Source organism: Lactuca sativa, chromosome 9 (genome assembly GCF_002870075.4).
Source record: "Lactuca sativa cultivar Salinas chromosome 9, Lsat_Salinas_v11, whole genome shotgun sequence".
Classification (NCBI taxonomy): domain Eukaryota; kingdom Viridiplantae; phylum Streptophyta; class Magnoliopsida; order Asterales; family Asteraceae; genus Lactuca; species Lactuca sativa.
Genome location: NC_056631.2, coordinates 193,895,052 through 193,967,140, shown reverse-complemented (window position 1 = coordinate 193,967,140; position 72,089 = coordinate 193,895,052). Strand labels below are relative to the sequence as shown.

Genomic DNA, 72,089 nt, shown 5'->3' with positions numbered 1-72,089 from the left:
GTTCATTCGCTTCTGACCCTCGCTTCGGACCTTCGGACCGAGCCCATCGCCCTCGTTCCTTCTTCTGGCTCAGCCTCTCGCTTCCGAATCAGCACCATCCTGACCGAACCTCGGCCTAGGGACCGAACCTCGGCCTAGGACCGAGAGGTCTCGCTGGGAACTCATTTTCTCCCGGTTTTCGCGTAGTTTTGCGTTTAAGGTCCGTTTTTAATTATTTTAACGCGGGGTTTTCACCCAAAATCATATTTTAACATAATAAACCCTAAATATTCACAATTTAATCATATTTTCATAAAAATCTTTATTTAAATAATAAAAACAAGTGGGTAAAGTACAAAGAGGTGGAGTGTTGACTTTGCTTTACTTTATGACACAAGCAACCACTCCCACACCCACTCTATGACCAGCCACACCTCCCTACCTTACCTAGGTCACATCAATGTCCTTTCCACTCAATCATCACTCTTTCCCACGTTTTTGAGAGCTGAATACTCAACCTCTCTCCTCATTTTCTTTCAATCACTCTCATTCCACCAAAGATCCAACTCCAACTTTCCTCTCCAACTTTTCTCTCTAATTCAAGATCCCAAGGCTGATCATCAAGTGTTCTTCCACTCTTGGTAAGTGTAATTCATCCTCCTTGTGATTTTTACACTTCATTCTACTCAAATCATTGATAGCTTATACAAACTCCATGACTATGATGCTAGATTCTCAAAAATCTTCAAGGCATCTCCAAGTGTTCTTGAGTTAAATATCTCCATTCCTCAACAATCATCTACTGAAAACACTTAAGGTGAGTTCATACCCCCATGTTTTCATGTTTTCTCAAGTTTTTAGGGGGGGGGGGGGGAATACAAGTTAAAACACCAAGAACATAACTACACTTTTCTAACAGCCTTCATCAGAAAAGTTCAACTCCATTCACGGACTGTTTTGGACATCTTAAACATTTTTTTTTCAAAACTGTTTTCGGTGCATGTAGTTCCACTTCTTAGCTTTAAAATGACTACTTGCACATCTCCATACGATTTTTCTACAATTTATGGTGATTTTTACAAAACTGCCTATCATTTCAAACATCAATCCGGACCAGTCTGTGATGATGGACTTTTTCACACAAGTAAGAGGTCATTAAAAATTATAATAAAAATTATGAACAAACTAGACTCATTTTCCAAACTCTCAGAAGTTGCAGAACTTGATTTGGACATTTTATGATTTTTCTACAAATTTACCAATAACAGTTACAGAAAATGTTATTAACAGAAAAACACTATAAATTTCATTTCACCTTGTAACATGTTGAGCAAGGTATACATCATTATGTGATTATGTGTTGTTGCAATATATGACAATTTTGTATTCTTATATAGACATACGTCAGAAAACAAATGGATTTATATCTCCACAAGTATGGTAAATATATAAATGATATTACAAGGCTATATCCATTAAAATAATAAACATTGGTAAATTATGACAAGTAAGGCTTATGCTCACTACCCACACAAATAATTGATAAACTATAATAGGTATAGTTTAGGGTTATTCACATAACAAACACATTATTAAAGGTTTTACACATACAAGAGAGTTATTACCACTATGGATAATTACGATAAACTATAATAAGTATAGATAAGCCATTATACCCCCACAAACGAACACGCTAGTTATAATCGGTATAGTTATGGTATATATATATTACAAACAAAGTGATAAACTATAATAGGTATAGTTTATGTTTCATCTACCCTATGAACTTAATTACAAGAAAGAAATTCACCATCACCACCACTTTTGATAAGCTATAATATGCATAGTTCATGTTCACTAATCACTATTACTATCCGATGAACTATGATATATATAGGTTATATTCACCATCACCACCACTTTTGGTAAACTATAATATGCATAGTTCATGTTCACTAATCACTATTACTATCCGATGAACTATGATATATATAGGTTATATTCACCATCACCACCACTTTTGGTAAACTATAATATGCATAGTTCATGTTCACTAATCACTATTACTATCCGATGAACTATGATATATATAGGTTATATTCACCATCACCACCACTTTTGGTAAACTATAGTATGCATAGTTTATGTTCACAGTCACTATTACTATTCCGTGCACTACACCAGGTTTGGTTCCGGTTATTGGGTTTAAGTCCACATTCACTTTCGCATTGTTAGTTTTCAGCTATAATTTCTAAGTGTATATGATAGAGTTATATAGAATCTAGTCGTGATTGGCTTAGAATTGGTGGGCCCGCCTCATCTCATGTTCCTTGTTTGGTTGTGGACCTAGGACGGACCCATTATATTTAACGTTTTATCTAACCTAAATCTTATATAACTTATATACGCTGGACGATTATAGGGGAAATCTACGGGTCAATCTAGGGTTCATTAATACATCATATAGGAATATTCTGTTTACACTTAGCTAAGAAAATATTGGATTTTCTGGAAATCAACTCTATCGATTTTATAAGGAAAACGATTTCTACTCCAAACAAAACTCTTATGAACTCACCAACTTAATTGTTGACACTCTTTCAAAACTACTTGTATTCTCAGGAAATCAGTGAAACAGGAAAACTTCAGCACTTTGAGGATGGGACGTTAAACCGTCAGCAATTTATTTTTGTCATCATAATGTAATTGATTTTGAAACATGTAAACATATACTTGGTGTAACTTTTTCAATTATATTTATGATGGTTGTATTTACTTTGAGCATTATTATACACGTTGTTGTGATACTGTACATGAAGTCCTCCACCCCTGGACGTTTCCGCCATCCTTGGTTTGGGGGTGTGACACACCTATTTGCTTGTATTGTTACATTTTATCTCTTTTTTTATTATTATCTATGAAATTCTCATCGTGACACACCTTGGTTTGGGGGTGTGACATATATGATGAGAATTTCATAGATAATAATAAAAAAAGAGATAAAATGTAACAATACAAGCAAATAGGTGTGTCACGATGAGAATTTCATAGATAATAATAAAAAAAGAGATAAAATGTAACAATACAAGCAAATAGGTGTGTCACACCCCCAAACCAAGGATGGCGGAAACGTCCAGGGGTGGAGGACTTCATGTACAGTATCACAACAACGTGTATAATAATGCTCAAAGTAAATACAACCATCATAAATATAATTGAAAAAGTTACATCAAAGTATATGTTTACATGTTTCAAAATCAATTACAATATGATGACAAAAATAAATTGTTGACGGTTTAACGTCCCATCCTCAAAGCGCTGAAGTTTTCCTGTTTCACTGATTTCCTGAGAATACAAGTAGTTTTGAAAAAAGAGTGTCAACAATTAAGTTGGTGAGTTCATAAGAGTTTTGTTTGGAGTAAAAACCGTTTTCCTTCTTAAAATCGATGAAGTTTGATTTCCAGAAAATCCAATATTTTCTTAGTTAAGTGTAAACAGAATAATCCTAAATGATACGTTGATGTATTCTAGATTTACCCGTAGATTTCCCCTATAATTGTCCAGCCTATATAAGTTATATAAGATTTAGGTTAGATAAAACGTCGAATGTAATGGGTCCGCCCTAGGTCCACAACCAAACAAGGAACAGGAGATAAGGCGGGCACCACCAATTCCAAGCCAATCCAGACTAAATTCTTGTATGACTCAAGCATATACGCTCAACGATTATAGTTGAAGTCTAACCATATGAAAATCTATTGTGATTATAACCTATACATATCATAGTTCACCGGGGAGTAATAGGGATTAGGGAACCTGAACTATGCATATGAATAGCTTATCAAAAGTGATGGTGATGGTGAGTGTAACCCATACAATGTGTTAATGTGAATATAACCTATACATATCATAGTTCACCGGGGAATAATAGAGATTAGTGAACCTGAACTATGCATATGAATAGCTTATCGAAAGTGATGTGAATATAACCTATATGATGTGTTAATGTGAATATAACCTATACATATCATAGTTCACCGGGGAATAATAGAGATTAGTGAACCTGAACTATGCATATGAATAGCTTATCGAAAGTGATGGTGATGGTGAGTGTAACCTATACAATGTGTTAATGTGAATATAACCTATACATATCATAGTTCACCGGGGAATAATAGAGATTAGTGAACCTGAACTATGCATATGAATAGCTTATCGAAAGTGATGTGAATATAACCTATATGATGTGTTAATGTGAATATAACCTATACATATCATAGTTCACCGGGGAATAATAGAGATTAGTGAACCTGAACTATGCATATGAATAGCTTATCGAAAGTGATGGTGAATTCCTTTCTTGTAATTAAGTTCCTAGAGTAGATGAAACATAAACTATACCTATTATAGTTTATTACATTGTTTGTAATATGTATTTACCATAACTATACCAATTATAACTAACGAGTTCGTTTGTGGGGGTATAATGGCTTAACTATACTTATTATAGATTATCTTAATCGTCCATAGCGGCAATAACTCTTATGTAAGTGTAAGACCTTTAATATTGTGTTTGTTATATGAATGACCCTAAACTATACCTATTATAGTTTATCGATTGATTTCGTGGGAAATGAGCATAGGCCTTACTTGTCATAATTTATCAATATTTATATTTTAATGGATATAGCCTCGTAGTATCGTATATATATATATATATATATATATATATATATATATATATATATATATATATATATTTGTCATACTTGTGAAGATGTAAATCCATGTGTTTTCTGATGTATGTCTATGTAGGAATACAAAATTTGTCATATATTGCAACTACACATAATCAACTAACGATGTATACCTTGCTCGACATGTTACAAGGTGAAATGAAATTTATTGTGTTTTTCTGTTAATAACCTTTTCTGTAACTGATATTGGAAAAATTGTAGAAAAATCATAAAATGTCCAAATCAGGTTCTGTAACTTCTGGGAGTTTGGAAAATGAGTCTAGTTTGTTCATAATTTTTATTATAATTTTTAATGATCTCTAACTTGGGTGAAAAAGTCCATAATCACAGACTGGTCCGGATTGATGTTTGAAATGATAGGCGGTTTTGTAAAAATCACCATAAATTGTAGAAAAATCGTATGGAGATGTGCAAGTAGTCATTTTAAAGCTAAGAAGTGGAACTACATGCACCTAAAACAGTTTTGAAAACAAAAATATTTAAGATGTCCAAAACAGTCCGTGAATGGAGTGAAACTTTTCTGATGAAAGCTGTTAGAAGAATGTAGTTATGTTCTAAGCATTTTAACTTGTATTCCCCCCCCTAAAAACTTGAGAAAACGTGAAAATGTAGGGGTATGAACTCACTTTGTGTGTTTTCAGTAGATAAGAGTTGAAGAAGAGAAGTGTTCAACCCAAGAACACTTGGAGAATCCCTTGAAGATTCGAAGCTCTAACACAAATATAATGGAGTTTGTGTAAGATATCCATGATTTGAGTGGAAATAATTGAGATAAACATAAAGGAAATGGATTATGCTTACCAAATGTGGAGGAAAAACTCAAGATCAGCCCTTGAATCTCGAATTTCTAGAGAGAGAAAGTGAGAGAGAAAAGAGTTTGATCTTCTTGTGAAATGAGAGTAAATGAGAGAAAATGAGGAGAGAGGATGAATATCCAGCTCTCAAAAACGTGGGGATGGCTTGCAAAAAGGGGTAAAAGGTACAAGGTATGGTGGGGAGGAGTATGGGTTGTCATGGAGTGGGTATGGGGGTTGCTTGCGTCATAAAGTAAAGCAAAGTCAACACTCCATCTCTTTGTACTTTACCCACTTGCTTTTAATATTTAAATAAAGATTTTTATGAAAATATGATTAAATTGTGAATATTTAGGGTTTATTATGTTAAAATATAATTTTGGGTGAAAACCCCGCGTTAAAATAATTAAAAACGGGCCTTAAACGTAAAACTATGCGAAAACCGGGAGAAATTGAGCTTCCAGCGAGACCTCTCGGTCCTAGGCCGAGGTTCGGTCCCTAGGCCGAGGTTCGGTCCATGCTGATGCTGAGTCGGAAACGAAGGCGCGAGCCAGAAGAAGAAGCGAAGGCGAGGGGCGAGGGTCTGGTCCGAAGGCTCGGTCCGAAGGCTCGGTCCGAAGGGTCAGCAAGGAAGCTTCGGTTCGGAGCTTAGGAGGCAAGAATGGCAGAACCGAACGGACTGTAGTGAACAGTAATGAACAGTACCTTCGGTTCGGTTAGTGAACAGTACCTTCGGTTCGGATCAGCAGCCTTCTTCATCAGGAGGGTTCGGTTCCTAAGAGGGGTTTCGGTTCCTTAGAGGGGTTTCGGTTCCTAAGAGGGGTTTCGGTTCCTAAGGTCCGTTTTTCGCGTAGACTTCCGTTTTTGGGCTGTTTTCGCCAAATTCGAGGGTCGGGATGCCCCGAGTGATTATAGAAAGTTGGGAGAGATTTCGAGGGAGATTTGGGAGAGATTCCTCGTTCTCAAAGAGATTTGGGAGAGATTTGACGTACTTGGAGAGATTTCGCATACGAAGAGATACGTGAGAGAGATTTCACATACTTAGAGAGATTTGGGAGAGATTTGACATTCTTGGAGAGATTTGGGAGAGATTTGACATACTTGGAGAGATTTGGGAGAGATTTGACATACTTGGAGAGATTTGGGAGAGATTTGACATACTTGGAGAGATTTCGCATACAAAGAGATATGTGAGAGAGATTTCACATACTTAGAGAGATTTGGGAGAGATTTGACATACTTGGAGAGATTTGGGAGAGATTTGACATACTTGGAGAGATTTCGCATACAAAGAGATATGTGAGAGAGATTTGGGAGAGATTTGACATACTTGGAGAGATTTGGGAGAGATTTGACATACTTGGAGAGATTTCACATACAAAGAGATATGTGGGAGAGATTTCACCTACAAAGAGATATGTGAGAGAGATTTCACATACTTAGAGATATGTGGGAGAGGTTTCACATACTTAGAGATATATGGGAGAGGTTTCACATACTTAGAGATATGTGGGAGAGGTTTCACTGGTGACCTTTTTGAGTGTCCGGCCACGCACTGCAAGGTCCTTAAACCCAGCTAAGCCTTGATTAGGGATCTTGCATACTCCCGATGAGTATGTAACATTGTTTTATCGGTTTGGCTTTCTACGTACCACCGTTTCAGGTTAAGGAGATTTAGGTGAACGCACTTTTCAATTTATGATCTCTCATTAGAATAGAGAGTTGTTTAGAAGTTACTTAACGTAAACTCTAGTACTCACGGCAAATTGGGTTGACCGGTTTGACTTGTTGACTTTTGTTGACTTTGACTTGACCGAAAATTGACGGTTGTCACATCATCCCCCCGTTAGAGGGAATTTCGTCCCGAAATTTGAATTTAGGCAAGGAGTTTGAAAATGACTAAGGTCGGCTCTACATTATTTTGATTCTGACTAAGAGACGAGTTATCATACATGAAACTTAGCTTATACACATTATGATATAACCAATACTGGGTGGATAGTAAAATGTGTGATTCTATTTCAGTTTCACATCCCAACGAGGAAAAGAAACTAAGTCAGAGTTCTCACATTTTATTATCTACCAGGTATTTGTTATATATAACTGGGGAATGTATAAGCGAGGAAATCATAACAAATAACTTAGTAATTCTTCTTAATGAATTTGAGTTCCTAGTCAGGGCTAACATTGAACTAGATGTATTTTAACCGCTCACCTATAAAGTAGAAGTATGTTCTCGAAAGTTCGACCTACATCCCTATGATGCAGTCCCATTGCGGAGTCGAAGCAATTCCTAGAATGGTCTTATGACGGCCTTGGAATTTCCTATTGTTTATGCTCCCAGTTTAATCTTTGGCATTACAACTATGCATGCTTAAATCAATGTTAGACTTAATTAAATAAAGAAATTTGGAATTTAAACGTCGGTGTTAGAAACACGTACTAATATTTGCAGGCAGTTCCGGGGTGGTCTCTCCTTCGGTGATCGCAAGTACCCTTCCACCACCACTGGCATCCCTTGCTCTTGGGCAGTTCCTTTTAAGGTGGCCTGTTTCTCCACATTTGTAACAGGATGGGCTTACTCCAGAGCCGGGGAACTGGTTGATGGGTCGTACCGGTGCCTTACAGAAACGGGTAGTGTGCCCTTTTCTATTGCAGTTCTTGCAATGCAATTCTCTACAAGTCCCAGTGTGATGGAAGCTACACTTGTTACATTTCGGGAGGGTTCCAGCATATTGCTTTATGGGAGTGGGTGTGGTGAGGGTTGTGGCAGCATGAATCGCGACAATTGGCATGGTTGTCGAAGTGTCACGGCTGGCTCGATGGTCGATGAGTTGTTGTGCCAACTCCTTGGCGCTGTCGAAGGTAGTTGGTCTTGAGGCCAATACACTATCATGAATCTGGGATGATAGCCCCCAAAGGTATCGTTCTATCTTCTTCTCCTCTGGGGTGACCATTGCAGGACAGAGGAGTGCTAGGTCATTGAATCGGGCAGTATAAGCTTCGAGATCCATTCCCGACATTTTGAGGTTCCAGAGTTCCTCTTCTAGTTTTTGCACTTCGCCTCTTGGGCAATACTCCTTTAGCATTAAAGCTTTTAGATCCTCCCAGCTTATAGAGTTAGCCACGGCAGGAGTAAGTGACTTAACTCGGCTATTCCACCAAGTGAGAGCTTTTCTTGAAAAAGTGAATGCCGCATACTTGACTTTGCTCGCTTCGGGACAAGTGCAGATTTCAAAGACTGCTTCGGTCCTTTCAAACCATTGCATCAGCGTGATGACGCCCCCGCTTCCGTCGAAAGAATCAGGTTTGCCATTTGTGAAGTCTTTGTAAGAACACTCCTTAGTGCGTCCTGTGCTGTCCCCCTGATTCGAGTTAGTATTCCCGGATCCGAAGCCGCCGGATCCATTTGTACCCATTTGCGACATTGCTGCCGCCACTGCTGCTGTTACGGCAGCTTGAAACATTATGGGATCAAACTGCGGAGGGGGCGGTGCTGTGCTCCCGGAGGGTCTGGACTTTTTCTTTGGCGGCATAGTCCTGTCATAAGTTGGTAGAGACGTACAAACGATAAGTTTTTAATAGTAGAGACAAGTCAGAAGTTATCAAGCCAGACTTGTCTGTATCATGTTCTGTTTTTAAAAGTATTTTGTATGTATTTCGCAACAAAGTCCTCGTGAATGAATTTTAGTGGTGGTCACTCAAATGCAACTAGTGATTTGTTTCGCCTGGTCCCTTTCTAAATTTACTTGATATATATTAAGAATTTCTTAGAGTTACCATATGTATATTGTTTGTAGTATAGGGTTCGAGGATAGTAGGTTTACATCTCATTAACGTAAGGAAGATTTTGGGCAAAGCTACGGTTCCCTTGAATAGTGTAGTCTCCGGATTCTGAAGGAGTCGAATGTCTCCACTTAACAACCTAGGTTGGTCGTGTTCTTCTTTCCAGGTTTCCAAGCACTCTACCTAAGGAGGCGTTGGGCCTTGAATAACCGGACGAGGGTTAGGATTTGGAACAAGGGCTATCAGGGTAGGTTCTCCACCTCAGGGTTGGGGTCAGGGCCATCAGCAAAGCCTTCAGCTTGGTGATCATCCAAAGGGATTTGGTACTCACTCTATGGCTCCTCTCCGAGCCATTCAGTATTGCCGTGGTTAGGGTAGTACGGGTCGTCGTGGAGAAGGAATTCAGCCATAATATCTTTGCGAGAAATGGGGATATAAGAAATAACTAAGTAGACATACTAATTAGATAATTATAAGATGATCTTTATCAGGTACTTCAATATATTATTTAGGGTATACTAGTCACATGTATTTGGGACAGGATAGACCTTCGAATAAGCGATCCTAACTCTAAATCCCCAATCCAACGAGAACAGGAAGTAAAGCAAAGATTCACAGATTCTAAGCCTATGACGTCCTGGATACATATAGTTTTATTGTATCCTCTAGGCAGTTATTGACCTATTGATAAAATCTATTTAGTTCTCAAATAAGTAATTATAATAATTCCAAATACCCCTATGGTATTTCATTGTGGTAGTGTTGGTAAGTTTTTAGACTTGTTGCAACTCCGACGACCATTCCTGGGCATATGGTAATCATTTCTGGGTGAGACATAGTTGATCAGGCTATGTCATTCCCAGTCCTGACTATACATCCCCAAGCCTACTCGTATTGTTCAACAATTACTACTTTTGTCCCATCCCATCGTGATACTGACCCTAGTGTGTGTGTGCACATGCTCTTACTTTTACCGAAGAATTATTTGTTTCTAAAAGTATAGTTGTTTTGAAAACTTTTAAATCAGAGACTTTCGGTCCCAATGTATTTATAGTTTGTATATCTTATGTGGTTCGATATACTGAGTTCACTATAAACAATGCTCTGATACCAATCTGTCACACCCCCAAACCAAGGATGGCGGAAACGTCCAGGGGTGGAGGACTTCATGTACAGTATCACAACAACGTGTATAATAATGCTCAAAGTAAATACAACCATCATAAATATAATTGAAAAAGTTACATCAAAGTATATGTTTACATGTTTCAAAATCAATTACAATATGATGACAAAAATAAATTGTTGACGGTTTAACGTCCCATCCTCAAAGCGCTGAAGTTTTCCTGTTTCACTGATTTCCTGAGAATACAAGTAGTTTTGAAAAAAGAGTGTCAACAATTAAGTTGGTGAGTTCATAAGAGTTTTGTTTGGAGTAAAAACCGTTTTCCTTCTTAAAATCGATGAAGTTTGATTTCCAGAAAATCCAATATTTTCTTAGTTAAGTGTAAACAGAATAATCCTAAATGATACGTTGATGTATTCTAGATTTACCCGTAGATTTCCCCTATAATTGTCCAGCCTATATAAGTTATATAAGATTTAGGTTAGATAAAACGTCGAATGTAATGGGTCCGCCCTAGGTCCACAACCAAACAAGGAACAGGAGATAAGGCGGGCACCACCAATTCCAAGCCAATCCAGACTAAATTCTTGTATGACTCAAGCATATACGCTCAACGATTATAGTTGAAGTCTAACCATATGAAAATCTATTGTGATTATAACCTATACATATCATAGTTCACCGGGGAGTAATAGGGATTAGGGAACCTGAACTATGCATATGAATAGCTTATCAAAAGTGATGGTGATGGTGAGTGTAACCCATACAATGTGTTAATGTGAATATAACCTATACATATCATAGTTCACCGGGGAATAATAGAGATTAGTGAACCTGAACTATGCATATGAATAGCTTATCGAAAGTGATGTGAATATAACCTATATGATGTGTTAATGTGAATATAACCTATACATATCATAGTTCACCGGGGAATAATAGAGATTAGTGAACCTGAACTATGCATATGAATAGCTTATCGAAAGTGATGGTGATGGTGAGTGTAACCTATACAATGTGTTAATGTGAATATAACCTATACATATCATAGTTCACCGGGGAATAATAGAGATTAGTGAACCTGAACTATGCATATGAATAGCTTATCGAAAGTGATGTGAATATAACCTATATGATGTGTTAATGTGAATATAACCTATACATATCATAGTTCACCGGGGAATAATAGAGATTAGTGAACCTGAACTATGCATATGAATAGCTTATCGAAAGTGATGGTGAATTCCTTTCTTGTAATTAAGTTCCTAGAGTAGATGAAACATAAACTATACCTATTATAGTTTATTACATTGTTTGTAATATGTATTTACCATAACTATACCAATTATAACTAACGAGTTCGTTTGTGGGGGTATAATGGCTTAACTATACTTATTATAGATTATCTTAATCGTCCATAGCGGCAATAACTCTTATGTAAGTGTAAGACCTTTAATATTGTGTTTGTTATATGAATGACCCTAAACTATACCTATTATAGTTTATCGATTGATTTCGTGGGAAATGAGCATAGGCCTTACTTGTCATAATTTATCAATATTTATATTTTAATGGATATAGCCTCGTAGTATCGTATATATATATATATATATATATATATATATATATATATATATATATATATATATATATATATTTGTCATACTTGTGAAGATGTAAATCCATGTGTTTTCTGATGTATGTCTATGTAGGAATACAAAATTTGTCATATATTGCAACTACACATAATCAACTAACGATGTATACCTTGCTCGACATGTTACAAGGTGAAATGAAATTTATTGTGTTTTTCTGTTAATAACCTTTTCTGTAACTGATATTGGAAAAATTGTAGAAAAATCATAAAATGTCCAAATCAGGTTCTGTAACTTCTGGGAGTTTGGAAAATGAGTCTAGTTTGTTCATAATTTTTATTATAATTTTTAATGATCTCTAACTTGGGTGAAAAAGTCCATAATCACAGACTGGTCCGGATTGATGTTTGAAATGATAGGCGGTTTTGTAAAAATCACCATAAATTGTAGAAAAATCGTATGGAGATGTGCAAGTAGTCATTTTAAAGCTAAGAAGTGGAACTACATGCACCTAAAACAGTTTTGAAAACAAAAATATTTAAGATGTCCAAAACAGTCCGTGAATGGAGTGAAACTTTTCTGATGAAAGCTGTTAGAAGAATGTAGTTATGTTCTAAGCATTTTAACTTGTATTCCCCCCCCTAAAAACTTGAGAAAACGTGAAAATGTAGGGGTATGAACTCACTTTGTGTGTTTTCAGTAGATAAGAGTTGAAGAAGAGAAGTGTTCAACCCAAGAACACTTGGAGAATCCCTTGAAGATTCGAAGCTCTAACACAAATATAATGGAGTTTGTGTAAGATATCCATGATTTGAGTGGAAATAATTGAGATAAACATAAAGGAAATGGATTATGCTTACCAAATGTGGAGGAAAAACTCAAGATCAGCCCTTGAATCTCGAATTTCTAGAGAGAGAAAGTGAGAGAGAAAAGAGTTTGATCTTCTTGTGAAATGAGAGTAAATGAGAGAAAATGAGGAGAGAGGATGAATATCCAGCTCTCAAAAACGTGGGGATGGCTTGCAAAAAGGGGTAAAAGGTACAAGGTATGGTGGGGAGGAGTATGGGTTGTCATGGAGTGGGTATGGGGGTTGCTTGCGTCATAAAGTAAAGCAAAGTCAACACTCCATCTCTTTGTACTTTACCCACTTGCTTTTAATATTTAAATAAAGATTTTTATGAAAATATGATTAAATTGTGAATATTTAGGGTTTATTATGTTAAAATATAATTTTGGGTGAAAACCCCGCGTTAAAATAATTAAAAACGGGCCTTAAACGTAAAACTATGCGAAAACCGGGAGAAATTGAGCTTCCAGCGAGACCTCTCGGTCCTAGGCCGAGGTTCGGTCCCTAGGCCGAGGTTCGGTCCATGCTGATGCTGAGTCGGAAACGAAGGCGCGAGCCAGAAGAAGAAGCGAAGGCGAGGGGCGAGGGTCTGGTCCGAAGGCTCGGTCCGAAGGCTCGGTCCGAAGGGTCAGCAAGGAAGCTTCGGTTCGGAGCTTAGGAGGCAAGAATGGCAGAACCGAACGGACTGTAGTGAACAGTAATGAACAGTACCTTCGGTTCGGTTAGTGAACAGTACCTTCGGTTCGGATCAGCAGCCTTCTTCATCAGGAGGGTTCGGTTCCTAAGAGGGGTTTCGGTTCCTAAGAGGGGTTTCGGTTCCTAAGAGGGGTTTCGGTTCCTAAGGTCCGTTTTTCGCGTAGACTTTCGTTTTTGGGCTGTTTTCGCCAAATTCGAGGGTCGGGATGCCCCGAGTGATTATAGAAAGTTGGGAGAGATTTCGAGGGAGATTTGGGAGAGATTCCTCGTTCTCAAAGAGATTTGGGAGAGATTTGACGTACTTGGAGAGATTTCGCATACGAAGAGATACGTGAGAGAGATTTCACATACTTAGAGAGATTTGGGAGAGATTTGACATTCTTGGAGAGATTTGGGAGAGATTTGACATACTTGGAGAGATTTGGGAGAGATTTGACATACTTGGAGAGATTTGGGAGAGATTTGACATACTTGGAGAGATTTCGCATACAAAGAGATATGTGAGAGAGATTTCACATACTTAGAGAGATTTGGGAGAGATTTGACATACTTGGAGAGATTTGGGAGAGATTTGACATACTTGGAGAGATTTCGCATACAAAGAGATATGTGAGAGAGATTTGGGAGAGATTTGACATACTTGGAGAGATTTGGGAGAGATTTGACATACTTGGAGAGATTTCACATACAAAGAGATATGTGGGAGAGATTTCACCTACAAAGAGATATGTGAGAGAGATTTCACATACTTAGAGATATGTGGGAGAGGTTTCACATACTTAGAGATATATGGGAGAGGTTTCACATACTTAGAGATATGTGGGAGAGGTTTCACTGGTGACCTTTTTGAGTGTCCGGCCACGCACTGCAAGGTCCTTAAACCCAGCTAAGCCTTGATTAGGGATCTTGCATACTCCCGATGAGTATGTAACATTGTTTTATCGGTTTGGCTTTCTACGTACCACCGTTTCAGGTTAAGGAGATTTAGGTGAACGCACTTTTCAATTTATGATCTCTCATTAGAATAGAGAGTTGTTTAGAAGTTACTTAACGTAAACTCTAGTACTCACGGCAAATTGGGTTGACCGGTTTGACTTGTTGACTTTTGTTGACTTTGACTTGACCGAAAATTGACGGTTGTCACAATATATTCTTGATGTTATATATTTTTATACCCGTTAAATCTCGAGATATTTTTCTTCCGCATCTACTGTTCATTCAAAATGGGTTCTATCAATTAGTATCAGAGCGCACCTTGAAGGTTCAAGTGACTAGTTCAAGGGAACGACTCCCGTTCGGTGATTATCTTGAAGATTTTTTGGTGTTTTTGCAAGAATTTTCGGGTCCAAACCGGAAATTTTTGATGAGTTTTCTATTTTCTGATGCTGATTCTTGCTTAGAAGAATAAATTTGTTGTTGATGCTCATTTAAATTTTCTGCTAGAAATCATTTTCTTAATGTTCTTATTATTTTGATGTTGAAGAAATGGAGAAAAATGGGAGAAGAAATTAATTTTGTGATCTTAAAAAAATGTTGAAGAATGTGCTTCAGAAGGTTCTTATTTTTGGAAGAAAAGACACAAATTATGGACTTATTATTCAAGAAAGTGGAGAATTTTTTTACCCAACAGCTCTTAAATATTCATGAGGTATGAAACTTTTATTCCTCAAATTTTCTTGCTGTGAATCTTAAAATTGAAATGTTTGGGCGTGCTTGGTGTTTGCAAAAATCACAATGTCCTTATTGCTCTTTTGGGTAAAGTGTATTCCACTTATATTTGCCTTCCAAAGTAAACCATGTGACTTTGACCCTTCCAATCAACTTTTGTCCCCTTAAAACCCCATGCACACTCCTCTTTTTGCCTTCCCAAGACCTCTTTTTGACCCAAAATGCTTTAAAACGATTCCCTATATTAAAATATGAATAAATGGCCTTTTGACATCATTTTTCATGAAAAATAACATTTTTCGTCATCTGTTCAGCCCTTCTCGGACCCTCGACCTGCAGCCAAAAACTGCCTACCGGAGTCTCCTAAGAAGCCTCCCTGGTACCCCTCTCAGCCTTGATCCCCAGCCCTTCTTAGCCTAGGTACTGCAACCCTTTTCAGGCCTAAGTACGGCAACCTCTTAGCCAAACTGAGAAGCCCGCAGCCTCATTCTCCCTTCTGACCGATGTCCCTTTTTCCTGCTAATCGAAGCCTCTCTTTCTTGCCTTCTTGGACCACAGCCTCGATCTGCAATCCTTCCTCATGCATCGCAGCTCGAACTGTAGTTCTTCCCACTACAGTTTCGCATCGTAGCTCAACTTCGCCTACCGCAGTCTTCCCTCTTCCCTCGTTACCGCAGTCACTACTTGACTCTACCACCGTAACCCACTCACTTCGGTACCCACTGCAGTCCTCTTATCCCGCAGTTCTCTTATCCGCAATCAGCCCCCTGACCCGCAACACTTTCTTCCTATCCGCTACTAACTTTTTCTCTATCTGCACCTCCTTCCATCAGCAACCACTTCTTCTAAACTTCAGCCCTTCTCAGCTCCTCTTCCCTCTTCCTCTTCGGCCTTCTTCTAGCCTCCTTCCTCCCTCCCCTTTCCTCCTTCCTTCTTTCCTTCCCTCCTCCCCTCTCATCAGCCCTCCTTTTTTTTTTTTTTTTTTTTTTAAACAATTCTTCTTATTTTTTTTAACTCCATTTTTTACACCAATTTTATTTTATTTTATTTTTTCCAGCCATTTTTTTATTTAATTTTTTAATTAATTAACTTTTTAACACCAATTTTTTTATTTAGTCATTTTTTTAACACCAATTTTTATTTAGCCAATTTTTTTATTAAAACCAATTATATATTTTTTTAAACCAATTATTTTTTTAACACCAATTTTTGCCACAACCCAACCTTGGAAGACTTATGTTCTTTCCAAAAAGATTACTTCATACTGCAGTCGGACTTCATATTATTCTTTGTGCCGTTTGCACCGCAACGGTGATGGATCAAAAAAGTTGTTTTGCATTCTTCACTTTATGGGATTATTATGACTTGTCGCTCTTAATCTACGGTTGACGAATCATGTACCTTGAGCATGTGGACTTTATTTTCGATTGAATACCACTTCGATAGTTCCGGCACCGCAGTTTGGGTATTTTGATATCTTTTCGGCACACCAGAGATTATTTTTTCATGCAAAGTTATTCTCTTTTCTATGGTATTTGTTCGAGCAGCCTCCAGCAAGCTTCAATTTTGAACATAGAACATCAAGTTAGTCAAATTTCCAAAGTTCTACAAGACAGATTTCCTGGGACACTACCAAATTACACAGAGACCAATCCAAAGAAAATGTAGACATAAGGAGTCTAGCTAAAGACTCCATAAAGAAGCGCTTGTGGGAAGCAACCCAACGAGTTTGAACATTTTTCTTTCATTTTCTTGTCTTTTTTTGCATTACTTTTATAACTAAATCTAAGTACTTTTATCCTTTGAAAGTGAATGAACTATTAAAATGGAAAGTTGAGTTTAAAAATTAAATAAAGAAAAAATCATAAAAACACCAGGTTTAGAACTTTTCATAAGCAATTCGTGACGAGACAGTATAAATGCAATGCAATTTTGATAACCGACTTTAAACCGTAAAGTGTCTTCTATCGTGACGTGAATATATTATCACATCGAGATTTAAGCCGCAAAACAAATTTGTAAACACTGAGTATCTTATTCTTAGAGAATTCATCTCAAATCTTTTGCTCTCTTTCTCTCCCTCTCTCTCTCTAAAATAATTCAAAAACCCTAATTTCTTTTCTTCCTCTAAAAGACAAAAATGTATGAAAACTTCTTATTTTGATTCTTCAATTTGATTGCTTATTTTTCAATTATGTTTTTGATTTTGATTGATCCATATTGAAATGATCACTATTTTTCCTTGAGATGATATTTTGTTTAGAAACTTTTCTTTAACTAAGAACAACAACAAATTTCTTTGAATACCAAGCTTTGATTTTTCGGTTAATTTGATTTGTTGGAATGTTCCATTTATTAAAAAAATGTTGTTTCAGGAAAATTTTCGAAAAAAATTCATTTACCGATTTTTGCACCGTGATTGTTAAATCGTGCGGAGAAAATTGTGCTCATCATAAGAAACTATCAACTACTTATTATTGTCCAACTCATTTGATTTAATATTACAAATTTCAAGACAAGAATTTCTGAAGTTTAAGGACATTTCTTGGGTACAAAAGATTTTTCTAAACTCTCATTTGGCAAATCTAAAAAAAAAAAAAAGATCAAGATTCCTAAAGCACTTGATCGGGGAACACTTGCCTCAATCTAAATCGATCACGACATAAACATCGATCCCATAAAGACAATATTGATAAAATATGAAGACTTGTCTTTAATTAATTAATAAATAAATAAATAAATAAATAAATAAATATATATATATATATATATATATATATATATATATATATATATATATATATATATATATATAAGCAATAACTTTCCGACTAAGTGGAAAAGCAAATGTAGTGCATTAGAATCGGCATGGAGATATGGAATATACACAAAAGAGGAAGCATTAAGCAAGGAATGCAACCACTACATATCAATGTTTCCAAGAAAGATATCACAAGATTTTGATCACAATGACACTTGGAAGAAATATAGATATGGAAGCTTTGATTTAAATGCACCATCTAGTAGAATCAAAAGCCTTGCGTATAGGATCATTTACCAAGTAATTTTAAGTATCATTGCTCATCATGACAATGAAGATTTCATATGTCTCAATGATTTTTACATATTAGACAAACTCTTGACATATGAAGAAGATATGAACTTGCGATATTGTCTTCCATACTATCTATGGATTCATAGATGAGGATCACCCTATAGCAATGTTATCGTTAGAGGTCACTTTATCATAAGGATTGACAACTCATTTGATATCTTATCGAATGAAGTGATTTTGAGTATGAAGGGTTATGCACTGGAAATTATGGAGATGGATTTCTTAAATCCATTGATGCTTTTGAGGAGATTCAAGGATTTAGGAGATTAAATAAGGTGAATGAGGAAAGTAAAGAAAAGAAAGGGAATGCAAACAAAGGGGAAAACTCAAGAATTGCACTATGAGATTCTGATTTTTGCAAGTCTCTTCTCATATCTCATAATTTTTTGTTGTTTAGTCGTTTGGGTGTGATTCTTTAGAGACATTCTACTTTGGGTACTAATCTTCCAAGAGAATCAAGGAATTCGACATATACAAGGATTCAACAAGCAAATTCTATTTTCCTTATAGGTTAGTAATCTTATTTCTCTTGGTAGTTTTAGTTAGTCGTTTCAAAAGTAGGTTGTCATAACTAGTAAAACCTAGATCCTAGGGTGCATGTACACTTAGGGTTATTTTGATTGCTTTTGTTTCTAAATATTAGTGTATATAGGCATAGAAAACTTGTCATCCACTAACCTACAACTGATCATACATGTTAAGTCAATATATAATATCAATGAATAGACTAAGTCTGGGAAATCAATCATTATTGGTAGATAACATAGAGTCATAGGATTAGTGATATTAGCATTAAGTTAATTGTAACATCTCAAAAATCATAGAAATTTAAAATTTTCAAAAAAAAAAACAACCCATTTAAACCATAAAGTGATTACAAAACCATGTTTCAAAAGTAAAATCATAATCAAAGTTTTTCCCAAGATCCAATATCATAAAAACAGGAAGATGTCCACGATCACGCCTTCGCTTTCCTGTGATCATCTGAAGTACCTGAAATAATAAACTAAACTATAATCCAAATCTTAGTGAGTTCCCCTGAAGTACCAACACAAAAACATATAAAAGCATGCATACTGGGTCTACAGTTAACAGACTGGATTACCCCTTATCCACAACATGAGTCTGGCTTGCCTTCTGACCCATAGCTCATGTATAGCTTGCACCCGATCCCACATCATAAGTTTGGCTTTCCTTCTAGGCCCACAACTTTTTTGGATAAGGTGTCTAAATCCATAACTATTTCTGGTCAGTACTTGACCCGACTCGGCATGGTCCATTTGGGTTGCATAGCACCATGCAATTGGATAGACTAAATGAGAGAAATAACACTTGGAGATTATTAATATATTATAAGTTCTAATATATTAATAATATTATTTAATTACTTTGATCAAGAATTAATTTAGAATTAATTAAGCGATCAAAAGATAACTAATTAAATATATGGGTTGATTATGTAAATCATTCATATCTTGTATAGTGGGCTAAGAGGCTCCATGGATTATCAAGTTGGGTTCCACCCATAGGATGCTCCATGGATGCTCCATGGGAGTTACAAACCCATGGGTCATGGAAATGAAGAGTCATGACACATTAGGGTTTACATGGTGTAACCCTAGATGTTTCAACACTATATAAGAATCCCATTCTCCACCAAAATCGGCTACACATATGAAACAAGAGGGCTAGGCCGATTTCAAGAAGTGTATGTTCTCTCAAAAGTCTTTCCAAGAGCATTTGGTGTTGTGTGAAGCATTTGAGGCATCACACTTGGGGTGCTAGGGTCACAAGGTTTCAAGGAACATAAGCAACAACAAGGTAAGTTATTCTATCTTTCATTCAAGTTAAAAATTGTTCCCCATGTATGCTAGATAGGAATATAACCTTGGAATTCAACTTTGCATGATAATTAGACAAACATAGATCCAAGGTTATTAGGGTTGCATGTACACTTAGGAAGTGTTAGAATGCTCAAAAACCTATCAGTGGTATCAGAGCCTAGGCTTGTTTGTTTGTTATTTGTGCTTAAAAGTTGAAAAAAGTCGAAAAACTTGTTGTCTGCCTGATGAACTCGCCGATTCCATGGGGAGACTCGCCGAGTTCACTTGTATCTTCAACCTACTCGCCGAGTAGGTTCATGCACTCGGCGAGTACGAGCCACAGAGTGCAAATTTTCGACTTTAGTTGCTGCAAATGGACTAGAAACATTACCCTAAACTGTTTTGGTACTTGAAAACTTGTTTTAGATGGTGTAATGTCTTCGCTAATCCATTTACAACAACTAGTTATCAAAATTACAAAGTTTTAAGTGTAATTTTTATTCATGAAAGTGTTCATGTTCATGTTCTTGATCTTATGATGTTTAGATGATCATAGGAATTATTTGTAACCTATGTGGTAGTTTAATTCTTGATCATAATGTGTTTTTGGAGTCCATAACTTATGGAAAACCAAAAGTCACTTGAATTAAAACCATTAAAAGAACACAAGAGTTAGAAAAATGAAGAGTCTTCATTTTTATTACTCTAATAAACTCATAAGTTACAAGAAATGAAAAGTTTTGAAAGTTTACAAAACTTGCCCTCAAGTTTTGGAACAAGTAAAGTCATGCTAAAACTTTAGTTCCAACCCTTAGAATTTTGAAAGTTAAAATTCTACCCTTATACTTATAATATTATAAGTTAATAATATATATATATATATATATATATATATATATATATATATATATATATATATATATATGTGTGTGTGTGTGTGTGTGTGTGGGTATAAGATTAAAGTCGTCTTACCGCTAGTACGCCTTATTCACGAAGCCGGTCTATAAGGTGGGTATAAGGTTGTTGCCTATAAAATGGCAACTTAATCAATGTCCACTCTCACCCACCGCTTGCTTGACTGGTGGAGGGTCGTTAGCCGAACGGGTAGGACAAGGACTTATAAATTCTCATTAAAAGTATGATGAATATTATAAAGTAACTAAATGTTTTATTAAATTCCCAATCTTAGTTACTTTAGGAAAAATGTGAATAAGGTGCTAATCCATGAAATTACACTTTACACTTTGTTTAAGTCATTGGTGGAGCGTGTGTGGTTAACCGGCACACTAACTTGGACTTAACAAGGTAGGTAAAGGGTGACTTAAGGTTTATTATAGTATCGGTGGAGCGTGTGTGGTTTACCGGCACATCGATTGAGTGATAAACTTTAAGGGTACCAAGTGATTTGCATGGTTACTTCACACCTCGTTTTGTGATCCTCGGTATCCCAGTCACTAAACTTGGAGGGCACACTCGAGATTGAAACATGCCTTTGAAAAGTTCATTGAATCTCAAAGAATCTAGGAATTTCTAAGAACCAATAAAAAAACCTAATATTTAATATTTCGTTTTTCGTGGTGGAAATTGGTGAATCGTCATTCACCTACCTTTCAAATATGTTATAGCTTGGATTACGGCATACCTCTTCTAAGTTATAATATATTGTGATTGGATCCTAGCCTTAATATTACATTTGGGTGTTTTATTAAGGACTCTCTTAATATCTAAACTAATCTTGTCCTCTTGCTTCAGATGTCTTCAAACAATGCTGCTTCTGGCTCTAATCCTAATGGCTCCTTTACCTTATGAACTTGTGTGGGAAAGTCACTTTTGATGGATCCAACTTCAATGAACGGATCAGTAACATCAGGATGATTACCCGCTACGAGGATAAAGAATATGTCCTTAACAAGGAGCTTAAGGAGATTGATGAGACCACTGCAACTCCCCAGGAGATCGCTGACTTTCAGGCACATGAAAGGGATGCTACCAAAGTGGCATGCATCATGATGGCCACGATGACAGCAGAACTCCAAAAGTCCTATGAGGATTTCTACCCTTATGAAATGCACCAAGATCTGATGGAAAGATACCATCAAAGTGCACGACAACAAAGGTATGAAATCATCTGCTCCATGATAACAACCATGATGAAGGACGGGGAATCCGTCACGAGCCACATGCAGAAAATGCAAAGGTATGTGGATCGATTGCTGAAGCTTAATGTGAACTTCCCTGAGGAGCTTGCAATAGATATCATTTTGCACTCCTTACCATCGTGCTATGATCAATTCCGCATGACATATACATGAATAAGGAAGAGGTCACATTCAGCAAACTTTAGGGACTTCTCAAGACCGCAAAAACAGGTCTTAAGGGGAAGTCGGTTGTTAACACTCCTACTCCAAACTCTACTCCGGTTTTGGCAATCGGGAAAAGTCGAGGGAAGAAGAGAAAGAGCTCTTCAAAGGGTACCAAGGCTCGGACCCTTGATGGCTCTTCTTCAAGTGGAACCAAGAAAGGTTTCGTTACTCCTTCTTCTGACCCAAAAGAGGTTGAATGCTTCTATTGCCATGAAAAATCACATTGGAAGCGGAACTGCCTAAAATACCAGCAAGATGTGAAGGATGGGAAAGTTAAACCCAACCATGCAGGTATTTACACTATCATTTCTAATAACTCACCCCATTCTAAATCTTGGGTCCTAGATACCGGTTGTGGTATTCACATTTGTTGTGACTTGTAGGAACTAAGAAGAAGTGAGAATGTGGAGCAAGGAAGAATAAACCTAATCATGGGGAATAGGAAAGCTTTACCTTTCACCAAGATTGGATTTTATACTTTATCGCTAAGTAGTGGGTTTAGTTTAGATTTGAATAAGTGTTGTTATTCGCCAGAAATGGCAAGAAATATTATTTCCTTTCATGCATTGTATAAACAAGGTTTCACCTTTTCATTTGATAATGAAGTTGGTTCGATTAATGCTTTCTTTAATAATGTTCTTTATTTTAAAGCATTACCTTGTGATGGCGTGTATGAAACAGTATATGTGGTTGATAACTTAGGAAATAATGTATTATGTATTGATTATGTTAATAATAACTTGGATAAAGCATCATTATGGCATTGTCGTCTTGGACATATAAGCAAGAAATGCATAGGCCAACTCCAAAAGGATGGAGTCTTGGAGTCATTTGACCTAAAGTCAGATGATAGTTGCGAATCATGCTTACTTGGAAAAATAACAAAGTCACCCTTCACAGGCTCGTGTGAGAGGGGTGAAGGTTTGTTGGACCTTGTACACACGGATGTGTGTGGACCATTCAAACATGCCACAAGGGATGCTAATCGTTATTATTTGACTTTTACTGATGATTACAGTAGATATGGATATGTCTACTTGATCAAGCATAAATCAGAGACTTTCGAAAGGTTTAAGGAATTTAAACAAGAAGTCGAGAATCAATTGGGCAGGAACATTAAGATGCTTCGATCCGATCGTGGTGGTGAGTATCTTAGTTCAGAGTTCCTTGACTATCTAAGGGAATGTGGGATAGTCTCACAATTGATACCTCCCAGGACACCACAGTTGAATGGTGTGGCTGAGAGGCGTAATCGAACCTTGTTGGATATGGTTCGTTCCATGATGAGTCGAGTTTCGCTACCAATCTCGTTTTGGGGGTATGCCTTAGAGACTGCCACCCATATCCTTAATCTAGTCCCTACAAAGAAAGTTGCCAAAACTCCTCACAAGATGTGGACTGGTAAAGTACCTAAACTACACCACATCAAGATTTGGGATTGCGAGGCTTTCGTGAGACGCGAGACTCATGATAAGCTCGAAACTCGAAGCGAGAGGTGTATTTTCATCGGCTACCCACAGCAATCCTTTGGTTACCTCTTCTACAGACCTAGTGAAAATGTGGTCTTTGTAGCTAGGAGGGCTTTCTTTAGAGAGAGAGAGTTTATAAGCCAAGGAAACAGTGGGAGGCAAGTTGATCTTGAAGAAATTCAAGAGTCAAGCGGTGAAGGAACTTCAAACCCTAGCACTCAACTTGAGGAGGAAACTCCTGTTGAGCCAATTGACAAGTCTGTACCTCTAAGGCGGTCCATAAGGGTTAGGAATGCTCCTGAGCATTACTATGGATTCCACATTACTGCAGAAGGTGATACACTTATTAGTGATGAGACACTGATAGGTCTGGATGAACCTAACATTTACGCGGAAGCCATGGCAGGCCCTGAGTCAGCCAAGTGGAAAGAGGCAATGGACAGCGAAATACAGTCCATGTATGACAATCAAGTTTGGAACTTGGTTGAGAATGTACCAGGTCGTAAGACAGTAGGGTGCAAATGGGTCTTCAAGAAGAAGACCGACATGGATGGTAAAGTACACACTTTTAAGGCTCGACTGGTTGCAAAAGGCTTCTCTCAAATTCCTGGAGTGGACTATGATGAGACCTTTTCTCCAGTAGCCAAGATTAAGTCTATTAGGGTTCTGTTAGCCATAGCTGCATTTCATGACTATGAAATATGGCAAATGGATGTCAAAACCGCTTTCCTTAATGGAAAGTTGGCTGAAGATGTTTACATGAGTCAGCCAGAGGGTTTTGTCAGCAACGAGTACCCTAATAAAGTGTGTAAGCTTGAGAAATCCATTTATGGATTGAAGCAAGCACCTCGCAGATGGAATCTTTGCTTTGATGAAAAGGTCAAGGAATTTGGCTTTTCTAGAAGTGAAGATGAGTCTTGCGTGTATGTCAAGGCTAGTGGGAGTATAGTTAGCTTTTTGGTATTGTATGTGGATGACATACTACTCATAGGAAATGACATCCCAACTCTGCAGGAAGTTAAGTCCTGGCTTGGGAAGTGTTTCTCTATGAAGGACCTAGGAGAAGCTGCCTATATTCTAGGGATAAGGATCTTGAGAGATCGGAGTAAAAGACTAATTGGACTTAGTCAGAGTACCTACTTGGATAAGGTGCTGAAGAGATTCAGCATGCAGAACTCCAAGAAAGGAGAGTTACCCATCCAGAGTAACGGCAGATTGAGTAAGACACAAAGCCCTAGCACTGAGGCTGAGATTGCAGAAATGAGTCGAATACCTTATGCTTCGGCTGTAGGATCGATCATGTATGCAATGACGTGTACTCGACCTGATGTAGCCTTTGCACTGAACATGGTTAGCAGGTATCAGGGGAACCCTGGCAAGGCACACTGGACTGTGGTAAAGAATATCCTCAAGTATCTACAGAGGACTAAGGACTGGGTCCTTACCCTCAGTGGGAGTGATGACTTGAGAGTTGTAGGGTATAGTGATGCTAGCTTCCAGACTGATAGGGATAATTTCCGCTCTCAGTCGGGCTGGGTCTTTACCCTAAACGGAGGAGCAATTTCTTGGAAGAGTTCCAAGCAAGAGACAGTGGCTGATTCAACTTGTGAATCAGAGTATATTGCCGCTAGCGAGGCGGCAAAACAGGCGATATGGCTGAAGAACTTCATTGGAGACCTTGGAGTTGTACCAGCTATTAAAGAGCCAATGGAAATTTTCTGTGATAGTGAAAGCGCTGTTGCCTTAGCCAAGGAACCAAAGGATCACGGGAGATCCAGACACATCGACAGAAAATACCATTTTATCAGACATCGGATAGAAGAAGGACTCCTCGTGGCAAAGAGGGTATCATCGGATGAGAACCCAGCAGATCCCCTCACGAAGGGACTGACTCGGGTTAAGCTTCTCCAGCATGCTCGGAGCATAGGGCTGAAGGATGATATTAGATTTAGTAGTTAGATAACCTAGAAATTTGTAAAGTGTAATTGACATTAGATGATGAATAAAAGGTGTTTATTTATGAGTAAAGTGTTGCTATCTCTTGTCGATCGTTTACTATATTTCTTTTGCATGCTTTGACTTCCAGAATAATTTTTGTTTGGTATAACATATTATTCAAACCTCCACAGTCAGTCATATGTCGGAAGTGGGTATGAATCAAGGCTGTCATGATTGGTTGCAGAGGTCTAAGGTGTTGAACAAGGCTACAACAATCATGAGTGCTCATAAGTTCTGAGCATTGGACTCAACCCACGCTCACTGGAATCACTTCATGGAATTTATCTCGAGTGATCGTGAGACGGTAATATCATATAAGTCTTCAAACCTAGAGATATGATTTGTTACTTACAAGTTGGTTATGCATTGATTGTACGAAAACGCATTGGTAACTCGATGTTATAAAACGTGCTTTTGTGTATAATTCAATGAGTGGTAGAACAAACATATGAGTCGAAGTTTATCTGTTCCTTCTTGGATTAGAAGCTGATATCTGGGCCCCTCGATGATTTTGTTTTGACCTATGTACCGGGCCCGGTCAGAACTAAGTTGATGTGTTCAATTAAGTTCTTTGTCAAACAAATCGGAAATCGAGAAACAAACTGCTGGACAATAAGTAAGACATTGTTCCATGTATTTGTCCGGCTGATATCTAGAATAGAGGATTATATGATCACTTATCTTAAATGGCGTATCAACATCTTCTCAGTTCCGAGAGACCTTGAAAGAGTTACGATTGCCGGTTGGTTCCTGAAGTACTAGAGTTATAGTTATTAGACTTATCCAAGTGGGAGACTGTTGGATAAGGTGTCTAAGTCCATAACTATTTCTGGTCAGTACTTGACCCGACCCGGCATGGTCCATTTGGGTTGCATGGCACCATGGAATTGGATAGACTAAATGAGAGAAATAACACTTGGAGATTATTAATATATTATAATTTCTAATATATTAATAATATAATTTTATTAGTTTGATCAAGAATTAATTTAGAATTACTTAAGTGATCAAAAGATAACTAATTAAATATATGGGTTGATTATGTAAATCATTCATATCTTGTATAGTGGGCTAAGAGGCTCCATGGATTATCAAGTTGGGTTCCACCCATAGGATGCTCCATGGGAGTTACAAACCCATGGGTCATGGAAATGAAGAGTCATGACACATTAGGGTTTACATGGTGTAACCCTAGATGTGTCAACACTATATAAGAATCCCATTCTCCACCAAAATCGGCTACACATATGAAACAAGAGGGCTAAGCCGATTTCAAGAAGTGTGTGTTCTCTCAAAAGTCTTTCCAAGAGCATTTGGTTTTGTGTGAAGCATTTGAGGCATCACACTTGGGGTGCTAGGGTCACAAGGTTTCAAGGAACATAAGCAACAACAAGGTAAGTTATTCTATCTTTCATTCAAGTTAAAAATTGTTCCCCATGTATGCTAGATAGGAATATAACCTTGGAATTCAACTTTGCATGATAATTAGACAAACATAGATCCAAGGTTATTAGGGTTGCATGTACACTTAGGAAGTGTTAGAATGCTCAAAAACCCATCAAACTTATCTCTGGCTTGCTCCTGAGTTTCATTTGCTTCCGCACAAAGGTGTATCGCCTCAACCCACCCATACTATGTCGACATATACATAACAGATAACCAACATATTCAACAGACAGATAATCATATAGCCAGTAATCATAGATAGTCCTACAAATCTACTAGTATAACGCATATCATCAGCCATCATATAATCATACGGATCCACCAAATACTCAACATATCATCAATCACTATATATATATATATATATATATATATATATATATATATATATATATATATATAGATAGATAGATAAGGATATCAATCTAATGGGCCGATCTTAGTGCCTTCCAACCACAAGTACGGTGAGGAAAACACACTTCTTAGTTTGAACAAATAGCTGAATAGGTCTCTACTCCGAATCTCAGCTCTACCAGTCACCTATCCATCAAATAGGAACCAATCTCAAATACAACTCAAAATACCCAATATACCCTTAGACCAACTTGGTCAAAACATGTCAAAGTCAAAAAGTCAAACTTGGTCAACACAACTTATTATGATGGGCATACTGAGCCTGTACGCGGGGCGTACTCATCCCTTGACCAAAAACACGAACCTAACCTAGTACGCTTAACGTACCAATCTATACACCTGGTGTACACATCATTCCCTTAATCCTGTTATTAAGAGCTTATTCCCTTAAGCTCTTTCGTCCAATTCTCATATTTGTCCCTAAACTAATGTCCATAAACATAAAGTTTCCAAATTTATGGTCTTGCATGGCCATTAAGTGCCCAAACACAAAACCCCTAACTGCTTAAGCCATTAAGATCTTGTAACTTATGCATGGAAGGAATTTAACAATCAAGATTACATTTTTATGCTTCTAGATGCATCAAAACATCTGAAAGGACAGCTTATATGGATTAGAGTAACCCATACTCATAATATCAAGCTTATGTGACCAAAAGAACACCATTTCATAACTAAACAAGATATAAACAACTCTTAATCAAGTTCATAGCTTTTTACCTCCAAACGACGCTAAATGATGTTGTTATTCTGGATCCAAAGAGTCGCACTCCTCCAAGATGATCTTCTCTTCTTCCTCTCTCCTTCAAGGCTACCAAAACACACATAAAACGCTCAAGAATGCTCAAAAATAGATTAGGATTTGCTTGGGGACAAAAGTGGGTTGGAGGCTGATGAAAGAAGGCAAGTTGGGGGTACTTAAGGATGCTTAAATATGGTCTAAAGCCTAAAAATTAGGGTTTGAGGTTCTGGCACCTACGCCCAGTGTATGCTATGTGTGCCCCCCGTATGTGAACTCCGCCCAATATTAAAAAAAAAATGCCACTGTGGGCCATTTTGCAACAGTTCTCATACACAAGGGCAAAAATGAAAATGATCTTCATACTTCAAGTTTAAAATGAAAATACCTCAATATCAAGAAGTTACATTAATTAAATTAGGAATCGGTGAATAACTATCAAATGTACCTCATATGAATTACCCATATTTCTATAGTGATTCGAAAATCTAATCAAAAGTATCTTTTAATTAATCGTATTTTGCTTATTCAGCATTACTTTTCTTTATTTATTTTATTTAGTACACCTTGATTCCCCTTGAGTTCGACACCCATACTTACTTTAACTAATACTATTTGTGATCAAGTACGCCATTTGGAGCTAGTAGTCAGTTCAGATTGTTAGGATTTGTAAATTTAAAACTAGATTTGGAGTTTAAATTGGGTTTATTTTATTAGATTCTTTAAATCACATCAATAATATGATATGATGAAAATGAACTATGTGTAAATAATCTATATCTTAGATCAAGATCATTTTAAACGCCTTTTGATGATCAATTGAGAAAAACAGGGTATTAAGCTAAACCCTTTCCTTTATATGCATTAAAGTTAGAAATGGGATAAATTCATTAACCCTAGCTCATCTCATGAACCTTGTTTTTAAAGTTTGATTATATAGGTATATTGAAGATAGGAAATGATTGACATGGTATATATATATATATATATATATATATATATATATATATATATATATATAGAGAGAGAGAGAGAGAGAGAGCTAGGTTCAAATGTAGATTGACATATATTATGTGGACATGTGGATAATGCTATTCTGTGAGAATCACAAAGAAAATATGTTGTTTGATAATATGAATACGTTCAATCTTATATAATTATTTTAATTATTAAGCATTTTCACTAATTAAATCGTCTATAAGGTTATTATACATATTTCACTACTAGAAAAACAGCCTTTTACGATGCTCATTGCGCGTCGTAAAAGGCTCAGACGACGCGCAAATGCGCGTCAAGGAAGGCCCTGTCATAAAGAGAGATGACGCACATTTACGACGCTCATTTACGACGCGCAATTACGACGCGCGCTTACGACACGCAATGCGTATCAAGGAAGGCGCTGTCATAAAGGAAGACGACACGCATTTGCGTGTTGTAACCTTACGACGTGCGTGTTAATGACACGCAATTCGTATCAAGAAAGCCCCTGTCAAGAAAGGTCATGTCATAAATGAAGATGACACATATTTTTGCGTATCATAATTTAAATGTTTAAAAAATATATTATTTATAGATTTACTAATTTTCAAATTAAATAATAAATTAAAAATCTCATAATACAAAATAAAATACCATAAATAACAAAGATAATTCATTTCACTAATATGTCAAATACAAATAATTATTCCAAAAGTGAGTAAATCTTATAAAAAAAATGAACTCATTTATATACAATTGAACTTAAATTCACTTGTTCCATGTAAATGTTGACTCAAGTTTCCATTTTCAATGAACTCATACACCAAAAAAGGGAGCCCTCCACACAATATCGTATTAAACGCACCTGCAAATATAAAGTCAAATGTTAAATAAATATGGCCAACTCAAAATCTTGATAAATATATTTATCAATTGAAATACCGTATACCAGGTTTAGATATGAACATGTGTTAACAGATAAAATAATATAATTATGTCTAAAACTAATATTCCAAACCTTGCCTATGAGTTCTGCATAAATAAGTGGCAACAGTTATGGAAGAAGGCCCATGATGAGATTTGGCTTGTTGTGGCCAGCTATACTCAAAGCCAAAACAGCTGCACGCCTAACATGCTGCCCATGTTTATCAAAATTTAACAGATCATGCTAATAACTCATACATATAGAATTATAAGGAAAAAAAAGAGTAGGGTTTTCCTCATTCCGTTGAATTAGACAAAACAAAATGTTTTCTTTCCATTCCAATGGAATGAAGAATTCCATTCCTCCCCTGATTCCAGCATGTATAGAGATACTTACCCTGATCAATTAATTTAATCAAATATGAATAAAAATACCAATCAACCCACCAACACTTTTGTTAAATCAACACAATAACACTATTATTAAAAAACTATGACTCAAATTTTGTAAAGGAGCTGTGTTTTAAATATTGAGCATGTGAAAGGAACCAATGCTTCATGTGATTTAAGTTTGAAGCAACTCCATTATTCTCTGATGAGGAAGCATCCAGTTCTTCTGTCACATCCATTTTATCACCCGAGATACTTGCTGCAAAAAATTGTACATTTTTTGTTATTTTTAAAACAATATTCAAATAATTTTCTGTCATGTTTTCACAAACATCATTTATCTAGATAGCACTTTATCAGTGTATCACTTAATGAGGAAAAAAAGCAATTTGAGAAGGGAATATCAATATACAAAAAGGAAAAAAATAATAATAAGAATAAGTATAAGAAACCTGCTCTAGAAATGAAATATGGAGGTAGCTCTCCTAATGCAGTTCCAAGGCCCCAAAGAATAGCTTATACTTGTACTTGAGGCAAAATGCTGCTAAGTGGAACCTGAACACCTTGAGAGGATAAAAAAACAATGGAGGCCCAAACTCTGAACAATCCTTTTGAAGCCATGTAGGGATTCTGTTTAACTTTATTGTATCATAAACAACACTTTTAAGATCCACCCGACCACACTGCATTGCTTTTATTGTGAAGAAAGCAATGTGGGGACCCAGATATAGAACAAAAGTGTGCAGCCCAGACCCTGATCAATTAATTACAAATACAACTTAACAAAACTTCAAAAACTTTGGTTTCCAAAAAAGAACATAATAAATGAAAATGCAAGAATATAATTATCTAAAGGGAAAAATATAGAACAACACTTGTACTTTCACCATTTTATTGATTTAGCCACTGAAGAAGTATTATTTTTTTATTAAATTAGCTATTGAACTATTATTATAATAATAAATGATAATGGGGATAAAGTTGATTGAGCTCACCAAGACCAATGGAAGATGCAACACCAAGAGCTACCCACCACAGTCCAAACCTTGCATATTCAAGAAGCTCTTCAACATGCTACAAGAACACATGTATCACATATTCATCATTATATATTAATATGTAACATATAAGCATGAAAACCAAGGAACTTACAACCTCATCGATAATTTGAAGGAACTTTGAGTACGATGAATCATAGGCAAAGAATTTGTTAACAAACAGAATACCTATTGAAGATCAATGTACAACTGATTCTGGGTTTTGGTTTGATTTTATGCTTTTCTTGGAAAACAACTAATAAAGTTCAATAAATAGAGACCAAAAAATGGTATTTACTTGGTTTTATGGATGATCTTGTGATCAATAGAAGCTTTCATTTGAGAGAACTCATATACATCATTATTTCAAATAAAACTGCAGAAATATGTAGTTGTAATGGCCTAATGTAAGTAATAGGCAATAAGAAGGACCTTTCCATGAGGACCATCCACAGACAGAAACAAGAGTCTAGCTGCAACTGTGAGTGTGACAAAAAGCATAAGCCAGACAACATGTGTCAGAAGGTATACCAGTGATCTTGTTATATACTGAAGAACAGCCACTATAAAAAGCTTCAATGTTTTGAAAGGTTGTGCTATTAATGTCATATTATCGAGTTCTTGTTTATGCTTCTCACGCAGTCCTACAATTACAAATAAGAAAACCGATTAGCCAAGGAAACAAGGCATCCACTCACCATTACAAAAATATAAACCCAAAATTGGAAAAAAAAATCCAAATGGTAAAATGAGAACTTCCATAATTAAGGTTGTGTTTGTTACACGAGACAAAAAAAGATTACAATTTTATCCAATTGACATCAGTCCACTCAATGCACACTAGACACAGAGCAATGCCATTGTGTTGTGTCATGTCTTATGTATATAGACATAGACTATAGAGAGATGATAAATTTTTTCATAAGAAAAGAGTGAGGTGATCTTATTAGATCAATTATACAGAGAGAGAGAGAGAGAGAGAGACAGAGAGATATAGGAATAAACACAACCATGGTACCATTGTGTTAGTTTGATATTATTACATTGTCATATTAGCTTCATGTAAACTCGAGTAACCTAGAGCAAGTTATCCAACAAACTCATTTCACATCTTCAATGACATTTAATCAATATTGTTTCAATTTACCAAATTAAGTAGGTAAAACTTTCTTAGTCTGAAAAAAGAAACAATACAAAACCTCAACGGAAATAGAGTAAGTAAAGAAGACTAAAAAAACCCTTGCGAAAGTGCAACAGACAAAAGATATGAATCAAATAAAATAAGCCAATCAGGCATGGAGAAAGGGATATAATATGTCCCTTGATTTTATAAGGTTAAGAAGAGAGCAAGAATGGTAGCAAGAATCAGCTTTTCACAAAGTCAAATCAATTAACCAATGAAAAAGGATAATAGTTTAATCTATTAGACAACCAGATCAAAAAAGTTATGGATCTGGATGGATTGAGCTACCCTAGTTATGTCCATGTATTACAGCCAACAACATCAAATGTTAGAGGATTTGATTTAAACAATCCCGGCATCTCAAAAATCAAAAGAGGTACCTGAGATCGGCATCTCGAAAGCTTGAGAAGACAACAAGATTTATGAGTGCGATTGAAGTTCTTCTGCACTCACATGCTAAAACGAAAATACATCTTTTGAATCAGTTTAAATTCTCGATAAAATCTCAAATCAGTGACAATCGGGATGAATACAAGTCCTAGAAAATCTGATAAACTCACTATTCATACGGAGCAGGCTAAGATCAGTAACAACGCGAAAGCAGATCTTTGTTGTTGTTACGGGAAGAGGACTCCAGGAAGATATGAGATTCGCAGCATTCATTGATTGTGCGTCGTCTCTCTATGTATATGATTTGTGCTCGTTGTTTCTTGCTTTTCTTGGTCTCGAGTTAGATGTTAAATTAGACAATCCAGCCAACATTGGGATAAAAAATAAAAAGTGTAGAAAATCTTACATACATCTGGTTGGGATCGAAGATGGATTTAGTTATTTCTCCGTTTTTTTCCTTATTCTCTATACATTGTTCTTTTCTTTTCTCCCTTTTTCCATCTAAAAGTTTCTTAAAATTTTAGGGCTTCTGCACTTGGAGTTTGCTAAAATTTGTTAATCAGTCACACAAACACACCCTTATTTCTCCGTTACCGAACAATCACCAGCCATCATCTCCTCACAACCCCTTGACAACCTTTGAACGCCACCTCACACCCTCACCTGCAAATCGAAAAAAAAAAGAAATAATAAGAAAGGAGAAGAAGGGTTGTGATCGAACCAAAGGAAGAAAAGGGGAATAAAGAGGAAGAAAAGGCACATCTTTTCTTTTTTTTCTTTTCGCTCTCAAACTCTAGCTGTAAATAGGAAAGCACGAGAGATATTGGGAGAATAGATACAAGAGAGACAGAGATATCCATTCAGGTACGGTTGAGAGGTGAGAACATATAATCATTTGAAGAAGAAGGAATTTGGATGGGTGAGGGTGGGGATGAGGAAAACCTGTTTCCTGTGAGATCCAGCGCACAAAAGCCCTAGTTCTTCCAATTTTGGGATGGCGTGTATTTAATGTCTCAGAGGGAGAAAATGGTAGATAAAAGAGGATAGTTGACATCGTTGACCACTATATTGCTGCCAAACTCCAAAAATACGAAAGGGAGGAAGAGTTATAGCCGCATAATGAGGTCTAGGGTTTACAGAGAAAGGAGAAGCAGAGAGTGAAGGTTGTCGGCTAATGGAGAGGATGAATTCGTTATTCCTTCCCGAACAGCAACAAATTGATCACAGAACGAAACCTGCAAATGAGGTCTAGGGTTTACATGGAAACCCTAAAAGATGGAAGAAAAGCGGGGTTTTTAATTTTTTAGGATTTCATTTCCCCCTGCTATTAAAGGATGGAACGCACGTTCCATTAAAATTTATAAAGCGACATCCTTAGATGACACACATGTGCCCTCCGTGTTTTTTTTTGTTTAGACACTAATTTAAGGGCACACAATAATGCATGACCTAAATCCTTAAATTTTTTGAAGAGACGACTCTTTTTTAATGTCACTCTCTTTTGCGTAACATAAATCAACGAGTGTCGTGGTTTGCGCGTCGTAAAAGGGTCTTTTTCTTGTAGTCTTTTTTAATTATTCTCATTCTGTCATAATGTTATCAGGATGTTTATTGAGACGTATTATGTAAGAATTAAAATAAATAAAAAACAATGAATGAGAACAAAAATGAATTAGAATTGGTGAGAATCCATTAAAATAACAATAGTTCTGTGAGATTGAATGTATTCACATTACTAAACAACATATTCTCTTAGTAATTTTCATAAAATAGCATTATCCACATGTACACGCAATAGTTGTCCATCCACATTATAACCTAGCGCTATATATATATATATATATATATATATATATATATATGTGTGTGTGTGTGTGTGTGTGTGTGTGTGTTATTTCAATACATTTGAGCTATATTTTGGTTAAAATACAAAGATTGAGTACTTATTAGTATAAATTCTATCTTGTATCCAAAGAAGGATAGCCTCGAAGAAAAGGACCAAAACTGGAAGAAGCTAGAAACTTGGATGATAAATCATGCATAAAGAAGAGAATAGAGGATAAGAGTTGCATAGTGAAGATTCTACGACGTGGTAAACTCTGGTCCACAACGTGGCAACATAAATGGTTCACCAGTGATCTGTTGATAACTTGCGGCATACGCGTTTATAATGGATTCCATGGTGTGACGACTATCTGGCCACGATGTGGAAGCGATAATTTGGCAAGTATAAATATCAGTTTTTAGGTTAGAATCCGGCATGCATGCATAGAGAGCTATAAGGATCTTTGAGAAAAAGCCACTAAAACCCTCTAAGAAACCATTGGAGATTAGATTTCGATTGCAGGAAGAGTATTAGAGAGATTGGAGTAAATATCTACAGTTAATCATTTGATTTGCATAGGTTTTATCCTGTCTAATTTTGCGTACTCTTTGATTAAGTGTTTTTCTGTTGTAATCATGGGCTAATAACCCTTTACTTTTGTTTAGATTAGATAACCCTAGTACTATGTGTTAATTTCTATTTTATGCATTACTAAAGTTGGATTTAGCTTATGTTTGATAGATCACCAACTTAGCATGTTAAAGTTCCTATGTTTATTATTTTTCCTCAATTTTTGTGTAGTCAAGTGGCCATTGATTGCATGAACTTATTTACTTAGTTGTTTATGCTCATTAAAGTGCTAGAGATGTAGGTTGATCATACCCTAGTATAAGGGGTAGAGTTAGTTGCTTAATTATGTTAAAGAAGAATTATTTGATCATAATAATTGTTTGATTGTCTAATCTTGATCATGGATAGATAATACTTAGATTTGTTCATTCATAGCCCAAATAGCTCTTAAATCAATTTAGTGTTCTTAATTTGCATGATAATTGTAGTTAAGGTTCATAAATTGATATATGCTAGTTAGTCTGATCATGATAATTAGTGACTTTTATTTAGTATCCAACTGAAATTAATCCATTATTTGAAATTGACCATAGAAAAAGAGGGGATTCAAAGCTAAACGGAAGTATCCCTTTCTCCTGATTGAAAATCGTTTTCTAGTTGTTTGCTTTAGTTTGAAGTATTTAGTTATTTAATGTAAGTTTTCATGAACTTGTAAAATCAAATAAAAAACCACTATTTTAAGTTTTCTTTTAGTTTAATTATTAACATTATTTTCTTAATTAGAATTATGTTCCTAGTGTTCGACTCTTACTTACTCTTCTTTACTACTACGTCACTAGGTAGATTGCCTATTGTTTTTTAGTTGAGTTGAAAAATTAGGATATAAATTTAAACCTTTTAAGTGGTTATATATAAAAACATCAGCATAAACATATTTTCCACAATAAATAGCATGTAATGAGCTTGATTACTTAGTAATTAATTCATGGATTGCAAGATTTGGTGATTAAACAAAAATATGACGAAATAATGGGACAACAATACAAATGTTAAAATAAATTGATATGTGATATATGAGCTCATAGAACTTACAAGAATAGTAGGAAAGGTTTATGATCATAACCACAGTGTTGATAACATATAAACTGACAAAAAAGAAAAGAATTAAGTTAATTGTAAAATAAGGAGTTGGTTACATGCTGTGGGTATAGACATGATATATGCATGAGTTATGTGATAGTAAGTTGAATAATTAAGTGACTGTCAATTCTATAGGAATTGAAGATGAAATAAATAAAGATCAAATCAATGATCAAAAGTAATGAACAAGTGAATTTGTGTAGATAGACAACCTAATTATTAAGGTGATTACATGTGGACTTGTATCTTGGTATATATGGCTAAATCTATTATTTTCTATAAATAAAATTTTAATTTTTTGCATATAAATATGAATGTTTGTAAGAAAGAGTTAAGCTAGTTACTTTATGTTAAGAACTTGGCAAGCATCAAAAGTGTTTATAGCTCGTTTTGAGCATTTACATAATATGAATTGAGTTTCCATTTTGGTTCTTTTCTTAGATTTAGTTATGCTTTATTGTTATAAAATTTATAACATATTTTTTTTATTTATATTCAAGTTGAAAAGTTTACAAATTTATTGAGTTTCAAGGTTTTAGCATTTCTTATGGAATTGAGTATTTGTAAACTTGCGTTATGTTTGTTCGTTAGGTTTATTTCTAGAACCCTAATAAGAGTCATGGTTATTTTTCAAGTTAAAATATAATCTTGTTTTATATTAATATTGTAACATACATAATTTTACGCCACATTTAAACTTTTAAATCATAAATAAAAACCAAATAGCATTGTTTACAAAATGTTTTCAAATCATTTTCCATCAGAGTGTCCCAAAAATCATAACATAAGGATGAGGAACGGTACGGTCACGCCTTTTCCTTTCCATGATCTCCTGAAGTACCTAAAACAATAAACTGAAAACTATAAGCCCGAGGGCTTAGTGAGCTACCCCCAAAATACCAATACCCTACTGACAATACCATATCAGTAATAATCAATCAATCAATCAACATGCATACTGGGCCATCGGCCTGAATGGACCGCCCTACCGGGCCTACAGTCTGTCTAAATCTATCCCAAGCCTTCGGCACAACTGGTCCGCCACGTGGGCCTACAGTCTCCCCGGACCGCTCATAGGGTATATTAGCCTTCAGCACAAAGCAGGACCGCCTCAACCCAACCACAAGCAAATAACCATGTGCGCATATTATCATATACAAGCATATGCAAACATCAAACATATCCGTCACACTGATCATCGATAATAGAATTCTCCTGTGACTAGAGTACCGACCTAGTAGGTTACTAACATACCAATCCCTACAGATCATAAGAGCATAACATACTGTCTACCCTGATTCCGATCTAACAGATCATAACTACATGTATCATACCATAACAATAACAACTAAAGGGCCGGCCTTGGTGCCTTAGACCCTATCGATATAGTGAGGATAACTTACCTCGCAGATGTCGACACGAAAGGTAAACTCCAACTCTCAGATCACTTGACACAAGCTCCACTACCTATTATCATAGTACAACATACTCATAAGTCCTTAACCTTATAAGGTACTCCATAACCCACCAGTCAATCCCTGGTCAAAGTCAAAGTCCTCAATCAAGGTCAACAGTCCATGTTGACCTTAACTCGCCGAGTACCCTTGGCTACTCGTTGAGTTCCATGAAGTACATTCCAACTCGCCGAGTCATCGGAGTGACTCGTCGAGTTCCTTTGATTCTCAATCAAACTTAAGTTCACCTGACGAGTTCCCTCCTTGCAACTCGATGGATACACACTCATACATATCTCAGAGAAAACTCATTTGACTTGCCGAGTTGTTCTTCAACTCGTCGAGTCTTATGACGATCTTCATCAGACTCACCGAGTTGTTCATCCAACTCGTCGAGTTGACGACCATCTTCATGTGACTCGCCGAGTCCATTCAGTCCTTTTTCTCCATACAGACATATTTTGAGCCATGCAACGACTCCAACTCATAGATCCAAGCTTTTAGGGCATGCTTATCACGTAAAGTTGCAAACTTTACGTGCATGCATGACTATAAAGGCTCTAAATATCTATTCTAAGTTCTTAATGGAACTTCATACTCAAGAGGGACCTTAATCACAACCAAGACTATGACTTTATGCTTCTAGAATCCAAGGAGGGTCCAGATCTAAAGTTACAACTTCAAATCTAGCCCATAGCTCATCATACCCACTTGAAAAATCCATAAAAAGCCCTAGAAACTCAACAAAAGGGAAAAAGGGAAGTAAGAATGGCACTTTGATACCTCCAAAGGATGCTCGCTGAGGTAAATCCTGCTTCCCACTCCTTCCTTGCTTCAATTTCCCTTGCACTCTTAGCTTTCTTCCTCCAAGATCCTCTTTTTGCAAGCTCCAAAACCACACCAAGGCACGCACACACGAATTAGGGTTTTAAGGGGCTCTCAAAGACTATAAAGAGGCCAAAGGAGGCTAAGGCTCCTTTAAATAGAGGTGTAAACCCTGAGATTTAGGGTTTCCACTGCCAGCTCCTACTCGCCGAGTCCCAGCATGGACTCGTCGAGTAGGTCACTTAACACACGATCCCACCCCGCTGCTACTAGACGAGTAGCTCAACCAACTCGTCGAGTAGAGCTTAACCCAATAAATCTTATTTAAGCAATACCTGAGAATCGGGGCGTTACAAATATTTTGAAGCATGACTATGAGTTATGCTTACCTTACTTCAAGTATAACTTATGTTTAAGTTCAGTACCGTTATTATGAACCTATAAACAAGATTTATCAGTGATTCAAAGTTGTTATACTGATTGATCTACTAATGGGAGAGATGTCTAGAATGGTCATGTTGGGTTTGGTTGTTGGATTTCAGAAAAGCTATATGTCGAAATGGTCCTGCCTCCAAACTGTCCTGTCTGGCTGATCCTTACTTGATAGATCATGACGTAGACTTTGAGTTAATGATGAATCTAGACTAATAATTAATCGCAATAAATATTAGACTAAAATCTAGTGATAATAATACTAGGTTTCGTCAACGGAAAAGCCGATTATTAGAAGCGAAGCGCTGCCCGAATTATGAGTCATCACTTTAACAAGTGAGTGCATAGTTACTTTCATATTACACATAGATATGAAGTATTTAATATAAATTACGTTCTATATGTGACAATTATCTGTGTTCCTGATATCTATGTTGGATGAACGATTTATACACGTTTTACTTCATTTAAACTGTATATGTATTTTTATACTTATAAATATATTGGGTAAAGATGGGTAGATGAAAGATGATATAGACGATGAGAGTTGAAAGATGATGAGAAGCCTTGACCTTAAAGATGATCCAGTCATCTAGCAGAGTATAGATGAAGACCACATACTATTCTAGACAGTCCAGCGGAACGCTAGCAGGATCGCAACCTGTAGGTGTTGTGAACGATGTGTTCACTAGATGTACTCTAAAAACCTTGGCAGCTATGAACTTAGTTCCTGTTGAATAGATCCTGGTAGCGATGGAATTCGTACCTATTCCTTAGGACAATCCTTAGGAATGAATAAGTAAGAATAGATGATTCTTAGGGTAGATCCTTAAGAATAAAGAACATAATGGGATGGGAAGTTAGGTTAATTGTTTGATGATTAAACATAATAATTATATTATCATGGGTTGAAAACCCTATGTACTCACCAGGTTTCCCAACCTAGGTTTCCCAACCTGACCCACTCAGTTTATTTGAATCACAGGTATCGATGTGAAGATACATTACACTGAGAGATTAAAAGAGATGTAAATCATTAGTGTAAATGAATGTAAGGTCTGTTTATGATTATGTTTCTGCATTGACGATGGCATCCCGATGTTTTAAATAAAAATACATTTCTTCGGAAATGCTTTGATAATACGTTTATCATATGTGGCTATATACAACCCTTAGGGCATCCTTCTAATAAATGATAACCAAAACTAGTGGGCTGGCATTGGTGCCTTCGACCCACGGGTATAGTGAGGAAAACTCACCTCAATCGAAGAACCCAAAAACATTGCAAAACTCTCCCTTCCTACACTGTTTTCTCCTGAGAGCCTTCTAACACCAAAACATGGAAGAATCTTAATCAACAGCCCAAATCCTTCAAGTTTGACCCAAAGTTAAACTGGTCAAAAAGTCAACGATCAACGAAATTCAACAGTCAACAACCCCTTATGACGTGACCATCTATGGCTCACGTTGTGAGCCACTGCATGACAAAATAGTCGAGTCTCATAATCCTCATGACGTGATAGGCATATCCTCACGTCGTGAGATCGGTCGGAATGCCATTTTGATCTAAAAACTTCTTAATCTATTAAGCCAATACTCCATCTTTTCTAGGAGACTTCCTAACACTCTAAGGATCATAAAAATCAATTCTTTAAGGTATTGTATGTCCAATAAAAATACGTGAGCTCAAACTAGGGAATTCATGAAGAAAAAGGAGATAAAAACTCAAGCATGAACTTAAACATCATCCAAACTTCAGATCCATAACATATAATCACTAAGGGACCCTAAGGACCCATAAAATTGCTAACTTTATGGAGTCCCAACACTCTAACTCTTAAAGCCAAGGATAAACATGCATAAAACCTTAGATCTAGAAACAAGGAAACAAAAAGCTTGGATCTTGGCTACGTATAATGGTCCATAGGTGTTGCTAGAGGTTGTAAATGGAACTTCCAAGCTGAATCTATTCTTTAATGGTGATCTCTTCTTCTTCAAACCACCAAAACTCCTCCAAAAGCTCAAGAATCACAAGGAGAGGCTAGGGTTAGGGTTTTACTGAGCTTAGGGACGAAGAAGGCTGTTTACGATCCCTAAAATGAAGTTTATGGGGTTTAAATATGAAGGAAACCCAAAAAGATCATGGGATTGGGCTGCAGTGCATCCCACGTCGTGAGCTCCTATTTCTTACAGTGTGATCTCAGTTTAAATCAGAATTTCATTTGATCAGTACTCATGTCGTGACCTATCTATGGTCATGTCATGAACCTTGGTTTTACCCAAAAACCAAGCCTTTGACTCCTCGAAGCCTTAAATCGATCCGATCTGGAAACCGGGTGTTACAACTAAAGACAAACTTGAACTAGAAACCATATGTTTTGGTATCTCATACAAAAAATCATCCTACACGTCATTAAACATAAATTGTTTTTTCTACCATATAACTTGGTATCAACGAAATCCTTTTATGAATTTGGTATAGAGCACAACAAAATAAGGGTACGATCCTCATCTTTAAATTTAACTTTGACACCTTATAGATCAATAATAATAACATTTAAATTGTTTAAATGATCATTTACATAAGTAATTTTTGTTATCTGGAGGGTATAAAAATGTTGCTTTTGATACAACTGATTTGTGATAGAGTTATTATGATACATATCATAACTTTATTGCATATCTCAATAGAATTTCTTTGTTCAACAACCTCCATAATAATTCATGAATCATACATAACATAATTGTGTTATTTGCTTTTGCCAACATATCCCTCTTTGCATATGTTGTCTACATCAACAGTTTCGCATCTGCTTCCAATGTCGTAACACCTCCATATTGAACCATAAGAGTCTTCATTCCACCTTCGACGCCTTGGCTCATTTGATCCATTGAACTTCTCCAAAAAGAGCTTGTAAGATGCCATCTATTCAATTAACAAATGTATCCATACAAATAAATTTCGCTTTGATCGCACTTGTTGAGAAAGCAATTGAAAAACAAGGAAAACAACAAAGAGAATTAGCGTGTTTCGATCGATGTGACCTACGTTCTGTAACGTCCCAAATTCTAGAATACAGTTTTCATTTTTAAATAGAATAAACAACCAATTTTATAAAGTTACATTCAAGTTAAACCAATTGTTCATAAACCATAATTCAAAAATCAAAATTATAAGGAAGACAATGTGGAATCTCGAATCATAAAACTGTTGATATGTGTGTACAGTCCCACCTTTACAATCCGATAAGCACCTAAAAAACATTTAATCCACAACGGTAAGCATAAAGCTTAGTGAGTTCCCTAAAATGTCACATACATCACATCATAATAATCAGTTATGGGTTATCAGCAACCCGAGGACTATCAACATTCCTAAGGACTATTAGTAGTCCTAAATATCACATACAACACAACAATATAAACAACTATAGTTATCAACGACCTTGGGACTATCAACCGTCCCATAGGATCATAGTAGCCATGTGGGTTATTAAAAACCTTATGGGTTATCATCAACCCTGCGGACTATCAACAATCCTAGAATTATCAACAACGCAGATACACATATAATAACAATCAGCAAATACGAACCAGCTGGCCTGGCATGCATACACTATGATATAGGTAATACAGTAAGAAGACCCGCCTGAACAAAGTGCTAAAATCCACTACTCAAGGTCCCACAGAATCAGCCACATGAACCTCCTAAACCAATCACAAGCTAAACCTCATACTACAACTCAACACCTCTCATAGTTTGACCAAAAGTCAAATTGATCAAAAAGTCAATGGTCATAGTTATCAATCAAAGTCAACCCCGGCTGACCTCCACGTTGTGGTAGTTACACGACAAAACAATTGTTGTAAAACTAGCCTGCACATTGTGGCGAGTAACATGCCATGCTATGGGAACTGGTCCCAACAACTTAATGGGTTACACTTAACTCTTAAACACAAGCTTCCAACTTTTTAGATCTGGTATCTAATAGCTTCATAATAGATAAAGTTTCCAACTTTATTCATTAGAATGGTCCAAACAACCAAGATCTAAACTTTAGGTCTCAAAGGGACCAAGAATGCATCTTTCTCAACTTAATCCATTAAGTCCAAGTCTCCAACCTTTAGATCTAAATCAACATGATGTTTAGAAGAATAAAGTTTCCAACTTTATCAATAATGATGCCACAAACTTTCAAGATCTAAACTTTAATACACCAAAATAACCTAAAGGACAAAGATAACTTGCATGGCGTAAAGGGAAGGCAAAAAATCATAACTTTCCTAGTCCATATGGTCCAATAAACATTCCAAACTGATCAAAAGATGTTGGAGTTCACTCAACTCCAAAATCACCCATAAAAATGACCAAAAGTACCAAAAAACACAAATGACAAGACCTAAAGAACTTAAGAGCAAGATATGAACTTTATACTCACAATAGTCCATAAAATTGAGTGATTTGGATAGATCCAAACTTGAAACAACTGTCCTTGCAACCAAAAAAACTATCTTGATCTTCAAGCTTCATAAAATCACCACCAAAAGCACCCAAAAGAGGTTCAAGGAGAGATGAAGAGCTCAAAACATGAAAAGGGAGGCTAGGGTTGCTCTCAAGGAGTTAAAGATGTGATGGAGTCTGAGAAAATGCCCTACCTTTAAATACATTGAAAACCCTAAAAATCATAGGCTTGGGTCTGCCTAGCTTCCGCTATGTGGAAAACACTTCATTGCTCCGTGGTGATTACCATGTCTTGGAGACCTGTTCAGCTGCTCTCCACCCCATGAAGACGGGGTTTCATTCAAATCTATTCCAACTTCAAACAATCATAACTTCTTCGCTTCAACTCCATTTCGGCGATCTTTATATCCATACGAAGGTATTGACGAGCCCCACAATTCTATCTAATTACTTTTGACTAAAAACATACAGAACTGAAATCATTAAGAAGCACGAAATATCACATTTGCCATTTCATTATTTTCTTCAAAGAACAATTTGAGGGCTTTAATCACTTAACAAACATTATCAATATTCGATAGGGTCTAAACTTTATTCCCTTGAAGCCCAAGATCTTTACTTGATCACATTACGGCCCGAAATCCCAAAATAAGAAATGTCCCGAAAGTGGATGTTACACGTTCACATACATGAATCATATATATCTCTTTGATTACTTAACTGTTTCGAAAATGATACATAGGAAAATCTAGTTATAAATACGTATAATCGAAAAACTATGACATCTATTACGCCAAGCCCATATAAATATAATCCATATTAACAAAACGGACCTTCAACCTACTTCAAACACGCATCCCTCTGAAATCGTCATTCAGGCTTATATACTTCGTCATAAATCGTATTCTTTATTTGGATCACCAAATTTCAATCACACTCTAAAAGATACTAATAATATTGATACCGGTATATACAAAAATGATATATGTTGATAAGGTTGGTAGGTATGAGTCCTAAACGTCTTGGACAAGGCTAAGGTGGTCTCCCTCCACGTCATGATCCACACAGGAACACTGCCTTAGTGCAACACATCGTGGTAGTTATTGGAGGATGCACCATCGGGCATGCAAGCGAGAGAAAGAAATGTACCCTAACCACTTGGACTTTCAACTATCTATTCATTCCCCCAACCAATCACATAGAAATTAAAATGGTGTCTGTTGTGTAGCAAAATATGAAATGGTGTGAAGATAACACAATACGGTGTGAAAAATATGACTCATATCCATCACCTTAATAGATAGTAAAAGACTCGTCACTTGAAGGATAGTTTCTTTAAATTCTTTTGGAAAAGAACGAATATATTGGTGACGTGACTTTTCACGCAAACAAATCTTCGCGTATATTCATTCACCTTTGAATTAGTTAATTTGAATAACTTTGACCATTCTAAGAATAAAGGGTTAATGTCTTTAATTTAAAAAATCATATACCGTCAATGGGATTGGTGTTCCTTATTGATGAAAGGAGGAAAAAAAGAACCAGTGATTGATCTCTGTCGGTTTCGGTTTTTGTATGGTTATTCCTTTTTTAATTTGTATAATTCTAAATAGTTTATTGAGTATTATCTAGGCTAGGCATGAAGTATGCTTTCCTGATCACTAATGTTGTATTAGTGGGATTATATGCTTTCTGATTGCGAAAGTCGAAAGCTTATAAAAACGAACTTTACATACAACTTTTTGATGATGAAAATTACTTAATCTTTTATTAAAATAAAAATTACTTAATTTTTTATTTTAATACTAGATTTTGAAATATTCTAATTAATTACAAACGATATTTTTAACTAAAATTCAAATTTAAGTTAATAATTTTGAATTAATTAACTCGAATTACATTATATGTCATTAACGGTAAAATATTTTAAGAATTACTTAAACACCGATTTACATAATATTCGACCATACGCGTATCGAAATTTACTCACTTATATTTCACATGATTTTAGTTTATTACCTTAGCTGTCTGACCCGTGTATATGTCCAAAATAATGAAATATAAGTAAATTAAGTTTATAATCTATTTTGGCTTTTGTCTTTTTTTTTTTTTATTTTAAAATAAAATTATTGACCAATTTTCTTATACTTTTTGCATGATACGAGTGTTGATGCTTTTCGAAAAGGAAGGATGATGAGGAGAACATTCGTAGAATATGCTGTTGTGGGATTGTTTTTTTGTATTTTGTTATTAGTCCGAGACCTATGCGCCACGTACTTCGCTGGTTACTTTCTGCCTTTCTTCTCTTTCATTTAAACAAATATTTACCGTTCAAATAGATGTACTCTTCTTTTTTTTTTTTGTTTCTTTTTTTTTTTATTAATAATTTATTTTCATCATTATATATATATATATATATATATATATATATATATATATATATATATATATATATATATATATATATATATATATATATAGAGAGAGAGAGAGAGAGAGAGAGAGAGAGATAGGTTCAAATGTTTTCATTATCTATTATGTGCATATATGATTGATTTTGAACCAATCATTTTAGTTACTTTAAAAAAGTAATTAATGCATATTAAATGTTGAAGATGTAATTAATATTCATTATATCTTCAACATGTAATATGCATTAATTACTTTCTTAAAATAATTAAAATGATTGGTCCAGAATCAGTCATATATACACACAATAGATAGTGAAAACAAAATAACCTAACTATATATATATATATATATATATATATATATATATATATATATATATATATATATATATATATATATATATATATATATATATATATATATATAGGTAATAGGGATGGTAAAAAAACCCGAATCCGACGGGGAAACCTGAAACCCAATCATTTCGGGTCGGATAATGGGTCGTTATCGGGTTTTTTTTATCGAGTTCGAGGCATATATATATACACACACACACACACAAATCCTTTTGATGTTAATTGCACGCATTCAAAAATAAAATACTTATTGTGGACAATCTTTTTAGCTTTTAAATATTTGATTTGAATGATCATTTTTTATGTTTTGACGTATTACACTAAGCTTAAATCAAATATTCTTTTTAGTTAGTAACCAATATTTATATTTTTACGTATTATACTAAACTTAAATAAATTAATTTTTAATATAACGTCAGATTTATTTTATTAAAGTGATGCATCATATTTTTAATTTAAAAGGAAGTCTAGAACATGTATTTTTTATAAGACATCGGGGTACCCCAAAACAGAATAAAGATTTTGTTATAAATTATTATAAACCCGATAAGATACCCGAAACCCGACGGAAAAACCCGAAACTCAATGGGGCGCCCCGATAAGATACCCGAAATTATCGGGGCGGGTTTGGAAAACCATGTCCCACCCCGAACCTACCCCGTTGTCATTCCTAATAGGTAAGTTCAATTGAGAAAATAAATGAAGGAATCATTCTCAGCCATTTATTTATTTTTGTCGTAAAAGCCTCCATGGTACACATGTGCTTTCCAACAAAACATGTTTATCATTACCTTAATATATATATAAAAACATAGTGTTTTTTCATTTTTTTAATTATTAAGGAGCTATTTTTATCGAAAAATGATTTTAAATATATCAAAATTCATAATTTTTTATTCTCTATAAATAGACATTCATATTGATATAGTTTTAAGATAAATTAAATTTTTTATTTTTTTTTTTTTATAGTTTCAGCTATCGTTCTTCATAAGTAAATAAAAATGTATCAGATTTTTACTATAGAACATTCGTTATTCACTTATGAATAAAAAAATATTTTTATTTTTTTTACAGTTGAAGTATCATTTATACTACTTATTTATATATGAATAACAAATTAACCGTAATAAAAATCTTATAAATGTTTTATTCATATACGAATATAAAATATGACGACAACTAATACACATTTTATTCATATATAAATATAATATATGATGAAAGATGATGTAAAAAATATATTTTAAGTAAGAAAACTTTATTACGTGTTATATTTATATATGAACAACGATACCCAAACTATAAAAAAATTAAGCATATGTTTTATTCATAAGTGAATAATGAATGTACTACAATAAAAATCTGATGAATTTTTATTCACTTATGAATAACGAGAGCTGAAACTCTAAAAAAAATATTTTTTTTTATTTTATCTTATAACTATATCAATATGGATGTCTATTTATAAAGAATAAAAAATTATGAATTTTGATATATTTAAAATAGTTTTTCGATAAAAATAGCTTTCGAAAAAAAAATATATGTTTTTGGATATATTAAGGTAATGATTAACATAGTTTAAAGAAACATGTTTGGTTGGTAACACACGTGTATCCGTTATCTATTTCTACCGGTACGCCTAAGTGTTTTGCGGCAATATAAATGTGTGGATGAGAATGATTCTCTCATTCTCAACCTTTTTTTTTCTTAATTAAACCCTCATCTCTCTCTCTCTCTCTCTCTCTATATATATATATATATATATATATATATATATATATAAGATCAAATGTGGATTGACAACTATTGTACAGACGTGTGGATAATGTTATTCCGTGAGAATCATGTAACAATGTAAACTACCAATCCTCTATGATGGGCGTACTCGACTGCCATGCAGACATCGGGGATGCTTGACCCCTACGCTACGCGTATTGGGATTACGTCCAGCGTACGCCCCAGTTTTACTCTCCTCACATTTTTGGTCTTAATTAGTTAAGACATTGACTCATATCACAAATTTGGACTTTCCCACATCTCTTAATCCATAAAGTTAGTGACTTTAGGCCTTTGCATGGCTGATTAGGTCACAAACACTCAAAACATCTATTCTTTTGCCTCATGAAGCTTATATCTCATGCATGGCTTATTTCTAACGTCCAAGATTGGATTTTTATGACTCTACTCCACAAAATACACTAAAAGGGGATAGATCCAGGTCTTTGGAGCTTATTATCTCATAAAGTCTCCATCTTTTAGGACAAAACCCTAAAATACACCATCTAATTACACTAACCAAAAGAATGAGAAAGCATGAAGCTTTATACATCTGAGTGAAGCTTTCCACACAACTAAGCTCAGATCCAAAAGCATAGACTCTCCTCCTTCTTCTCCAAAGCTCCTTCTCTACTTCAAGAACACAAGATTCTCCTCACAAGCTCTCCAATGCACTCACAAGCTATAAGAACGAAGATTTAGGGTTAGGAGGGTTTGGTGTCTGGAAACGGTGGCCAGGAATGAGGCCATCATATCCTTTATATAGGGTCACACCCTAAATTAGGGTTTCTACCCTGAGCCTAGTACGCCCAGCGTACCCTCCGGTACTATCACACCCCCGAACCAGAAGGCGGAAACGTCCGAGGGCTCACGTGACTTTAATTGATTACCATCATAATGAATATACATGAATCATAACATATAAGCGTTATCCCTTTGGGCCCAAAGATCATGTTGATGGGCTTGCAAGGCCCAACAAGTATGATTTTGAAACTCATAAGCCCAAAGTTTGTAGGTTTATTCATCTTAGTCATCACATATCTATTGGAGAGTTTTGATTTAACGATTGTTGTTTTGTATTGATTCGAGACCGAATCAATTCATTTATAACGATATTTGGTATTGAAGGTGTATTCGTTTTCCGTTTTATCATTAGTCGAGTATGTTGTATTTTGTCTTAATAAATTAATTTGTTTAAGAGTATGATTTGACCTTTTCACTACCTGTCTTTCAAAAAAATAACACTTTTAGTCCTTTATACAAAAGAATTTCATTTTTAGCCCATAAAACATTTTCTTGACACTTTTGAATCATAAACTTATTGAAAAGACATTTTTGACCCAACATTTATTTTGTAACAGCTTTAGCCCTTCCAGAATGGAGTTTCTCGGTTAGAACCCTAAATTTCGCATCTTTTACAGTTTTGGCCCAAAATATAAAAAGTTTACATTTTTATCCTTTTTGGAATTAAAAAGCATTTTTGACCTTTAAAATAGTTTTATTTCACTTCTTATCCCCTGTTTTGCAGAATATTACAAGTCAGCCCCTTAAAACTTCAAATTTCGCAATTATGGGCTTATTGGGCCGAAAAGCCCAAATTTAGCCCATTAAGCTAAATTTTTGCATTTCAAGTCCTTTGAAAATTACAATATTCAGAAAAATGATTATAGAAACTGTTTTGATTCCTTTGACCCTCAAGAAACCATGAATTTATAGTTTTTAACTCAAGTTTTGTATTTTTGACAATTTAAGCCCTAAAATGGGCTTTATGTTAGAATATGTTCCTCATAACCTTATAAGCTATTTTTCTTGACTTTTTTAGTGTAAGATAACTTAGATTATGTTTGTTTCCTTTCTCATGTCATAGATCTCGAATTAACACCCCTTTTGGTTACATATTTGTCACAAAAACACATAAAATCACACACATACATGTATAAAATCACACATAGTATAGATATACACATAGATATACAAATTTTCTTGTATCCTCCCCCATAAAACATATGAAAACCGCAAGGAGAGGGGTATAAAGCTCACCTTGAGTTGTAATTTCGGTTTTGAAGAAGAATAGAAGAAGTTTGATGCTATTTCTCGGCTTTAGCAACCTTCCTTGGAAGATCTCGAACTTAGATGATTTCTAAGAGGGTGATCATGATTTTGTATGGATTAGAAAGAGGTTTTTGATAAAACAAAGAGTCTAGGTCATAGATCCAAGTATGAATTTACCTTAGATGATGAATTTTATGGAATAATCTCTTTGAAAGTTTCCTAGATCTCGAAAATTTAGAGAGGAATGGACAGACAGAGTTTCCTTGAGAGAGTTTGAGAGAATGGAATGAATTTTTGTGAGTATGTGTGTTGTGTTCAGCCGAAAAGAAGAAAGAGAGAAGAAGAGAGATGGTTGATGAGATAGGTGCATGGAAATATGAGAGTTGCATGGATAACCATTATGTAAAAATGAGGTGACACACACACAAAGTCAACTCTTCCTCTTTGTGGGCTTGGGGCGAGAGTGGAGAGGGAAAAGAGAAAGAATTGGGTCTTGAGTGCTTAGCCCATATTATGACTCACTTTGGGTGATGTTTGGGCCAAAATAAATCAAAGTGTAATTTTTATGACCTAATAGGGCTAAATTAATTTGGTTGTGATCCATTAAGGCCCAAAATATTATGTTTCATGCATATGGGTCCATTTAGGGCCCATTAGAGAGTTCTAGATTCAAGATGGATAATTTGGAAGTTTATTAGTCCATTAGGCCCAATAAGGAAATCCTAGTCCAAAATGAACTCAAATTGGGATTTCAAAGGTTTCCAATTCTTTGTTGATCATTTGTAGGGCTAGAATGAAGTATTTGATAAAGTTTTGTTGTTATAGAATAAGAATCATGCATGCTTTCATGTTATTGATTCACAGTTGTTATAAGTGTTGTAGTTATAAGGCACCAAAATTTCTAGTTGTGACATCATCCCCCTGTTAGAGGGAATTTTGTCCCGAAATTCTTTTGAAAACTAGATTTGAGAATGCGAGAATAGATGGGGGTACTTCTGCTTAATTTGATATTCGCGTTTCCATGTGAATTCTGGTCCGCGTCTCACGTTCCATCGAACTTTCACAATCAGAATGCGGCTCTGTTTGGTACACTTTACCTCTCGGTCCATGATTTCAACCGGCTCTTCGATGAACAGAAGGTTCTATTGATTTCGATTTCCTCTAATAGAATGACGAGAGTCTCGTCGGATAAGCACTTCTTCAAGTTGGAGACGTGGAACACAGGGTGTACACTGCTGAGCTCGGCAGGTAGTTGCAATCTATAAGCCACTGGACTGATTCGGGCAAGAATCTCGAAGGGTTCAATGTATCAAGGGTTCAGTTTGTCCCGCTTCCCAAAACGAATCACTCCTTTCAAAGGAGAGACTTTTAGTAACACCCTATCTCCGACTTTGAATTCCAAGGGCATTCGTCGTTTATCGGCGTAGCTCTTTTGTCTGTTTCGTGACAATTGCAGTCGTGCTCTGGTCTGAATTATCTTCTCGGTCGTCTCGCGTATGATCTCCGGTCCCGTTAAGGCGTTGTTTGGCGTTTGCTCTCTCGCTAGCCGGGTGTCTCCTACCTCAGCCCAGCACAACGGTGATCTACACTTGCGCCCGTATAATGCTTCGAAAGGAGCAACTTTGATACTCGAGTGATAACTGTTGTTATACGAGAACTCGATCAAAGGCAAGTGGGTATCCCATGATCTTCCAAAGTCTATTACACATGCTCGGAGCATATCTTCTAGTGTTTGAATGGTTCGCTCGCTTTGACCATCCGTTTGTGGGTGGTAGGCAGTGCTCATATCGAGTTGTGTTCCCATAGCTTTTTGAAGCGATTGCCAAAAGCGTGAAGTAAATCTACTATCTCTATATGAGATGATAGATACCTGTACTCCATGGAGTCTCACGATTTCCTTGATGTAGATTCTTGTCAGGCGCTCCATCTTGTATGATTCTTTTATTGGTAGGAAATGGGCGGATATTGTTAGTCTATCAACTATTACCCAGATCGTGTCCAAACCGTCCATCGACTTGGGTAGTTTGGTCACAAAATCCATGGTGATCCTTTCCCATTTCCACTCGGGAATTACTGGTTGCTGTAGTAATCCAAAGGGCTTCTGATATTCCACCTTTACTTTAGCACAAGTGAGGCACTTGCTCACGTAAGTGGTAATCTCTGCCTTCATATTTGGCCACCAATAATGTTGCTTAACATCCAAGTACATTTTGTCTGAACCCGGATGGATGGAGTATCGCGTCTTGTGAGCTTCGTTCATGACTACCTCTCTGAATCCCCCAAGTTTAGGACCCATATGCGGTTCATGAAGTAGTATGCTCCATCTTCCTTCACCTCCAAGTTCTTCTCCATTCCACGTAGCGCTTCATTTGTTTTCTTTTCCGCCTTCATGGCATCTGACTGGACTGTTCTGATTTGCGAGGTTAGGTGTGATTGGATGGTTATCGAGAGAGTTTTCACACGATGACTTGAGTATTCTTTCTGACTCAAGGCATCGGCTACCACGTTAGCCTTGCTTGGATGGTACTTAATTTTGCACTCGTAGTCATTTAGCAGTCCGACCCATCTTCGTTGCCTCATGTTTAGCTCCTTTTGATTCAAGATGTGCTGAAGACTCTTGTAGTCAGTGAAGATAGTGCACTTGGTACTGTACAGGTAGTGTCTTCAAATCTTCAGGGCGAAGACCACTGCTCCCAGCTCCAGATCGTGGGTCGTATAATTCACTTTGTGCGTCTTTAGCTACCAGGACGCGTAAGCTATCACCTTTCCACGCTGCATGAGTACACAACCTAAACCCTGATTTGATGCATCACAGTAGACGATAAAGTCATTCGTTCCTTTTAGGTAGTGATAGCACCGGCGCACTGCATAGTGCTTGCTTCAGAGATCGAAACGCTGCTTCCAGCTTGTCCGTCCATACGAAGGGTACGCCCTTTTGCGTAAGCATGGTAAGCGGTTTGGCCGTCTTAGAGAAGTTCTGGATGAATCTCCTGTAATAGCCTGCGAGACCCAGAAATTGGCGAATTTCTGTGGGTGTTGTTGGGATTGCCCATCCTTCGATAACTTGGATTTTAGAAGGATCCACATGAATTCCTTCCTGACTAACAACATGTCCCAAAAAGTTCACGCTTCGGAGCCAAAACTCGCACTTGGAGAGTTTTGCGTACAACTTTTCGGTTCGCAGGGTTTCCAGGATTTGTCGAAGATATTGGCCGTGTTCTTCTTCACTTCGGGAATATACTAGGATATCATCGATGAAAAAGATTACGAAATTATCAAGAAAAGATTGGCAGATTCGATTCATTAGGTCCATAAATGCGGCAGGAGCATTCGTTAGACCGAAGGGCATTACGACAAATTCATAATGTCCGTAACGAGTTCGAAAGGCGGTTTTTGGAATATCCTCCTCCCAGACCTTGAGTTGGTGGTATCCAGATCGTAGATCTATCTTTGAGAAGTGACTAGCTCCTTGGAGCTAGTCGAATAGGTCGTCGATTCGTGGAAGTGGATATCGGTTTTTGACAGTAAGCTTGTTAAGTTCTCTATAGTCGATACAAATCCTGAATGTACCATCTTTTTTCTTAACAAAGAGAACTGGGGCTCCCCAAGGTGAGAAACTGGGTCGGATGAATCCTTTATCCAGAAGCTCACTGAGTTGGTTGGACAACTCTTACATCTCCGTAGGAGCCAATCTATAGGGCGATTTGGCGATGGGGGTAGCTCCTGGTTCAACGTCAATTCAAAACTCGACTTGCCTTTCTGGGGGTATCCCTAGAAGATCATCAGGAAAGACATCTGGGAATTCACAAGCTACTGGAATGTCTTGAATGTTGGCCTCTTTCTTGGATTTGTCTACTATGTGAGCCAGGAACGTCAAGTCCTTCTTTTGTAGGTGCTTCTGCGCTTTAATGCACGAGATAGGACGAAGGTTCGTGCTGGGTTTGTCCCCGTAAACAACTAGGGTTTCGCGATTTGGGAGATGAAGGCGAACGGCCTTCTCGTGACACATAATTTCAGCATGGTGGGGGCTTAACCAATCCATGCCAATAATCACATCAAAACTCCTAATGTAAACATGCATTAAGTTTATTTGAAAGACATGGTGATTTAAGGCTAGGGTACATCCGATATAGATTTCCCCAGTGGATTCTGTCTTCCCATTAGCCATTTCCACCGTGAAGGTTTCATTAAGCTTCTGGGGTTGTTGATTTAACAAGTGTTTGAATTTATTGCTCATAAAACTCCGTTCTGCCTTGGTGTCAAATAGGATGCATGCATAAGTGTGGTTTAGGAGAAACGTACCAGTAACAACAGTGAGATCCTGAACTGCTTCTCCATGACCCATAACTAGCATCCTTCCTGTTCCTGCGTTCCTAGAGTTGTTGGTGTTGGGGCAATTCCGACGGATATGCCCTATCCTTCCACATCCGTAGCAAGTGGGGATTGATCCCGTGTTATTGTTGTTGTTGTTGTTGGTGTGACTATTTGTTGTTGTTGCGGTTGCTGTTGTTGTTGTTGTTGTTTCCTTGTGGTTGATTCTGGGGAGGATAGGTCCTGCAATACTTTGCAGTGTGAACCTTCCGATTGCAACTGGTGCGATGCATTTCCCTGCATTCGCCGTTATGGTGGTAGTTGCACTTTGGGAGATTCCCAGAATACTGCCTAGGAGCACTTGGATTAGCTGAGGCTGGAGCATGTGGTGTGAAAGGTACTTGAGTGGTTGTAGCATTGACCGTCACCGTTTGTTTCTTCCTTGCCGATTCCGAACCTTGTCGCCCTTTTCTCTTGTTGTTCTTTCCTTTCTTGTTGTCATTCTCTTTCTTGCCCTCGATTTCCGCTGGCTTCTCGCCCTTTTTGTTGTTGTGGTCGTACAGCTTCTTGTCCAATCTCTTGGCACCGTCAAAAGTTTCAAGTTTGGCAGCGATCACATTTCCTTGGATCGGGGAGGTGAATCCCCAGACGAATCGTTCGATTTTCTTTCCTTCAGACGTAATCATGTCAGGGCACAATAATGACAGCTCGCTAAACTTTGATATGTATGCATCTATATCAGAGTTTCGGATGGTGAGATCCCATAACTCTTTCTCCATCTTTTGAATTTCGCCACGAGGGCAGTACTTAGCCATCAACATTTCCTTCAACTCTGTCCATGGAATTGAGTTGGCTACAGGGAGAGTCATGGCCTCTATATGTCCATTCCACCAGGTGAGAGCCTGGTCAACAAAGGTGCACGCGACAAACTTCACTTTCAATTCCTCGGGGCATTCACATATTTCGAACACTGATTCCACCTTCTCAATCCACCTTTTCAGGGCTATTACACCACCTGTGCCATTAAAGGTTCGCGGCTTGGAATTGATGAAATCTTTGTAGGAGCATGTTTTGGTTGGTCCTTGGTTGATCCCGTTGTTCGAACTTCCAGCCCCTTGTCCGTTGACTCCTCCATTGTTCCCTTGGTGAATCTGTGCCATTGCTGCAGTGACTGCAGCAGACACAACTGCTTGGAATGCAGCTGAGTCAACTTCTAGAGGGGTTGGTCCAGGGTTACCGCGAGTTGGTCGTCGAGGCATCTTTCTATCATGGAACGGAAAGATGTTGAGTGCCTATGGCTTTGTGAGATTGTGATCCTATATACTAGGTGTGTAGCACGAACTTACACAATTTCACAATTTAGCATACAATCATGGATATATAACACATAACAGATTACAACATCACAGTGGAACACATAAAACCTTTCATTAATATTATCCTCATTTTTGATACATGAAAATTTTGCTCGAAAGAGCAATACATAAGTGGTGCAAATTCAGCAGCATAACGGCTCTATGAGTAGTGTAATCACTTAAACAGAGAGTCGATGATACATTGCATAGATCACATAAGCCTAATACTAAGGACGGGTACAACTAGTTCCTCCTACGGTGAGACCTATATAGCAGGTAGTAGAGCAGGTCCTATTAGTAAGGATGACGACGACGCTTAATCGTCGAGGTGACATACCAGAAGTTCAGCCAGTTCATCCGCCTCTTGGGTAATTACCTCTACTTTTTGCTCAGCTCACACAACCCTTGCCTTGGCCATGATGAGTTGAAGCTTCAGGCTGATAACTGCCTCCTCGAGAGAGCGTAGATACTATGTATCCACCCCTTGAAACATGCGGAAATTTGACGGGGCTTCCGACTGGTGAGGTTCACTACGCGCCTCCTCTACGCCCTTTTCTTCGTCTGGCTCCTGGTCCAGCTCATCACAATCGAAATCAACTATCACGTATTCGTCTTGTTCCTTTTCAGGTCCAATGTCGTGTGCCCCTCCTTGATCTACCTCTGGCTCATCCTTGATCTTCCCGTGGGTTACTAGGACTTGATGAAACTGAATGCCCTAGTTTTCTCCTTCCATGTCGACTGAGAGGGGCATGCGAATAACTATCGTTACTCCTATGACGCTTCTATTATTGTATAAATTAAGTTGTTGTTCTCTTTTTGGTGCTAAAGGGGTATGCTTTTAGGTTTTCCTACCATCGCGATTTCCTTGGGACACGTGATAGTTGTACCTTGGAGGAAATGTAGTTGATCAGGCTACATCCTCTCCTTGATAAAACCATGTACAGTCCCGGCTCACCCAAGATGATAGCATTATCTTGTTTGGTTTGGTATTATATTCTGTTTCCTAATTCGCATAGGCAAAAATGTTTTATAGTTGTGTTCTTATTTGTTTTGTTTTGTTCAGAGTCGGGTTAGTCCCTTTTCAGTTTGTAGTTGCATATCAATGTGTGGTTAGATATGCTAGTTCACTATAAACAATGCTCTGATACCAACCTGTCACACCCCCGAACCAGACGACGGAAATGTCCGAGGGCTCGCGTGACTTTAATTGAATACCATCACAATGAATATACATGAATCATAACATACACGTCCCTATGCATCAATATATTACAACTGGAATTGTTCACATCAAGTACATTGTTTTAACATTACACATCATAACATAACTAGTTTGAGTGTTTTTAAGAATATAACATCTAACAGTATTTCATAATACTCTTCCGCTTACCTGTTACCTGAGAATACAAGTTATTTTTGGAAAAACGTCAACATATGAAATGTTGGTGAGTTCATAAGCAATGTTGTGATAAAATGATTTGTGTAGTTTGTAAAACCCAGAAAATCCGATATTTTCTGAAAAGACTTTTGTTTATCGAAGCGTGAGATCCATAAGTTGATGCATGAATGATTTCAAATATATATATATATATATATATATATATATATATATATATATATATATATATATATATATATATATATATATGAGGAGTATTCTGTATTATAGTTATAAGATTTCAAGCGAGTATTATTGAATTCCCCGGAAAACCCGATGTTTTTCGATATTGAAATGTATTCGGGATTACTGATTTTTGTAATGTCTTAACGAATGAATATTGATTAATCCACATTGTATATCGTCCTAATTTTGTCTAATTTGATTTCTCGTAAGCCTTAGCGAACGAAGAGAAGGGGAGTATTATGTCCCACTACTATCGTAAGTACCTTAGGCTGTCGTGGATGCGAAAGATACGATGGTCCAACTCGCATTTGATTACTGTGACCTTACTAGCTATTCTAACGGGACACTTTGGCCCACTAGCACATAAAAGCTATTGAAAGTCCTTTTATAAAATATTGGGTCATTGAAGGCCCAATAACATATAAGCGTTATCCCTTTGGGCCCAAAGATCATGTTGATGGGCTTGCAAGGCCCAACAAGTATGATTTTGAAACTCATAAGCCCAAAGTTTGTAGGTTTATTCATCTTAGTCATCACATATCTATTGGAGAGTTTTGATTTAACGATTGTTGTTTTGTATTGATTCGAGACCGAATCAATTCATTTATAACGATATTTGGTATTGAAGGTGTATTCGTTTTCCGTTTTATCGTTCGTCGAGTATGTTGTATTTTGTCTTAATAAATTAATTTGTTTAAGAGTATGATTTGACCTTTTCACTACCTGTCTTTTACAAAAATAACACTTTTAGTCCTTTATACAAAAGAATTTCATTTTTAGGCCTTAAAACATTTTATTGACACTTTTGAACCATAAACTTATTGAAAAGACATTTTTAATCCAAAATTTATTTTGTAACAGCTTTAGCCCTTCCAGAATGGAGTTTCTCGGTTAGAACCCTAAATTTCGCATCTTTTACAGTTTTGGCCCAAAATATAAAAAGTTTACATTTTTTATCCTTTTTGGAATTAAAAAGCATTTTTGACCTTTGAAATAGTTTTATTTCACTTCTTATCCCCTGTTTTATAGAATGTTACAATTCAGCCCCTTAAAACTTCAAATTTCACAATTATGGGCTTATTGGGTCGAAAAGCCCAAATTTAGCCCATTATGCTAAATTTTTGCATTTCAAGTCCTTTGAAAATTACAATATTCAGAAAAATGATTATAGAAACTGTTTTGACTCCTTTGACCCTCAAGAAACCGTGAATTTACAGTTTTTTGACTCACGTTTTGTATTTTTGACAATTTAAGCCCTAAAATGGGTTTTATGTTAGAATATGTTCCTCATAACCTTATAAGTTATTTTTGTTGACTTGTTTAGTGTAAGATAACTTATATTATGTTTGTTTCCTTGCTCATGTCATAGATCTCGAATTAACACCCCTTTTGGTTACATATTTGTCACAAAAACACATAAAATCACACACATACATGTATAATATCACACATAACATACATATACACATAGATCTACACATTTTCTTGTATCCTCCCCCATAAAACATATGAAAACCAAAAAGAGAGGGGTATGAAGCTGACCTTGAGTTGTTTCGGTTTTGAAGAAGAATAAAAGAAGTTTGATGCTATTTCTCGGCTTTAGCAACCTTCCTTGGAAGATCTCAAACTTAGATGATTTCTAAGAGGGTGATCATGATTTTGTAGAAAGAGGTTTTTGATAAAACAAAGAGTCTAGGGCATAGATCCAATTATAAACTTACCTTAGATGATGAGTTTTGTGGAATAATCTCTTTGAAAGCTTCCTAGATCTAAAAAAAAATGGAGAGGAATGGAGAGTGTTTCCTTGAGAGTGTTTGAGAGAATGGAATGAATTTTTGTGAGTGTGTGTGTGTGTTGTGTTCGGCCGAAAAGAAGAAAGAGAGAAGAAGAGAGATGGTTGATGAGATAGGTGCATGGAAATATGAGAGTTGCATGGAAAACCATTATGTAAAAATGAGGTGGCACACACACAATGTCAAGTCTTCCTCTTTGTGGGTTTGGGCCGAGAGTGGAGAGGGAAAAGAGAAAGAATTGGGTCTTGAGTGCTTAGCCCATATTATGACTCACTTTGGGTGATGTTTGGGCCCAAAAAATCAAAGTGTAACTTTTATGACCTAATAGGGCTAAATTAATTTGGTTGTGACCCACTAAGGCCCAAAATATTATGTTTCTTGTATATGGGTCCATTTAGGGCCCATTAGAGAGTTCTAGATTCAAGATGGATAATTTGGCAGTTTATTAGTCCATTAGGCCCAATAAGGAAATCCTAGTCCAAAATGAACTCAAATTGGGATTTCAAAGGTTTCCAATTCTTTGTTGACCATTTGTAGGGCTAGAATGAAGTATTTGATGAAGTTTTGTTGTTATAGAATAAGCATCATGCATGCTTTCATGTTATTGATTCATAGTTGTTATAAGTGTTGTAGTTACAAGGCACCAAAATTTCTAGTTGTGACAGGTACGCCCCATGTACTAGGTGTCTTCCGCATCAAATTCATTCATATGAGTACGTTACGCATACACTCTAGTACGCCTCGCGTACTCATTTACCACCTTTTCATTCAAAGGGCCAAAATGGACAAATGCTCAATAGATCAAGGTTTACAAGGTATACCTAGACTTGGGATGTTACAATTATCCCCCACTAGAATCAGACTTCGCCCTCGAAGTCATGCTCCGCAAATAACTCTGGATGCTGCTCCCGCATCTCCGACTCCGAATCCTAACTCGACTTGGACCTCTTCCGATGCTGCCACTAGACCTAAACCAGGGGCACTTCCTTGTTCCTCAGAACCTTCATCTTCCGCCCCAAATCACAATCGGTCTCTCAATATAATTCAGGCTTGCATCCACCTGAATGTCCTCTAATGGCACCACTGACGTCATGTCGGCTACACACTTCCTCAATTAGGACACGTGGAAGGTGTTATGAATCTGACTCAACTCTGCAGGTAACTCCAACCGGTAGGTTACTCTAAAAGGACCGATGTATCGGGGGCCCAACTTGCCCTGCTTCCTGAATCGGATCACCCCTTTCCATGGGGATACTTTCAGGAGGACGAAATCTCCGACCTGGAATTCCAGCTCGGATCGTCGCTTATCCGTATAACTTTTCTGGCGGCTCTGGGTCGTCAGCAATCTCTGTCTAACCTGCTAAATTTGTTCAGTCGTCTTTAGCACTATCTCAGTGTCACCCATCACTCTCTGCCCCACCTCCCCCCAACAAATAAGAGTCTGACATCTCCTCCTATATAAAAGCTCAAAAGGAGGCATACCAATACTTGAATGGTGGCTGTTGTTGTAGGAAAACTCAGCCAGGGGTAAGTATGTGTCCCAAATTCCTTCGAAGTCCATGACGTAGGCATGTAACATGTCCTCAAGCGTCTGAATCGTCCGCTCGCTCTGCCCGTTCGTCTGCGGGTGGTTCGCAGTAATAAAATGCAGGCGCGTGCCCAACTCCTCATGAAATTTCTTCCAGAATCTGGAAGTAAAGCGCACGTCTTAGTCTGACACTATCGAGATCGGCACCCCATGCCGAGGTACCACCTCTCTCACATATATCTCGACCAATCTCTCTGCAGAAGAGCTTTCACTAATGGCAAGGAAGTGAGCACTCTTCGTCAGTCGATCCACCATCACCCAAATCGCGTCAAATCCATGCATAGTCTTTGGCAATTTGGTGATAAAGTCCATAGAGATATGTTCCCACTTCCATTGGGGAATCTCCAAAGGATGAAATGGACCATGTGGGCGCTGGTGCTCCGCCTTAACCCGACGGCAGGTCAAGCACCTCTCAACTATCCAAGCAACATTCTGCTTCATACAAGGCCACTACTAATCTCTTTTCAGGTCCAAATACATCTTAGTAGCCCCGGGATGGATCGAGAATCTCGATCTATGTGCCTCCCCCATCAGTATATGCCGAGCTCCACCCGAAAAGGGCTCCCAAATCCGCCCTCGGAAAGTTATAAGCCCACGAATTTCTGTCATAAACTCAAAAACATGCCCAACCACACGCTCTCTCATGCGGTTCTCTGGTTTCATAGCCTCCACCTGAGCCTCTCGGATGGTAACTAAGACTGGAGTCATCACCGTCATCCTCATACATACATCCCGGATCGAAGCACTCTCAGCTCTGCGGCTTAAGGTGTCAGCTACCACATTAGCCTTGCCTGGGTGATATAAGATCTCACAGTCGTAGTCCTTCACTACATCCAGCTATCTCCTCTGCCACATATTCAGGTTAGGCTGATCCATCAAGTACTTTAGACTCTTATGGTCCGTGTATATGGTACACCGGACTCCATACAAATAGTGGCGCCAGATCTTGAGGGAGAACACCACCGCCCCCAGCTCTAGATTGGGGTTGAGATATCTCGTCTCATGAGGCTTCAACTGCCTCGATGCGTATGCTATCACGTACCCTCTTTGCATCAATACCGCACCCAACCCGGATATAGATGCATCACAGAAAACCACAAAGTCTTCTACTCCCTCGGGACCCCAAGTAAAAGTAATGCCCTTCCGGGTCAACCTGGTGAGGGGGACGGAAATCTTGGAGAAATCTATGATAAACTTCCGATAATAGCCGGCCAATCCCAGAAAACTTCTGATCTCGGATGGGGATCTTGGAACCTCCCATCGCATAACTGCCTCAATCTTAGCCGGTTCGACTAGTATCTCATTCTAGTTAATGAGATGCCCAAGGAACTGGCCCTCTCGTAACAAGAAATCATACTTAGAGAATTTGGCAAAAAGCCTCTCCGATCTCAAAACTCCCAAGACCTATCTAAGATGCTCCTCGTGTTGTTCCCTGGTCCTCGAGCACACAAGAATATCGTCAATGAACACGATCATCGAACGATCTAACATGGGCCTGCACACCCGATTCATGAGGTCCATGAATGCCGCTAGTGCATTGGTGAGCCCGAAGGGCATCACTACAAACTCATAGTGCCCATAACGAGTCGTAAAGGCCGTCTTCGGAATACCTTCCTGGCAAACCCTCATCTGATGATATCCAGACCTCAGATCAATCTTGGAGAACCAATATGCCCCCTGCAACTGATCGAACAAATCGTCAATACTCGGGAGTGGATAACGATTTTTGACCATCAACTTGTTTAACTCCCGGTAATCAATGCACATCTGGTGCGAACCGAACTTTTTATTGACAAAAAGGATCAGAGGTCCCCACGATGAGCTACTTGGTCTAATGAACCCCTTCCCCAGCAGCTCCTGGAGCTGAGAGGATAACTCTTGCATCTCTGGTGGCGCAAGACGATAGGGTGCCTTGGCAATAGGCGCCACACCCGGAATCAAATCAATCTGGAACTCCACCTGCCTCTCGGGTGGCAAACCCGACAACTCCTATGGGAAAACATCTACAAACTCACACACTATCGGAACCTCAGAGATAAAACTCAGTCTCCCAGCAGCAACCTGCGTATTCGTCACGTATGCTAGAAAACCCATGCAACCATGTTGTAAACTTTGTCTCGCTTGGGCAGCAGAGCAGAAAGCTGACCCAGACCTAGTACCTTCTCCATACACCGTAAGTACTCCCCCACTAGGATCTCGTATCGTCACTAACTAATGCTCGCAGTCAATCACTACTCCAAATTGACTCAACCAGTCCATGCCCACTATGACACAGACATCACCCATAGCGATCGACACTAAATATATCGGAAACTTAATACAAAAAATCTCCAAAGTACACTCACGGATCACATCAATAGCAAAAACCGCATGCTCGTCGGCTATAGAAACCCACATAGGTCAACTCAATGCCTCACGTGGGATACTGATGTGATGACTAAAAGCTATGGACACAAAAGATCGACTCGCACCCGAGTCAAATAACACCAAGGCAGGAACATAATTCCCAAGAACCCGAGTCAAATAACACCAAGGCAGGCACATAATTCACAACAAAAGTACCTACACACAACAATATATAAGCACAAAATAATTCAAAAGAGTAATAACAAGAATACATACCGGCCACAACGTCAGGTGTTGCACGAACCTCCTCCGCTGTCAGCTAAAAGGCTCTCCCTCGAGCCTTCGGTGTCTCGGCCTTCACTGGCCGACGCTCAGTAGCATGCAAAGAAGCAGATGCAGATCCCTATGCTGACCCTTACATGAGCTGAGGGCACTCGGTCTTCCGATGGCCGGTTTGGTTGCAATGAAAGCAAACCGAGAACCCCTTGGGGAAATCCTTTGCCAAGTTCCCCTCCTTTCCACATTTGTAGCAAATCCCAACATGACACGGACCCTCATGGCTCTTGCCACACTTACCACAAGTGCGGCCCTTATGGCCTACAACTCTGGTATCAGTGGGCTTAGACTGCTTCGTCACTGGCTATAACTGTACTGGTCTCCTGTCCCTACCCCGAGACTCCTCCGCCTCCTCCTTGGACTGCAACTCAAGCTTAATTTCCCTTCTCCTAGCATTGGCCTGCAGCTCGGCCAATATCCTGTATGACGAGTTCGCCACAAACTCTCCTATATCCCTCCTCATTATGCTCAAATATCAGCTCACACGTGCCTGCTCAATGGACACGTGGTCAGGGCAAAACATCGCCCTCTCGTGAAACATCCTCGAAATCTCAGTTATTGACTTTGTCTTTTGCTTGAGAGACAGAAACTCTTGCGCCAACCGTTCCCTCTCCACCGAGGGAACATACTCATCTCAGAACAACTGGACAAATCTCTCCGATGTCACTGCAACATGATCTATAGAGGTAAAACTGGCAGTCACAAACTTCCACTAATCATTCGCCCCCAAGCGAAGCTGGTTCAGCGCAAACCGAACTCTTAAGTGATCTGGGCATGAACATGTGTAAAAGAACCCCTCAATATCAGAGATCCATCTTATCACAACAATCGGATCTTGTATCCCATCAAACTTTGGTGGCTTTGTATTGCTGAACTCCCGGAATAACAACGAGTCACCTCCCTGTGGCCTAACAGTGGTGACAGCTGCAGTAGCGGCAACAACAGCAGCGTATCGCTCATCAAATGTCTCAATAAGGGTAGTCTTGATAGACTGAAACATCTCGGGAATCTCTGCTCGGATGGCTACGGCCACCTCCGCATGAATCATCCTCCGAATCTCGTCGTTACTAGTCCCACTGCCTGCAGGTTGTGGCGTGTACCCACCATGATGCCTCTGAAACACAACACAAAATCATCAGAGACTCACTCGAGCATACTCACACTTGATTAACCATCCTTACTTGTTCCTTAGCTTCCTAAGGATTCTTACTTGGGTTGCATACAGATCTAGTGTTTTCAGTAGTACAGGCCCAATACTACCTTCCACACCCGGCCTGTAGTCACCCCAAGTCCTCCTCCTAGGATTCTAATTCCCAAGTACTCTATCACTCTCATATCGAACTACTCTCGTCTCAGAACTCTCTCTCTAAGTTCTCTTGCTCACTACTCTCGATAGCACATACTCAAAACACAAAACAAGTAACTGTGACTATTAAGCTAAGACATTACAAATCAGACAACCCTATCCCTAAGATATGAAATACCTAGCTTGTTCTCTAGCATGCAACACCATCAATTCAGAATTATCTCATAACACTCTAAGTAGGGTATTTTGGGAAATCACCGTTCGGGCTCTAGCTGATTGTACACACTGCTCTATCTCGGTTCCTCTCAAAACTCTTTCTCTTTTTAGAAAATTTTATTCTTTTTGAAAATTTTTCTCAAATCCTCAGTTTGAGTCCAGACATACCCGAAGGTGCATCCGAATCCCTCAAACCAAGGCTTTGATACTAGCTTGTAACAATGGAAATTTCCAAACCAATTTTTTTTTTTTCAAATTTTAAAACACATTTTCTCAATTCCAAACATTTCAAAAAGTGTTATAGTATCAAATCATCAAACATATAACCCAAAAACTAAACATATAACAAGTCTAGGATCCTCTCAATCCTAACTCATATATCTGACGTGTGTACAATCAAGCCGATGCCTTCTCGTGATCTTGAGAAGTACCTGAAACACATAACACATAACACGGTAAGCACAAAGCTTAGTGAGTTCCCCAAAATACCACACAGAATTTATTAGCCTCTCATGGATATACTCAGATAAGACCCTCCGGTCAATGTGTCTCAGTGGGACCCTCTGGTCCCATAACTCAGTCGGACCCTCTAGTCCCTCAACTCAGCAACTCAATATAATACATGACATATAAATCACAAAGACAACTAGCAGGATATATCAATACACAGTATATGCAAATAAGACTCTCCGGTCACTCATAGAACACCACTCAAGGTAAGTATAGTGAGAAGACTCACCTCGTAGGACTCGGATAATATGAAACTTAAATCACCAATCTAGCCTTCGCCTAACACAACGATAATAATACCTAATTAATAAGGCTCTCAATGAAGCTAAACCAACCCTTCTACAAACTCACAGAAGGGAAAAAGACCATTTTACCCTTCTATGGCCTTATAAACCACAAATTGACCAAACCCTAAAAGTCAACCAAAAGTCAACGACAGGGAGTACTTTGTGCGTACCAATCCTCTATGCTAGGCATACTCAGTTGCCATACAGACATCGGGGATGCTCGACCCCTACGCTTCGTGTACTGAGATTACGCCCAACGTACGCCCCAGTTTCACTCTCCTCACATTTTTAGTCTTAATCAGTTAAGACATTGACTCATATCACAGATCTGGACTCTCTCACATCTCTTAATCCATAAAGTTAGTGACTTTAGGCCTTTACATGGCTGATTTAGGTGACAAACACTCAAAACATCTATTTTCTTGCCTCATGAAGCTTATATCTCATGCATGGCATATTTCTAACGTCCATGATTGGATTCTTATGACTCCACTCCACAAAATACACTAAAAGGGGATAGATCCAGGTCTTTGGAGCTCATTATCTCAGAAAGTCTCCATCTTTTAGGACAAAACCCTAAAATACACCATATAATTGCACAAACCAAAAGAATGAGCAAGCATGAAGCTTTATACCTCTGAGAGAAGCTTTCCACACCACTAAGCTCATATCCAAAAGCCTGGACTCTCCTCCTTCTTCTCCAAAGCTCCTTCTCTATTTCAAGAACACAAGATTCTCCTCACAAGATCTCCAATGCACTCACAAGCTATAAGAATGAAGATTTAGGGTTAGGAGGGTTTGGTGTCTGGAAATGGTGGCCCGGAATGAGGCCATCTTATTCTTTATATAGGGTCACACCCCAAATTATGGTTTCTACTTTAAGCCTAGTACGCCCAGCGTACTAGGTGGCCTCTGCATCAAATGCACGCATATGAGTAGACTGAGCGTACACTCTAGTACGGCCCGCGTACTCATTTACCACCTTTTCTCTTCAAAGGGCCAAAATGGACAAATGCTCAATAGATCAAGGTTTACAAGGTATACCTGGACTTGGGATGTTACAAATGACAAAGAAAATATGTTGTACGGTAATGTGAATACGTTCAATCTTACATAATTATTGTCATTATCACGCATTCTTACTAATGAAATCGTCTATAAGGTTGCTATAGACTTTTTTTTTTATTATGCTCATTTTGTCAGAATGATTATTGAGTCGTATTCTGTAAGAATGAAAATGAGTGAAAAACGATGTGTGAGAACAAAAATGAATAAGAATTAATGAGAATGCATGAAAATTAAAATAGTTGTGTGAGGTTTAACGTATTCACATTACTAAACAACTTATTCTCTTAGTAATTCTCATAGAATAGCACTGTCCACACGTCCACACAATCGTTGTCCATCAACATTATAACCTAGCCATATATATAGCTAGGATCATATATATATATATATATATATATATATATCCTAGTAAAATGTATGTTCGACGATAGGTTCCATTTTGACAATGTTAAAAGATATAATTAGAAAGAGTTCATATAATTAGAAAGGTAAGACATCTCACATGTTTTTTTAGTTTGTATTTGCAATTAAAACATACATAAAATAAATATCACAAAATATATTTTAATAACATTATGAACTTCTTATATTACAAAACAAAATTTACATAAAAATAATAAAAGATAAAACATCTTTATAACGCCCTAAAAAGTCATAGTAATTTTTTCATTTTTAAAACAATAAACCATACAAACGAGTTGTTCCAATACCGATCAAAGTGAATATATTATTTAAACATCAGAATAAAGATTATAATATGTCAATGCGGAAAACTATCAGGGATGTTGTGCAGTCACACGCCGAGCCATTCTCTTTCGTACCGAAAATACCTGAAACCATAAACATAAAACCATAAACACAAAGCTTAGTGAGTTTCCCAAAATACCACATACCATACATACAATAGAGATTGTTATGTGTCAACATTAATCTTGTCATTATGCCATGAGTCGTATCATGGTCTTTCCTTGTCAGGCAAGGGGACAAAACCATGGGTCTTACAATAAGTTCCAAGAGCTACCTCCTGGTCTTCCATACAAGTATCACAAAGACAACTAACATTCTACATATAACCGTCAAGGTCCACACCCTGGTCTTGCATACAAATTAACGAGAGCCATGTCCAGGTCTTTTATATAAATGTCAGGGGCCACCCCCTGGTCTTCTTATATAACATAAAATAGTGGCCTGACATTGGTGCCTTCGACCCCTGAGTTCAGTAAGGATACCCACCTAAATCAGAAAGTCGGCTAACACTCAACTTAATATAGTGCTGACCACAACTAACTACTCTATTGCCAGATCATGGGTGCTTAACACCTCCTATCAATCCACACAAGGTAAAACCTAAGTCTACCTTCTAAAAATAAAATTTGACCAAAATTTTGTTGGACTAGGTGTCTAATACCATAACTATAATTGATATATACTTGAATTGATAGTAACATAATCCTTTTGGGTTGCCTTCACTAGCAACTAGACATGATGATTTATTGAGAAAGAGGAAGAATTTATTAATGTGATTAATAAATTGAAATGAACGATTTATTAATGTATTATGTGAATAATATATTAATTAGGAATCATATTATTTAATTAATAGTTAATCAGAAATTAATTAAAATTAATTTTGGGGTTAATTGAATTAATTAAAAGTGCAGGGGCTGTTTCGCAATTTATTGATAGTTGAGGAAAGGAGCTCTAGAACCCTCCTAAATAGGCTTGGACAAAAATCTTCTAGAGAAGCCCTAGAATTTTCGTCTAAGGTCTTGTAGATGGAAGGTTTAAGGCTTGCTTGGTCCTTAAGCAAAGCAATTAGGGTTTTCTACGGTTAACCCTAGCTTTGGGTCTAAGTCACCTCACTATATAAGGAGCCTTACCCTTGGTATTTTAGGCCACCAGAAACCCTAGAGAGTTGTAGCCAAAAATTTAAAGCATCCTCCTCCCTCTCATATCTCATCCTCTTGCTAAGTGTGTTTGTGATTCATTAGAGGTGTTACACTTGTGACACTTGATCTCAAGCTTCAAGATCCACAAGGTTTTGGATTGTTATTACTACATAGCAATCAAAGGTATGTATCTTAACTCTTTATTATGTTATTTTAAATTATTACCAATAGATATAGGGTTTGCAAGTTGTTGTTCATATTGTATGCTCAGTTAGAGAAGACATAGATCTTATTAGGGTTGTATGCACACATACGATTGTATGTTATGCTCAAAAACCATCCGTGGTATCAGAGCCTAGGTTTAGTTTTATATTGAATTAATACTAATATGAACTTGAACAAAGATGAGAAAACAGAATCGTCATTCTATTCTTCAAAAACATCGTGGTATTCTTCGAACATGGGTGTTGACCTGCAACACGGAGTGTGGCCTGTAACACAGAGTGTTGTGCTATCAGATCCTTCTTTTCGGATTTTCTTGCCTAACTTGATTTATTTGGTTATTATTTGGTAATTATCTTTTATAAAATCTTACATAATCCAATTTTTGGTTATATTAGATAACTAAATAAGACCAAAATGTTATGAGATAATTATAGATTAGATAATGATGGATTTATTTGATTATAATTATCTTTATGGAAGTTATTAATAATTTAATTAAATGTTTAATTTATTAAAAGATTAAAACCTTGCTATTTTAAAATGTTTTAAAATACACCCTTATATATTATATGTAACATTAAAAGTCTAATATATATATATATATATATATATATATATATATATATATATATATATATATATATATATATATATATATATATATATATATATATATGAGACAAGTCAGTCGAACCGCTAGTACGCCTCATTCACGAAGCCGATCTATAAGGGGCATAAGGAAACTGCCTATAAAATGGTAGTTAAATGGGTGTCTACTCTCACCCACCGCTTCCTTGATTGGTGGATGGTCGTTAGCTGAACGGGTTTGATAGGACAAAATTAAATCTCATTAATAAGTATAATTCGATACATAGTAACTAAATTATTTTCAAAAATATCACTCATAGTTACTTCAGGAAAAATGTAAATTTGATGCTAATCCATGAAATTGAACATTGTACTTTATATAAGTCGTTAGTGGAGCGTGTGTGGTTAACCGACACACTAATATGGACTAATAAAGGGTGGCAATGGGTGTCTCGTAATATATCATTGATTAATGGAGTGCATGTGCCTAATCGGCACATTGATTAGATGATAAATGACATCGAGAGTACCAAGCTAATTTGCATGGTTATTCACATCTCGTTTGTGATCCTCAGACTCACAGTCACAAAGTAAGCATAATCGAGATTAAACGTGCCATTGAATAGTTCAATGAATCTCAAAAGATCTAGGAGTTTCATAAGATTGAAATTGGTAAATGCGTTACTTACCTAAAATAGATTCAAATTTGATTACGACATCCCTCCTCAATGTTCGAATCGAAAATATGGATCTTAGTCTTAATTTAAATTTTAGGCCAATAATTAAGGATTAAAATCAACTAAATTGAATTCTCTTTTCTCTTTTTTATAGATTTCAAGTTCAGACAACAATGGTCTTCCTTGTTCTTCTGGAAATGTTTTTCCTTCTCTATCTGAAGATGATCTTCCACATGTTGATCAAGGTGAAAGAATGTTCCATTCTCAATCAATGATGGAACTGGAAATCATGCTTCTCCAACTCTTCCTCCACCTCCTCCAGTGACTCTCCCTAATTCATGTTTCGTTCAAGCTGAAAAATACGAAGTTACTCAATCCCTGTGGGCATGCAAACATCAGATGTAAAGTCTGTATGCGTGCATGTTCTGAAAAATGAAATTGCACATTGACACATTAGGTATGTTGGGTGTCGTTTTCCCAAGGGAATTGGCCATTGACTTGGTTCTACTTTTGCTTCCTGAGTCGTATAGTTAGTTCATTAAAGACTACTATATGAGGGACCATGATGTGCCCCTAATTGATCTAACACATATGTTGATTGTTTCTGAAGAATAAATGCTTAAGAGCACAAGTCAAGCAAAAGTGTTTGAAGGATCCGAGTCCCAAATTTCAATGGACATTGACAGTGGCAACAATGGTAGTCTAGAAAAGGTTTTTCTTCCTACTGGAAAGGGATCGGCCAAGATCAAACAATTTGACCTTGTAGTAAAGAGAAAGGCTAATTCTGAGATAGTTCCATGTGCTAATCCTAAAAGGTCCATATGTTTCTATAGCCAATTGGAGGGCATTGATTGCGAAGCTGCCCTGACTACCTGAAAGATCTTAGAGATGGTAAAGTCAAGTCATGTGACTCTACTTCAGGTATATCTGTGACATCCCCAATTTCACAGCTAGAAAAGACCAATTTGATTATGCTTTGTTTTTAAAACCAGAGTAATCTTTCAAAGAAAACAGTTGTGAAATTTCTTCCCAAAACAAAATATGATAAGAATTTTTCAACGCATTTCTTTAAAGAAATATATTTTTATTATATAACAAAATCTCAGGATGTCATGTTCAATACAGACCAAAAGCATAAACAGAACAAAA

At 37.1% G+C, this 72,089-nt stretch overlaps 1 pseudogene; it reads right to left on the bottom strand.

The window, feature by feature from the left end:
• Window positions 1–31,008: 31,008 nt before the first annotated feature.
• On the bottom strand, window positions 31,009–31,727 carry LOC111904978 (vacuole membrane protein KMS1-like; annotated as a pseudogene).
• Window positions 31,728–72,089: the final 40,362 nt, after the last annotated feature.